Source organism: Musa acuminata, chromosome BXJ3-1 (genome assembly GCF_036884655.1).
Source record: "Musa acuminata AAA Group cultivar baxijiao chromosome BXJ3-1, Cavendish_Baxijiao_AAA, whole genome shotgun sequence".
Taxonomy (NCBI): Eukaryota; Viridiplantae; Streptophyta; class Magnoliopsida; order Zingiberales; family Musaceae; genus Musa; species Musa acuminata.
The window spans coordinates 29,554,253-29,626,341 of NC_088349.1; positions in this window are offsets into that span (position 1 = coordinate 29,554,253).

The window sequence follows — 72,089 nt, forward strand, 5'->3', positions numbered from 1 at the left end:
GAAAGTAAGAAAACTCTCATTCGAGTTTTTCAATAAGTGTAGTCCGTCCCATTGAAAAAGGGAGGACAAATGAGAGAGTGACCCTCTTGAAAGCCATAAAGAGCCATTTCTATTTGGGTGTTAAACCAAGGTAGAAAAACGTGGCTCTGATACCAATTGTTAGGATCGAAGCGGCACTAAGAGGGGGGGGTGAATTAGTGCAGCGGATTAAAACGTTGATTTCGACAAATTTTTCGTACGATAAGAACAGAACTTGAAAAGTTTAACTTGAAAGCGTATTCTTAAAGTTGCGCAGCAAGGGTAATAAGGAACTAAAGCAGTAAGAAGATTTGCAGTAATGTAAATGACAATAATGAAATGCAAACCAGAGATTACGCCGATTTAGAGTGGTTCGGTCAAATGACCTACATCCACTTGCGATGCCCCTCTTCGATGAGGCTCCCACCTTCCACTAGCAAATCTCTTGAAAGCGAAAGGTAAATACCCATCTTACAACTCTTTACAAGCGGTTCACTCTCTTACAAATTTTTTGCAAGAATGAAGGAGGTGAACACTAGCAAAATGAAAACAAGATTAGCTAGGACTTTTCTAATGCCTTTCTCTCAAACACTTGCTGCTCAAAAAGTTGTTCTCTCAGCTGAGATTTGAGGGGTATTTATAGGCCTCAAGAGGATTCAAATTTGGGCTTCAAAATTTGAATTCTCTTTGGGTTCCCGCTGTTGGAGGTGCCACCGCCTAGCCAAGCGATGCCACCGCCCAGCACTCGGGTGCTGGGCGGTGCCACCGCCCAGCCAGGAGGTGTCACCGCCCAGCTCTCGGGTGCTGGGCGGTGCCACCGCCTAGGCTAAATCAGCTCACTGGTTGGGCTCCAAACTTGGCCCAAACCAGTCCGAACTCGGGTCCAATTGGCCCCTACTTGGGTTATAGGATTAACACCTAATCCTAACCCTAATTAACATGCTAACTATGAATTTAAAGACATTTTCTAAGCTATTACAAAGTCCGTAAGTCAAGACTTCTTCCGGCGAGCTTCTGGCGAACTTCCGGCGGTCTTCCGATAAACTCTCGGAAACCATTCTGCGGACTCCCGGCAAGCTCCTAGACTTCACGATTTGATCTTGGCGAGTTCCGATGAGCTTCTTCGGCAAGCTCCGATCTTTCTCGATGAGCTCCGCGAACTTCCAACGAACCTTCCGGCGAGCTTCCGAAAAACCCTTCGGCAAGCTCCCTACTCATTCTCGGTTAGTTCTGGCAGCATTCCCGACGAACCTTCGGACTTCCGTCGAACTCTCGAACTCCCAACGAATCCTTCACGCTTGACTCCGGCACTTTGTTTTGCTTTATGTCTTTGTCGTTATCGTAGTTAATCCTGCACACACAAGCAAACACTCTACTCCGATCTAGACAATTATTATAACGCAAATTGACATTCTGTTGCCCGGCACGTCATTGGTTGGCACTTCATCTGATTCTTCGGTGCATCGTCCTCTCTTGCAGCTTGTTGCCCAATCGGCGGTTGACCTCCGCAACCCCGATATCCTTGGCGCAATTTTGCTCTCCTTGGCCCGATGCCCGACGCCCGAAGCCTTCTGCCATCCAATATCCTGACATGATCTCCTCCGACGCAACGTCAATTCCTCCTGCGTTAATTATCTAATCCTGATCGAGTAGACCTATATCACTCAAAATGTAGTCAAACATTTAAACACAATCAATTAGTTTCATCATCAAAATCCGAGATTCAACAGGTTGCACCGCCCAGCTAGAGCTCGGAGACTAAGCCCTGTGCGGTGCCACCTCTGGCCAAGAAATCTGGGTCCGAATGGGCTGATCCATTCGGCCCAATTTGGGTCTATCAAGGGCCCAATTGCCCCAAGATTTAAGTTAATGGGATCACCTCCCATTTCTAACTTAATCATCATGCTAACTATGAATTTCTTAAGACATTTACTATAGCTTGCTTCCCGTGCGTCAATCGCTTCTTCCGGCAAACTTCCGACGAACATCCGACGAACCTCCGGCGATGCTCCGACGGACTTCCGGCTGCAAACTCCTGGACTTGCGACAATCCACTTGGCGAGTTCCGACAAGCTTCTTTTGGCAAGCTCTTGGACTTCTCGGATTTGTTCCCACAGAACCTCTAACGACCATCCGGACTTCCGTCGAGCTCTCAAACTCCCAAGGTGATCATAGTCTCGACTCCGGCGCAACTTCTGCTGCATGTCTTACTTTCATCATAGTTAATCCTGCACACTTATCTCAACATATGGATTAGATAACAAATGACAATTGACATCATCATCAAAATCCGAGATTCAACAAATGGGTTTTGTCGAAATCATGATCTTGATTTCGTGGAATTACATGAAATTTCTTTTTCAAGATCTCTTCTTTGTACACCTATAATTTTTTGACATTTTATTTAAAGAAGAGATTTACTATATGAATCATGTCTTTTAGTATTTAATTGGTCTTATCCTTTATGACATGATTTCTTTGTATTTACGGCTTGTATGGCTTGAAATGTTTTGGAATAATGCATGCAACTCTAAGATTTTTCCCTTAGATAAAAATGCATGCAACACTATGATTTTTTGAAATAATGTGAAAATCGATAATTATCATTTTCTGAAATAATACTCTAGAATGATGATTTCGAATCATGCATGTAATGATTATTTTATATTTTATATACATGATGATTTGGTATTATGCATGCAATACTTTAACTTGTGATAATGATGCATGCAATGATGAAATATTCATGATAAAATAATTGTTTTGACATTCATGACTTGAATTTTCATCTATGCTATTTTTCTTTGTCATGATTTGAAAATTGATGTAAAGGGTTTTCCTTTCTTTTTGACAATGATAAAAGGGGAGCAAAACATATTAGAAAACAAATTAGCTAGCTTGTATAAGTCAAGAAAATGCAAAAACTTGCTTACCTTCTTGCACATCTAAAGAGAAGATGCAAATGTAAAACTTGCCAAATTGTTTGCTTGCTTCATGTAAAACATTGTATCTTGCTAGCTTGCATGTTGTAAAATAATATAAAATTTTACTAGCTAGCACTTTTCAAAAGAAGCAAAAATGACACTTCTCAAAAGAGAAGAAAGAGCTTGCTGCCTTAAACATCACTAGCTTGCCAATCTCAAGAAGCAAAACTCGCAACTTGCACATTGCTAAAAGAAGCAAGAATGGCTAGCTTGCACACTTCAACAAGAAAGCTATCTTGCATGATGGAAATTTTTTTTTTCTACCCTGTATGTTGTAGAACTTGTTATCTTACTACCTTGCATATTCAAAATTGATAGCTTGCACTTCTCAAAAGAGAAGAAAGAGTTGCTTTCTTGAACATATTAAAATTTGCTAGCTTGCATGATGTAGAACATGTTATCATGAACATCACTAAGACTTACTAGCCTACATGATGATAAAACTAAATATTATATTGTAATGATTTGAAATGTTATATCTCAAACATATGATAGTTGGAACTTCTCCTTTTTGTTGATGACAAACGGGGAGAAGTATGTTGATATCATGCATGATTTGATCATGACATGTTGTTTGGATTTTTTAATCCAAGAGTTATATGCCATATTGATAGAGGGAGTTTGTTTAAACTCCGGGAGTTAAGGCTAACTCTGTCGTCGATTGGTTGTCATCATAAAAAAGGGAGAGATTGTTGAATCTCATATTTTGATGATGAAACCAATCGATAAATGTTATATTTTAATCTGTGTTTTGAGTGACGCAGGATGCTTCTATCAAAATAAGACAATTAAAGTAGGAAGAATCATATTGTGCCGGAGGAACACATGTCAGAAGATTGGACGTCGAACTAGTGGATCGGTCAACGTATCAATAGAAGGCTTCGAGTTGTGGATTCAGGCATCGGGCCAAGAAGAGCGGATATTTTGCTAAGGATATGAGAGTTGTAGAGTCAACTACCCGATTGAGCAATAGGCCACAAGAGAGGACGATGCGCCGAAAAATCGGACGAAGCGTCGAGGGGCCAATGACATGCCGACAACTTATTAAATGCTTAGTATTAATTGTCTAGATCAAAGTATGTTTTACATATATAGGATTAACTATAATAGCAAGGCATGAAGCAAAATGAAGTCCTGGAGTCAAGGACGCGATTTCGTTAGGAGTTCAAGAGTTCGTCAGAAGTCCGGATGTTCGTCGAAAATTCTGGCGGAAACGGCCGAGAAGTCTCAAAGCTTGCCAGAGAAGCTCATCGGAACTCGACGAGAAGATCGTCATGAAGTCCAGGAGCTTGTTGGGAGTCCGCCGAAATATTGTCGGAAGATCGCCGGAAGCTCGCCGGAAGAATAGACTTAAGAACTTGTTTAGCTCAGATTATGTCTTAGATTTCATAGTTAGCATGTAATTAGGTTTAGATTTAGGCCAACACAATTAGGGGCTAGCTAGGCTAATGTAAGGACTATGTTAGGTCCATTAAGAGGCCCAAACATTGTCCCAAGAAGTCTCACCGTCGTGGCATAGTCTTCGAGTCTGTGTCAGGCGATGGTACCGCCAGTCTGGGCGTTTGTACCACCCCTAGTAGGGTGCCAGGCGGTGGTACCGCCCAGCACTGCCCCCTAAGCGGTGGTACCGCTAGACCTGGGCGGTGGTACCGCCCAGGTCAGTGTTAGTGTCAGACTGACATTGGGCGGTGGTACTACCCATGCCCGGGGAACCCAAGATGGGAATGTTTTAGGCTCCAAGTTTGAATCAACTTGAAGCCTATAAATACTCCTCTCATCCTTGGCTAAAGCACATGAGCATAGAGAATTTAAAGAGGGAAAAATACTATTGTAATCTCTTATGAGAACCCTCCTCTTTGAGTCTAAGTGTTAGAATAGTTTGAGAGGAGTGAGTGCTTGTAAGGGTTATCTCCTAAACCCGGTAAAAGGAGAAGAGGGGTGTAAAAGGTGATTGGCCTTCGCCTATTGAAGGAAGGCCTCTAGTGGATGCCGGTGACCTTGTCAGAGGAGGAAGTCGAAAGTGGTTTGCATTTTATTCTTGCTATTTACATACTGCAAACTACTTAGTCACTACGCCTCCATTCGCTTCCAAGTTATTAAGCTTCCGAAATTAGTTTTCAACGTAAACGATTTTATCGTACGAATGTTTTTAAATCAACGTTATTTTACCGCTGCACTAATTCACCCCCCCCCTCTTAGTGCCAACTCTTGATCCTAACACTTTCGACAAGCTTTCGATAAAACCAATCGATAAATGTTTATGTTTTAATCTACGTTTTAAGTGACACAGGATGCTTCGATCAAGATAAGACAATTAAAGCAGGAAGAATTATGTTGTGCTGGAGGAAAACATGTCAGAAGATTGGACGTTGGACCGTTGGATCGATCGACGTATCGACAAAAGGCTTCGAGCCGTGTCACTCATGATTCTTAATCTGAACCAAGATATCATAATATCACCAAAATATCTAAGTGTTTATAATTTATCATAATATCAATACGGAAATTTCAAAATATCTTTAGATAAAATATCTGCGTCTTGAATCCCAATCTTTAGAAAGAGACCGTAAAATCTTATTTACAAGTTTAAAATCCGAAAAACTTCTACCAAGTGCTTTTAAACCATTGACGACATCCGTAAAATGGGTGTACATGTCAATAACGATTTCGCTTAGTTTCATATGAAAAAGTTTAAAATCATGCATTAAAAAGTTGATTTTTGAATCTTTTAATCTACTTGTGCCTTCGTGAGTGGTTTCAAGAATATACCAAATGTCGAAAGTCGTTTCACACATAGAAACCCGATTAAACTCGTTTTTATCTAAGGCACAAAATAGAGCATTCATAGCTCTAGCATTTAGAGAAAAAGCCTTCTTCTCCAAATCATTCCAATGGTTCATTGGAAGAGAAGACCTTTGAAAATCATATTCGACTATGTGCCATAAATCAAGATTCAATGAGAGCAAGAAAACTCTCATTCGAGTTTTCCAATATGTGTAGTTCGTCCCATTGAAAATGGGAGGATGAATGAGAGAGTGACCCTCTTGAAAGCCAAAAAGAGTCATTTCTCTTGGGTGTTAAACCAAATGAGAAATACAAGGCTCTGATACCAATGGTTAGGATCAAGTGGTCGGCACTAAGAGGGGGGTGATTTAGTGCAATGGTAAAATGATGTCGGTTTAAAATCTTTCGTATGATAAAAATCATTTTCGATGAAAATCGATCTCGGAAATATCTTAACTTGAAACACGTTTGTGAATGAATTGAAAGTACTAAGCACTTAAAGAGGTTTGCAGTAAGGTAATAGCAATAATAAAATGTAAACCAGAGAACACAGTAGTTTTAGAGTGGTTCAGTCAATGTGACCTACATCCACTTTCGGCTTTCACCTCTGACGAGGTCACCGGCATCCACTAGAGGCCTTCCTTCAATAAGCAAAGGCCAATCACCTTTTACACCCCTCTTCTCCTTTTCATGGGTTTAGGAGATAACTCTTACAAGCACTCACACTCCTCTTACAAATTTTTAAACTTAGAGTGGAGGAGGGAATTTCTAAAGAGATTGCAGCAATGTTTTTCTACTTTTGAACTCTCTATGCTTGTGTGCTTTAACCAGGGATGAGAGGGGTATTTACAGGCTTCAAGTTGATTCAAACTTGGAGCCTAAAACTTTCCCATCCTGGGTTCCCCGGGCACGGGTGGTACCACCGCCTACACTGGGCGGTACCACCGCCCAGTGTCAGTCTGACACTAACACTACCCTAGGCAGTACCACCGCCCAGGTTTGGCGGTACCACCGCCTAGGGGGCAGTGCTGGGCGGTACCACCACTCAGACTGGTGTTACCATCGCTTGGCAATCTGCCAAGGGTGGTACAACCACCCAGACTGGTAGTACCACCACTTGACATAGTCTCGAAGACTATGCCACGATGGTGAGTCTTCTTGGAGCACTGTCTGGGCCTTTTATTGGGCCCAATATAGTCCTTACATGGGCCTAGCTAGCCCCTAATTGGGTTGGCCTAAATCCAAACCCAATTACGTGCTAACTACGAAACCTATGACATAATCTGAGCTAAACAAGTTCATAAGTTTATTCTTCAAGCGAGCTTCCGGCGATCTTCCGAAAAACTTTCGACGATCTCTCGACAATGTTTTGGCGGACTCCTGGCAAACTCTTGGACTTCTTTACGATCTTCGTGGCGAGTTCTGATGAGCTTCTCTAGCAAGCTCTAAGACTTCTCGGCTGGTTTTGTCAGAACTTCCGATGAACATCCGAACTTCCAACGAACTCTCGAACTCCCAATGAAGTCACATCCTTGACTCCAGGATTTCATTTTGCTCCATGCCTTGCTATCGTAGTTAATTCTGCACATGTAAAACACACTTCGATCTAGATAATTAATACTAAGTATTAATCATGTTGTCTGACATGTCATTGGTCCCTCGACGCTTCGTCCGATTCTTCGATGCATCGTGCTCTCTTACGGCCTGTTGCCCAATCGGCCAGTTGACTCCGCAACTCCAATATCCTTAGTGCAATATCTACTCTTCTTAGCTCGATGCCCGAATCTATAGCCCGAAGCCTTCTGTCGATACGTTGACCGATCCACCAGCTCGACGTCCAATCCTTTGACATGTTTTCCCCTGGCACAACATGATTCTTCCTGCTTTAATTGTCTCATCCTGATCGAAGCATCCTGCATCACTCAAAATGAAGATTAAAATATAAATACTTATCGATTGGTTTCATCATCAAAATCCAAGATTCAATAATCTCTCCCGTTTTGATGATGACAACCAATCGACGACGGAGTTAACCTTAACTCCCGGAGTTTAAACAAACTCCCCCTATTAATATGTCATATTGATAGAAACTCTTGGATTCAACATTCCAAGCAACATGTCATGATCAAATCATGCATAACATCAATATACTTATACCATACTTCTCCCCCTTTATCATCAACAAAAAGGAGAAGTTCCAACTATCAAGGGTTTGAGATATCTAAGTTCAATACATTGCATGAAAATATTATAAAATCCTGCGTCTTGGTTCGATCAGGATGAGACAACTTCAAAATATCTAAGTGTTTATATTTCTGATCAATCTCTGATTGTACAGATATTTTATCTCTAGGATCGTAATAGGCCACAAGAGAGGACGATGCGCCGAAGAATTGAACGAAATCGTCATAATATCACTAAGATATAAACTGTATAGATATTATAATATTTTATCAAAACACGTTTAGATATTTTATCTCTAGGATTGTAAATTCAAAATTTTCGAGATCGTTACCAAGATATCTAAGTTCCAAATCTCATAAATACTATCAATTGGTTTCATCATCAAAATATGAGATTCAACGATCTCCCCCTTTTTTATGATGACAACCAATTGATTACGGAGTTAACCTTAACTCCTAGAGTTTAAACAAACTCCACCTATCAATATGCCATATTGATAGAACCCTTGGATTCAAAAATCCAAGCAAACATGTCATGATAAAATCATTTATAACATCCATACTTCTCCCCCTTTGTCATCAACAAAAAGGAGAAGTTCCAACTATTCATGTGTTTGGAAATATAAATTCAAATCATTGCATGAAAAACATAATATCAAGTTTTATCATCATGCAATTTGAAGCTAGAAAATTTTAACAAGTATTATATCATGCTTAGAATATTCAAGCTTTCAAGTTGTAGATATGCAAGGTAGTAAGATAACATGTTCTACATCATACAAGCCAGCAAAATTTCGAAAGCAAATGCAAGATAGCTTCTTGTTAAAGTGTGCAAGCTAGTGATCCTTGCTTTCTATTACAATGTGCAAGTTGCAAGTTTTGCTTTTTGAGATAGGTAAGATAGTGATGTTCAAGATATCAAGCTCTTTCTTCTCTTTTGAGAAGTGCTATTTTTTGCTTCCTTTGCAAAGTGCAAGCTAGCAAAATGCAAGATAACAAGCTAGCAAGAGACAATGTTTTACATGAAGCAAGCTACATGAAGTATGTTTGCATCTTCTCTTGACTCGTAAAAGCTAGCTATCTCCCCCTTTGTCATTGTTAAAAAGAAGGGAAGACTATAATTTTTCATATCTTTTTCCCTCTACAAAAATTTCCAAATCATGACAAGGTAAACAACAAAAATGAATGTCAAAAGATCATATATCATTTTTGACCAGTTTCTTCTTTTTGTAAATAGAAAGCATGATAGGAAACAATCTTGATTAAAAAAGAAGACTCAAGTTATAATTTAAGAAATCACAACAAAATCATGATTTATTTGACAAAAAGATTATTGATTCATACATTTAAACCAACATCACTTCAACTTTTCATGCATAATTTCAAAATGTAAAATCATCAAACATGATATAAACATTTGTATTCAAAACCTTCATCATTACTTCATGATTCCAAATCATCATTCTAGAGTATCATTTCAGAAAATAATAATTATTGATTTTCATATGATTATAAAAAAATCATAGTGTTGCATGCATTTTTATCTAAGGGAAAAATCATAGTGTTGCATGCATCATTCTAAATCATTTCAAGGCATACAAGCCATAAATACAAAGAAATCATGTCATGAAGGATAAGACCAATTAAATACCAAAAGATATGATTCATATAGTAAATCTCTTCTTTAAATAAAATACCAAGAAAAAATCGTAGGAGTACAAAGAAGAGATCTTAAAAAAAATCTCAAGTAATTCCAATAAATCAAGATCATGATTTTGATAAAACTCATTCAAATTTAAATCATCAAAATCATCAACAAATCTTTCAAGTAAACTTGATGAAGACAAACATAAATAGATTCTCATGAGATCTTGATTCATTCATAATGTCTCAATTTTTCATGAATGTCATAAGACATAATTTATTTCAATAAATCTCTTTTTATAAGTGGATAAAAGAAACATAGAAGATCTTGATTCATGCATAAGAAATCTCAAGTTATAAATTTTAAAAAATCAAGATAAAGCTCATTTATATTTAAATCATTAAATCAAGATCATTGAGATTCACAAAAGTGATACAAATAGATTCATTAATCACTTTTTTGGAAAACTCAATAAAGAAATCTTTCAAGGAGAAACCTATCCTCTTTTTAGTCAGTTCAATTCATGTGATTTATTTCATTTAAGCATGCTCAAGTTTTTCATATGAAAACCATACATCATAGTTTAAAATCGAAAGAGCAAATATCAGTATGGAAATCATCAAGATCAAATAATCATAAAAATCATCATGTATAACTTTAAAATCTTATGCATAAAATCATGGAATCAAATCATTTAATATTTTCATTACATCTTTATGCATCATTAAGCATACAATCGTCAAGCATGACACTTACACTATTTCATATAAGCATGCCTATTTCATTTATGCCAAATCAAAATATGCATCATTTTTTAAACCGAAAAAGCCACTTTTATTACCGTAAAAATCGATAATCCAAAAATCATAAAAATCATCATGCATCATTTCGAAAGAAAAACTCATTAAGCATGATCATTATGCTTTACTTCAAATCAAACATGATTTCATTTATTTTCAAAATATTCATCATGATAGGACATACAAGCCAAAGAAATCATTAAACATAAAGCATATTCATCAATCATGGTTTCATTGAGCATAAGGTATTTTCAACCAAAATCATTTTATTATTTGTTGTAGTCATACATTTTTCTTTTTAGGTGAATCTATCTTTTCATACTTAGTTTTTCATACAAAAGCCATGCATCATCATTAAGCATGTTATTAAACTTCTTAATATTTTTATTAAGACATCAAGCATGGTTTCAATCAAAATCGGAAATCATCAAGATACACCTTATTTCTTCTTGAAAAACATTCATAGAATCATTAGATTTAAATCTAACATTTTATTCCATTAACATAAAACATGTAATTTTCGTTAACATTTTTAAAATTACTAGCATGATCATAATTTTTATATTTTTATTTTTAAACATATAATTTTCAAGAAAAATATTTTTTGTAAACTAAATAAATAAAAAAATACATCATGAAAAGCATCATGTAATTTCAAAATAAATTAAGGGAGTTTCGATTACCTCATCGTTGAAAGCCATTAAGGTGTAGTTTGCCACCTCGCCTTTGTTGATTTTCTCCTCGTCTTCGGAGGAGCTCGATTCATCCCAATTTGTATTCTTCTTCTTGCATTCAAAGCAAGTAGTTGCATTCTTTTTATTTTTGTTATTTAATTTTAGTTTTATTAATTTTTTAAATTTTATGAGTAGTTTAAGTTCACCATCACTTGAGCTTATGCTCGAGTGGTCATCAATTGTTCTATATCCCAAATCCTTCTTATTCTTTGGAAGGTGGTTTTGTTCATCATGTTTATCATGTGCATTGTGCACCATTTCATATGTCATCAATGAACCAATTAGTTCTTCAAGTGGTAGGTTGTTTAGGTTTTTAGCCTCTTGTTTCGTAGTTATTTTTGAATCTCAATCTTTAGAAAGAGAACGCAAAATCTTGTTTACAAGTTCAAAATCTGAAAAACTTCGACCAAGTGCTTTTAAACCATTGACGACGTCCGTAAAACGGGTGTACATATCAACAACAGTTTCACTTAGTTTCATATGAAAAAGTTCAAAATCATGCATTAAAAAGTTAATTTTTGAATCTTTTAATCCACTTGTGCCTTCGTGAGTGGTTTCAAGAATATGCCAAATGTCGAAAGTTGTTTCGCACATAGAAACCTGATTAAACTCGTTTTTTTCTAAGGCACATAATATATGTACGGTTCGTAAACATGTACAGATATTTTGAAACATGTTCATATATTATGATATCTTGATGACAATCTCCGCTCTAAAGATATTTATGATCAAGAGGTTGGCACTAAGAGGGGGGGTGAATTAGTGCAGTGGTAAAATGACGTCGGTTTAAAAACTTTCATATGATAAAAATCATTTCCGACGAAAACCGATCTCGGAAATATCTTAACTTGAAACACGTTCGTAAATGAATTGAAGGTAGTAAGCACTTAAAGAGATTTGTAGTAAGGTAATAGCAAGAATAAAATGCAAACCAGAGAACACAGCAGTTTTAGAGTGGTTCGGTCAACGTGACCTACATCCACTTTTGGCTTCCTCCTCTAACGAGGTCACCGGCGTCCACTAGATGCCTTCCTTCAATAAGCGAAGGCCAATCACCTTTTACACCCCTCTTCTCCTTTTCATGGGTTTAGGAGATAACCCTTACAAGCACTCACACTCCTCTTACAGATTTCTAAACTTAGAGTGGAGGAGGGAATTTCTAAAAAGATTGCAACAATATTTTTCTACTTTTGAACTCTCTGTGCTTGTTTGCTTTAACTAGGAATGAGTGGGGTATTTATAGGCTTCAAGTTGATTCAAACTTGGAGCCTAAAACTTTCCCATCCTGGGTTCCCCAAGCATGGGCGGTACCACCGCTTGCGTTGGGCGGTACCACCGCCTAGTGTTAGTCTGACACTAACACTGCCCTGGGAGGTACCACCGCCTGGGGGGTAATGCTGGGTGGTACCACCGCCCTGACTGGCGGTACCACTGCTTGGCACCCGGCCAGGGGCGGTACAACTGCCTAGACTAGCGATACCACCTCCTGACATAGTCTCGAAGATTATGCCACGATGGTGAGACTTCTTGGGGCACTGTTTGGGCCTCTTATTGGGCCCAACACAGTCCTTACATGGGCCTAGCTGGCCCCTAATTGGGTTGGCCCAAATCCAAACCCAATTATGTGCTAACTACGAAATCTAAGACATAATCTGAGCTAAACAAGTCCGCAAGTCTATTCTTCCGGTGAGTTTCCAGCGATCTTCAGGCAATGTTCCGATGGACTCTAGGCAAGCTCCTGGACCTTACGACGATCTTCTTGGTGAGTTCTGACGAGCTTCTCTAGCAAGCTCTGAGACTTCTCGACTGGTTCTACCAGAACTTCCGACAAACGTCCGGACTTCCGACGAACTCTAGAACTCCCAATGAAATCGCGTCCTTGACTCCGGGACTTCATTTTGCTTCATGCCTTGCTATCATGATCATGCACATTTAAAACATACTTCGATCTAGACAATTAATACTAACCATTAATCATGTTGTCCGGCATGTCATTGGTCCCTTGACGCTTCGTCCGATTCTTCGGTGCATCGTCCTCTCTTGCGGCTTATTTCCCAATCGGCCAGTTAACTTCGCAACTCCGATATCCTTGGCGCAATATCCACTCGTCTTGGCCCGATGCTCGAATCCACGGCTCGAAGCCTTCTGTCGATAAGTCGATCGATCCACCGGTTTGACATCCAATCTTCTGACATGTTTCCCTCCGGCACAATATGATTCTTCCTGCTTTAATTGTCTCATTTTGATCGAAGCATCCAATGTCACTCAAAATATAGATTAAAATATAACATTTATCGATTGGTTTCATCATCAAAATCCGAGATTCAACAATCTCGCCCTTTTTGATGATGACAACCAATCGACGACGGAGTTAACCTTAACTCCCAGAGTTTAAACAAACTCCCCCTATCAATATGGCATATAACTCTTGTATTCAAAAATCCAAGCAACATGTCATGATCAAATCATGCATGATATCAACATACTTCTCCCCCTTTGTCATCAACAAAAAGGAGAAGTTCTAACTATCATGTGTTTGAGATATAACATTTCAAATCATTGCAATATAATCTTCAGTTTTATCATTATGCAGGCTAGTAAGTCTTGGTGATGTTCAAGATAGCAAGTTCTACATCATGCAAGCTAGCAAATTTTAAGATGTTCAAGAAAGTAACTATTTCTTCTCTTTTGAGAAGTGCAAGCTATCAATTTTGAATATGGAAGGTAGTAAGATAGCAAGTTCTATAACATACAGGCTAGCAAAAAAAAAAATTTCCATCATGCAAGATAGCTTTCTTGTTGAAGTGTGCAAGCTAGCTATTCTTGCTTCCTTTAGCAATGTGCAAGTTGCGAGTTTTGCTTCTTGAGATAGGTAAGCTAGTGATGTTCAAGATAGAAAACTCTTTCTTCTCTTTTGAGAATTGTCATTTTTGCTTCTTTTGCAAAGTGCAAGCTAGCAAAATTTTACATTATTTTACAACATGTAAGCTAGCAAGATACAATGTTTTACATAAAGCAAGCAAACAATTTGGCAAGTGTTATATTTGCATCTTCTCTTTATATGTGCAAGAAGGTAAGTAAGTTTTTACATTTTCTCGACTTGTGCAAGCTAGCTAATTTTCTTTCTAGCATGTTTTGCTCCCCCTTTGTCATTGTCAAAAAGAAGGGAAGACCCTTTACATCAATTTTCAAATCATGACAATGGAAAATAGCATAGATGAAAATTCAAGTCATGAATGTCAAAACAATTATTTTATCATGAATATTTTATCATTGCATGCATCATTATCATAAGTTAAAGTATTGCATGTATAATACCAAATCATCATGTCTTTAAAATATAAAATCATCATTACATGCATGATTCCAAATCATCATTCTAGAGTATTATGTCAGAAAATGATAATTATCGATTTTCACATTATTTCAAAAAATCATAGTGTTGCATGCATTTTTATCTAAAGGAAAAATTTTAGTGTTGCATGCATCATTCTAAAACATTTCAAGTCAGACAAGCCATAAATACAAAGAAATCATATCATGAAGGATAAGACCAATTAAATACTAAAATACATGATTCATATAGTAAATCTCTTCTTTAAATAAAATGTTAAAAAATTGTAGGTGTACAAAAAAGAGATCTTGAAAAAGAAATTTCATATAATTCCAAGAAATCAAGATCATGATTTCGATAAAACCCATTAAATTCAAATCATTTTCATAATACATGATATTCATAAAAGTTGGAAAAATAATTTTTTTAAAAAAATCGATAAAGTAGGAAAAATAAATTTTTTTAAGGAGAAACCTTTCATCTTTTTAGTTGTTTCAATTCATGTGATTTATTTCATTCAAGCATATCCTTTTTCATTTATATCACATAACAACATACATCAATTGTTTAAAAACCGAAAAATAACTTTCATTGCAACAAAGATCAATAAGCCAAAAATCATCATGCATAATTTTGAAATAGAAACTCATTAAGCATGATTTCAAATCAATATACTCAAGTTTTTATATGAAAACCATCCATCTTGTTTAAAATCAAAAAAGCAACATTTCATCATGAATAACTTCAAAGTCTCATGCATAGTATAAAATCATCAAGCATGATTTCATTAAACATAAATCATCTTCAATCAAAATCATGAAATCATCAACATACACATTAATGCTTCTTAAACTCATCTTGTTAGGTGTACAAGCATTTGATTTATATCTAACATTTTATTACATTATTACATCATTACAACATCAAGCATGATTTCATAAAGCATTCAAAATCATTTTGTTTGTTTATCATAAAACATGTAATTTTCATGATTATTTTCAAAATTACTAGCATGATAAACGTAATTCCTAATTTTTTACATTTTCATAATATTATTGAACATAAAATTTGTAAGAAAAATAATTTTTTTAATAAAAAAGAAATACATCATGAAAAACATCATGAAATTTTGAAATAAATTAAGGGAGTTTCGATTATCTCATCGTTGAAAACCGTTACGGCGTAGATTATCACCTTGCCTTTGTTGATTTTCTCCTCGTCTTCGGAGGAGCTCAATTCATCAAAAGTCACCTTCTTTTTCTTGCTTTCATAGCAAGTAGTTGTGTTATTTTTGTTTCATGATTTTTTTTTAATTTATTAGTGAGGAGTTCAAGTTTACCATCACTTGAGCTTATGCTCAAGTGGTCTTCAATTGTTTTTAGTCCGAAATCCTTCTTGTCATTTGAAAAAGGGAGGATGAATGAGAAAAAGTTCCTCTTGAAAGCTGAAATGAGCCTTTTCTCTTGAGTGTTAAACCAACTAAGAAATCACGAGGCTCTGATACCAATTATTAGGATTGAGAGTCGGGGTCGGAAGTTTGGACATTCATCGGAAGTTCTGGCAAAACCAGCCGAGAAGTCTCGGAGCTTGCCAAAGAAGCTCGTCGGAACTCACCAAGAATATCATCGTGAAGTCCAAGAGCTTGTCGGGAGTCCGCTGGAACATTGTCAGAAGATTGCCGGAAGCTCGCCGAAAGAATAGACTTGTAGACTTGTTTAGCTCAGATTATGTCTTAGATTTTATAGTTAGCACGTAATTGGGTTTGGATTTAGGTCAACCCATTTAGGGGCCAGCTAGGCCCATGTAAGGATTGTGTTGGGCCCAATGAGAAGCCCAAACAGTGCCCCAAGAAGTCTCACCATCGTGGCACAATCTTCGAGACTATGTCAGGCGTGGTACCGCCAGTCTGGACGGTTGTACAACCCCTAGTAGGGTGCCAAGCGATGATACCGCCTAGCACCGCTCCCCAAGCGGTGGTACCGCCAAACCTGGTTGGTGGTACCGCCCAAAGCTATAATATCCCTCACGTTTGAAATATATTAATAATGATTTATTTGTAAATCGGAGGACCTATATGTAAATATAAAAATTTCAAGGAATAAACTATTAAGTTGCAAGAAAAAAAAAAGAAAACCGAAATTTTTGGTTTTATCCCACCGCCTCCCACACTCTGTTTCCCCTGCTGTAGGGCGTGGGGAGAAGAAGAAGAGAAGTACAGGGAGAAGAGAAGAAAAGAAGAAGAAGAGGGAAAAGAAGAGAGGAGGAAGAAGAGGGCGAAGAGAAGAAAAGAAGAATAAAAAAAGAAGGAAGAGGGAGAGGAGAAAGAGGTAGCTGCAGTAGCTAAGGCTGCAGCACCTTTGTTTCCTGTAGAAGGAAATAGAGGAGTGCATGTGTGGGGCGTCGGGGAGGAGAAGGGAAGAAGAGGAGAAGAAGAGAAGAGGAAGAAGAAGAAGAAAAGAGGAGGGTGGCTGCAACGAGGAGCTGTTGTTGAGATTTGATTCATAATTATCTATCTAGATAGTTATCATGATTTAGTAGTTATAGGATGATTTCAATAACCACCTCAATCATGATCTAGTAGTTGTAGGGTGGTTTCAATAACTACCTCAATCTAGTAGTTATAGGGTAGTTGTCACTAGGTCGTATAAATAGGACCGTAGTTCATGAAGCAAGGCATAGAGAAAATAAGATAGAGTGAGTCTGTGTGCATTTGGTATCTTGTAAGTGTTCTTTGTTGAATCTCGTATTTTGATGATGAAACCACTTGATATGTGTTTATAATTTAAACTGCATTTTGAGTGATGCAGGTCTACTCGATCAGGATTAGACAATTTGTTGAATCTCGGATTTTGATGAAGAAGTCAATTGTCATTTGTTATCTAATCTATATGTTGAGATAAGTGTGTAGGATTAACTACGATGAAAGTGAGACATGCAGTAGGAGTCGCGCCGGAGTCAAGACAATGATCACGTTGGGAGTTCGAGAGTTCGACGGAAGTTCGGATAGTCGTCGGAAGTTCTATGGGAATAAATCCGAGAAGTCCATAAGCTTGCCAAAGAAGCTCATCGGAACTCGCCAAGTGAATCGTCGCAAGTCCAGGAGTTTGCCGGAAGTCCGCAGGAGGATCACCGAGGGTTCATCGGATGATCGACGGAAGTTCGCCGGAAGCTCGTCGGAAGAAGCGATTGACGCACCGGAGCAAGTTGCAGTAAATGTCTTAGGAAAAATCATAGTTAGCACATTGATTAAGTTGGAAATGGGAGGTGATCCCATTAACTTAATCTTGGGGCAATTGGGCCCCTGAAAAACCCAAATTGGGCCGAATGGATCAACCCATTCGGACCCTGATTTCTGCCAAGCGGTTGAACCGCCCAAGGCAGGAGGTTGCACCGCCTGGGCTTAGTCTCCGAGTGAGACTGTGAGGTGCAACCGCTCCAGCCAGGCGGTGGCATCGCCTGGGGCTCAGTCTCCGAGCGAGATTGGGCGGTGCAACCTCCCCTGACAGGAGGTGGCACCGCTTGAGCTCAGTCTTCGAGCTCTGCCAGGTGGCGCAACTGCCTCAGTCAGGAGGTGCAACCGCCTAAGCTCGGTCTTCGAGCTCTATCAGGAGGTGCAACCGCCCCTGACAAGAGGTAGCACCGCCTAGAGGCTCAGTCTTCAAGCTCTGCCAGGCGGTGCAACCGCTCCAGTCAGGAGGTGCAACCGCCTGATCCCGGAATTCCGGAAATTGACAGTTTTGAGCTCCAAATTTGAATGGGTTGGGGCCTATAAATACCCACCCATTCAGCACTGAAAGGTAATCAACTTACACCGAAATCTTGATCTTTTTCTGTGATTCTTAGAGCTCAAAATTGTTGTAAAGGCCAAAAGTTCTTCTCCCTCTGTTCTTCCAAGTTCTGAGTTGTAAAGAGATGAGAGAAAATTCTGTAAGGGTTGTCTCCTAAGCCCATCAAAAGGAGTGAAACTGTAAAAGGGTGGTTGGCCTTCGCCTATTGAAGGAAGGCCTCTAGTTGACGTCAGTGACCTCGTCGGTGGAAGAAGCCAAAAGTGGAGTAGGTCAAGATTGACCGAACCACTCTAAATCTCAGTTTGCATTTACTTTGAGCATATTATCTTTACTGCAAACCTCCTCTAAAGCTTACTGCTTTCTGCACATATACGATCAGATTTCAAGCTTTGCACTTTCCGAATCAACGTTTAGACGTAAATCGATTTTTCGTACGATCATCATATTTCAGTTTGCATTTACGTTTTGATTTCTATCTTAACTGCAAACTGCCTTTATATCCTTGCCTAAGCTGCATCTCGCCTAATCAAAGTTATTTACAAATCAGCATTTAGACGTAAATCAGTTTCTTCGTACGAACGTCGTATTTCAGTTTACGCTTATATTCTGGTTTTCATCATAACTGCAAACTGCCTTCATAGATTGACTTTGACGTCATCTCGCTTGATCTTAAGTTAAAGTAATCTTAGAATCGGCTTTCACACCGAAATCGTTTTCATCGTTCGAACGTTTTTTATCGTCGAAAGATTTCCGCTGCACTAATTCACCCCCCCCCCCTCTTAGTGCCTTAGTGCTCTTGATCCTAACAATTGGTATCAGAGTGGGGTTAACTCTCTAACGGATTAAAACCCAAGAGAGATGGCATACGCCGAAAACCAAGAGGGTCATTCTATTACACGTCCACCCATGTTTAGTGGGACGGACTACACCTATTGGAAGACCCAAATGAGGATCTTTCTTATTTCTATGGATTTTAAACTTTGGAATCTTGTCGAAAACGGATTTTCGAAGCCTTCTCTTCCAGTGATCGATTGGAATGAATTGGAGAAGAAGGCTTTCGCTCTTAATGCAAAGGCTATGAATGCCTTATTTTGTGCACTTGATAAAAACGAGTTTAACCGTGTTTCGACTTGTGAAACCGCATTTAATATTTGGCACACACTCGAAGTGACTCACGAAGGCACAAGTAGAGTGAAAGAGTCAAAAATCAATCTTCTGTTACACTCTTTCAAACTTTTCCAGATGAAACCGAGTGAAACCATTGGTGACATGTTTACCCGTTTCACGGATGTCGTCAACGGTCTAAAAGGACTCGGAAAAAATTTTTCGGATTTTGAGCTCATAAATAAGATTCTAAGATCCCTTCCAAAGAGTTGGGATCCTAAAGTCACTGCTATTCAAGAGGCGAAAGATCTAAGCAACTTCCCTCTTGAAGAACTAATCGGGTCATTAATGACCTACGAGATAACTTGCAAAGCTCATGAAGAGCAAGAAGACATCCTTCTAAAGAACAGGAAGGATATGGCACTTAAAACTTCAGAAGGCCACTTGAGAGAAAACTCAAGTGATGAGGACTGTGACGATGACTTGGCACTTCTAACAAGAAAATTTAAAAAATTCATTAAAAGAAACAAGTTTAAGAATGAAACAAAAAATAAATTTGAAACCAAGAAGGACCAAGTTATTTGCTATGAGTGCAAGAAGCCGGGACACTACAAGAGTGATTATCCCCAAGTCAAGAAGAGAATATCAAAGAAGAAGGCGCTCAAAGCAACATGGGATGACTCGAGCGCATCCAAAGAAGAGGAGTCCAACACCGAGCAAGTTGCTCATTACGCCTTAATGGCCATCGGAGAGGAGGTAACAAATTTAATAGATGCAGATTTATCATTTGATGAATTATTAAATGCCTTCCATGACTTATTTGATGAATGCAAGACTATTAGTAGAAAATATAAATTACTAAAAAAAGAGCATGATAGTCTTACTTGTAATTTTGATAAGTTAAAAACTGAATATCATAATAGTTTAAGTTCATGCACAAAATGCCATGATCTAGAAACTCTCCAAAAGGAAAACTTGCTACTTAAGGACACCTTGAAGAAATTCGAGGTTGGTAGCAAGTCACTGAACATGATCCTTGCAAACAAGGGTCACGTTCCCAAAAGAAGTGGAATCGGGTTTATGAGAAGTCCTCACCAAAATCCAACCACCTTCATAAAAGGCCCCATCTTACATGTTCGACACCAAAGCAAATGCAACTTTTGTTGCAAACTTGGACACAAAACGCATTATTGTCAATTCAAGAAAATTAGTCCGAATAAATTAATTTGGGTTCCTAAAGGAACCATGATAAATTCTATGCAACATGATAAACAATGTATATCTATTTATGAGGCACCCAAAAGCAAATGGGTTCCTAAAAATCATCCTTTCTTGTAGAAACCTATACCATCGCAAGCTAGGAGCAAGAGATGGTACCTTGATAGTGGATGCTCAAGGCATATGACCGGAGATCCATCTCAATTCTCTAAGCTCACTAGCATAGACGAAGGCTATGTCACCTTCGGAGACAACAACAAGGGTAAAATCATTGGCAAAGGAACCATATATAACAAATCCAACTTCTTTATTGAAGATGTTTTGTTAGTTAATGGTTTAAAACATAACCTCTTGAGCATTAGTCAACTATGTGATAAAGGATACATTGTCAGATTCGAATCTAATGCTTGCATCATTGAAAAATCACACAAAAACATGTCTATGATTGCATTAAAACAAAATAACGTATACACTATTGACATCAATGATTTGTATAATGAAATGTGTTTTTCGGTTTTGAATGAGGATGGTTGGCTATGGCATATAAGATTAGGTCATGCTAGCATGAAACTAATCACTCAAATATCATCTAAAGAACTTGTAAGAGGAATTCCTCATATCAAGTTCATCAAAGATAATGTATGTGATGCTTGCCAATTAGGTAAACAAATTAAGGGTAGTTTCAAATCTAAGAATCAAACAAGCACCTCTAGGCCCTTACAATTGATCCATATGGACTTGTTCGGACCAATCTCTACATCAAGTCTAGGAGGTAGCAAATACGCCTTCGTCATTGTGGATGACTATAGCAGATATACATGGACTTACTTCTTAAAACAGAAAAATGAATGCTTTAGATATTTTACCAAGTTTTGTAAACTTGTTCAAAATGAGAAGGGGTCTATGATTTCGTCAATTAGAAGTGATCACGGTGGAGAATTTCAAAACCATGATTTCCAAGAATTTTGTGAACTCAATGGATACAACCATAATTTCTCTACTCCAAGAAATCCTCAACAAAATGGAGTAGTAGAAAGAAAAAATCAAAATTTACAAGAAATGGCAAGAACCATGTTGAATGAACATAGCCTACCCAAATATTTTTGGGCCGAAGCTGTAAACACTGCATGCTATATTTTGAATAGAGTTCTGGTAAGACACTTACTCATCAAAACTCCTTATGAGTTATGGAACAACAAAAAACCCAATGTTTCATATTTTAAAGTCTTTGGGTGTAAGTGTTTTATCTTGAATGAAAAGGATAACTTAGGAAAATTTGATGCTAAATCCGATGAAAGAATCTTTCTTGGTTATTTTTTGGTTTCTAAAGCTTTTCGTATCTTCAATAAAAGAACCTTAATTATTGAAGAATCCACTCATGTTGTTTTCAATGAAATTTTTGAAATCAGGAAAAACGATTTTGATGATGATGTTAATTTTGATTCCTTAAATTTAAATGAAACCCCATCACCAACTAGCAACTTGGATGCATCCACTTCCGAAACATCCTTACCCAAGGATTGGAAGTATGTAGATGCTCATCCCAAGGAGCTAATCTTAGGAGACACATCAAAAGGGGTTCAAACACGATCTTCTCTTAAAAATTTTTGTGCGAACGCCGCTTTTCTCTCCCAAATTGAACCCAAATGTGTTGACGAAGCCATGAAAGATGATTCATGGATTATCGCAATGCAAGATGAATTGAATCAATTTGAGAGAAATGAGGTGTGAAAGCTTGTTCCTAAGCCAAATGACCATTTAGTTATTGGTACTAAATGGGTCTTTAGAAACAAGCAAGATGAAAATGGTATCGTGGTTAGAAATAAGGCTAGATTAGTGGCCAAAGGTTTCAACCAAGAAGAAGGTATCGATTACGAAGAAACCTTCGCTCTTGTGGCTCGATTGGAAGCCATAAGGATGCTCCTTGCCTACGCTAGTAGTAATAATTTTAAGTTGTTTCAAATGGATGTTAAAAGCGCTTTTCTTAATGGCTTTATTTCCGAAGAAGTCTATGTTGAACAACCTCCTGGATTTGAAAATAATAGCCTCCCTAATCATGTGTTTAGATTAACTAAAGCTCTCTATGGTTTAAAACAAGCCCCAAGGGCTTGGTATGAGAGACTTAGTTCTTTTCTTATTGAAAATAATTTCACAAAAGGCAAGGTTGATACTACATTATTCATCAAGAATTTTGAAAATAATTTTCTCATTATTCAGATTTATGTTGATGATATTATCTTTGGTTCCACGAATGAATCTCTTTGTGAATCGTTTGCTAAAACTATGAGTCTTGAATTCGAAATGAGTTTAATGGAAGAATTAACATTCTTCCTAGGCTTACAAATCAAACAACTAAGCAATGGCATCTTTATTAGTCAAACTAAATATGCTATGAATTTATTAAAAAAAGTTTAATATGAATAACTCAAAGGCTATTAACACTCCTATGAGCACCTCCACTAAGTTAGAAATTGATGAAAGTGGAGAAAGCTTTGATCAAAAAACTTATAGGGGTATGATAGGAAGTTTACTTTACCTCACTGCAACCAGACCAGACATCATGTTCAGTGTAGGACTTTGTGCTAGATTTCAATCAAATCCTAAGATATCTCATCTCAAAGCAGTTAAAAGAATACTTAGATATCTTAATAATACCACAAATCTAGGATTATGGTACCCAAAATCAGAGAATCTTGAGTTAATTGCTTATGCTGATGCGGACTTTGTTGGCTGTAGACTAGATAAAAAAAGCACATCAGGATCATGTTAATTTTTAGGACATATCCTTGTTTCCTGGTCATCTAAGAAACAAAACTCAGTTGCACTATCAACAACCGAAGCTGAATATATTGCAGCAAGTGCATGCTGTGCATAAGTTGTATGGATGAAAAACACCTTAGAAGATTACAAAGTTCATCTTAAAAATATTCCCATTAAATGTGATAACACAAGTGCAATATGCTTAACCAAGAATCCTATACAACACTCAAGAACAAAACATATTGATATTAGACATCACTTTATACGAGATCATATTACTAATCATGACGTAACCATAGAGTTCATTAATACTAAACATCAACTAGCTGATATTTTTACAAAACCTCTGAGTGAAGAGCAATTTGATTTCATAAGAAGAGAATTAGGAATGTTGATGTGTCCGAATACATAAACTAGTTAAAATTATTTTTCGGACTTTATTGAATGATCAAATCACTTGATTGCCATTACATGCCTAAATAACATGTTGGAAATTATGTGTTGAATACAAAAATGTTTTGTCTTCATGATTGTATTTGAAAATCTATAGCATAGTCTTGTCCGAATGCATGAAAGAGTTCATTTCATTTTCGGATTCGATTAACAATTGGAATGCTAAAAATCAGATTTTCTCATACATTCTTATGAAAAATATTTCTTCTGAAATGAATTTGATGAAATAATTCATGCTTATGAATTCCATCTTGAAATATGAATTTTTACTTGCAAAAAGCTGTTTCACACACATATCTTGACTCAAAGTAAACTCACAAATAGCTGGTATCACAAATGGCTTTTCTCCTTCATGCAAAAAATTATAACAAAAAAGAGGAAGAAGTATTCAACGCAATCTACGTATCATGCCTTCCTTTATATGCTTGATAATTTGCTGGTATCACAACTACCATGCTTTTTGTTGATGACAAAGGGGGAGAAATATATGAATTGATGCTATAAACATTGATGCTATGATTATGCCATGCTTGCATCACCAAGAGATATATGAACAGATGCCATACATTAATTTGCATTATGCCTTGAGTTAATATCTTACCATGTGAAGAAATGCAATACTTGCTAAAATATTTGAAATGTGTACATCATGTAATGATATCAAAATCTTACTTCACAGCTTTACATGTTGATATCTTACTATATGATAAATTGCTACTATTACCATCATTCAAACTTGTTATATTTGAAAATGAATGTCAAGCCTTGACATCATCTTCAGAGAAATACATCATGATGGGAATCATGATGGGAGTATTGATAAGTTCAAATGATTTTAACTTATCAATATGTCTCTTGAATTCTTAGGTGTTGAATTCAAGAATGACTTATCTCAAGTATGGCATATAGACAGGGGGAGTTAAGGTTAACTCCATTATCAATTGATTGTCATCATCAAAAAGGGAGAGATTGTTGAATCTCAGATTTTGATGATGAAGTCAATTGTCATTTGTTATCTAATCTATATGTTGAGATAAGTGTGCAGGATTAACTACGATGAAAGTGAGACATGCAGCAGGAGTTGCGCCGGAGTCAATACAATGATCACGTTGGGAGTTCGAGAGTTCGACGGAAGTTCGGACAGTCGTCGGAAGTTCTACGGGAACAAATCCGAGAAGTCCATAAACTTGCCAAAGAAGCTCATCGGAACTCGCCAAGTGAATCGTTGCAAGTCTAGGAGTTTGCCGGAAGTCCGCAGGAGGATCACCGAGGGTTCATCGGATGATCGACGGAAGTTCGTCGGAAGCTCGACGGAAGAAGCGATTGACACACTGGAGCAAGTTGCAGTAAATGTCTTAGGAAAAATTGTAGTTAGCACATTGATTAAGTTGGAAATGGGAGGTGATCCCATTAACTTAATCTTGGGGCAATTGAGCCCCTGAAAAACCCAAATTGGGCCGAATGGATCAACCCATTCGGACCCTGATTTCTGCCAGGCGGTTGAACCGCCCAAGGCAAGAGGTTGCACCGCCTGGGCTCAGTCTCCGAGCGAGACTAGGAGGTGCAACCGCTCTAGCCAGGTGGTGGCACCACTTGGGGCTCAGTCTCCGAGCGAGACTGGGCGGTGCAACCTCCCCTGACAGGAGGTGGCACCGCTTGAGCTCAATCTTCAAGCTCTGCCAGGCGGTGCAACCGCCTCAGTTAGGAGATGCAACCGCCTGAGCTCGGTCTTCGAGCTCTGTCAGGAGGTGCAACCGCCCCTGACAGGAGGTAGCACCGCCCAGAGGCTCAGTCTTCGAGCTCTGCTAGGCGGTGCAACCGCTCCAATCAGGAGGTGCAACCGCCTGATCCCGGAATTCCAAAAATTTACAGCTTTGAGCTCCAAATTTGAACTAGGTTGGGGCCTATAAATACCCCACCCATTCAGCACTGAAAGGTAATCAACTTACACCGAAATCTTGATCTTTTTCTGTGATTCTTAGAGCTCAAAATTGTTGTAAAGGCCAAAAGTTCTTCTCCCTCTGTTCTTCCAAGTTTTGAGTTGTAAAGAGAGGAGAGAAAATTCTATAAGGGTTGTCTCCTAAGCCTGTGAAAAGGAGTGAAACTGTAAAAGGGTGGTTGGCCTTCGCCTATTGAAGGAAGGCCTCTAGTTGACGTCGGTGACCTCGTCGGTGGAGGAAGCCAAAAGTGGAGTAGGTCAAGATTGACCGAACCACTCTAAATCTCGGTTTGTATTTACTTTGAGCATATTACTTTACTACAAACCTCCTCTAAAGCTTACTGCTTTCTGCGCATATACGATCGGATTTCGAGCTTTGCACTTTCCGAATAAGCGTTTAGACGTAAATCTGTTTTTCGTACGATCATCATATTTCAGTTTGCGTTTACATTTTGATTTCTATCTTAACTGCAAACTGCCTTTATATCCTTGCCTAAGCTGCATCTCGCCTAATCAAAGTGATTTACGAATCAGCATTTAGACGTAAATCAGTTTCTTCGTACGAACGTCATATTTCGATTTGCGCTTATATTCTGGTTTTCATCATAACTGCAAACTGCCTTCATAGATTGACTTTGACGTCGTCTCGCTTGATCTTAAGTTAAAGTAATCTTAGAATCGGCTTTCACATCGAAATCGTTTTCAACGTTCGAACGTTTTTTATCGTCGAAAGATTTCCGCTGCACTAATTCACCCCCCCCCCCCCCCTCTTAGTGCTCTTGATCCTGACACAGTTAACACAGGAGGAATTGACGTTGCGCCGGAGGAGATCACATCAAGATATTAGACGGCAGAAGGCTTCGGACGTCGGGCATCGGGCCAAGGAGAGCGAAATTGCGCCAAGGATATCGGGGTTGCGGAGTTCAACCGCCGATTGGGCAACAAGCCGCAAGAGAGGACGATGCACCAAAGAATCGGACGAAGCGCCAACCAATGACGTGTCGGGCAACAGAATGTCAATTCACGTTGTAATAATTGTCTAGATCAGAGTAGAGTTTTAGCTTGTGTGTGCAGGATTAACTATGATAACGACAAAGACATAAAGCAAAACAAAGTGTCGGAGTCAAGCACGAAGGATTCATTGCGAGTTTGAGAATTCGATGGAAGTCCGAAGGTTCGTCGGGAATGCTGCCGGAACTAGCCGAGAATGAGTAGGGAGCTTGCCGAAGGGTTTTTCGGAAGCTCGCCGGAAGGTTCGTTGGAAGTTCGCAGAGCTCGCCGAGAAAGATCGGAGCTTGCCGAAGAAGCTCGTTGGAACTCATCAAGATCAAATCGTGAAGTCTAGGAGCTTGCCGGGAGTCCGTAGAATGGTTTCTGAGAGTTTATCGGAAAACTGTCGGAAGTTCGCTGGAAGCTCGCCGGAAGAAGTCTTGACTTACGGACTTTGAAATAGCTTAGAAAATGCCTTTAAATTCGTAGTTAGCATGTTAATTAGGGTTAGGATTAGGTGTTAATCCTATAAACCAAGTAGGGGCCAATTGGGCTCTAGTTCGGACTGGTTTGGGCCAATTTTGGAGCCCAACCAGTGAGCTGAAATAGTATAGGCGGTGGCACCACCAGATTTGACGGTGGCACCGCCTAGCACCCGAGAGCCAGGCAGTGGCACCGCTTGGGCTGGGCGGTGGCACCGCTTGGCTGGGCGGTGGCACCGCCAGCATCGGGAACAAAAGAGAATTCAAATTTTGGAGCCCAAATTTGAATCCTCTTGAGGCCTATAAATACCCCTCAAATCTCAGCTGAGATTACAACCTTTTGAAAAGCAATAGTTTGAGTTAAGAGCCTTAGAATAGTCTTTGCAAGCCTTGTTTTTCATATTGCTTAAGTGTTCACCTCCTCCCATCTTGTTGAAAAGAATTGTAAGAGTGTGAACCACTTGTAAAGGTTGTAAGAGGGGTATTAGTCCTTCCCCTACAAGAAATTTGCTAGTGGAAGTTGGAAGCCTCTTCGAAGAAGGCTTCGCAAGTGGATGTAGGTCATTGTGACCGAACCACTTTAAAAACTGCTGCGTTATCTGGTTTGCATCCTACTCTTGCCATTTACATACTACAAACTTCTCTACTTAGTTACTATGCTTCCATACGTTTCTAAGTTATCAAGCTTCTAAAATCGATTTCCATTGATATTGCTTTTCATCGTACGAAAGATTTATCAAAACCGAAGTTTTAATCCACTGCAGTAATTCACCCCCCCCCCCCCCCTCTTAGTGTCGCTCTGATCCTAACAATTGGTATCAGAGCCCGGTATTTCTCATTTCGGATTTACACCCGAGAGAAATGGCTCTTCATTGCTTTCAAGAGGGCTTATCTGTTGTTCGTCCACCGTTGTTTAACGGATTGGACTACACTTATTGAAAAACTCGAATGAGAGTTTTCTTGATTTCTATTAATTTAGATTTATGGAATATCGTTGAAAATAGTTTTCAACTTCCCTCTAAACCGATGAACGAATGGTCGGATTTGGAAAAGAAGTATTTTTCTTTAAACGCAAAGGCCTTGAATGCCTTATTTTGCGCTTTGGACAAAAATGAGTTCAATCGGATTTCAACGTGCGAAACGGCTTTTGATATTTGGCGAACACTTGAAATCACGCACGAGGAAACTAGTAGAGTCAAAGACTCGAAAGTTAACATTTTATTGTATGATTTTGAGCTTTTTCGAATGCAACCAAGTAAGACTATGGCGACATGTACACCCGTTTCACGGATGTCATCAATAATCTAAGAGCTCTTGGCAAATGTTTTTCGGATTTTGAACTCGTAAACAAGATTTTGCGTTCTCTTTCTAAGAAGTGGGATTCAAAAATAACTACAATACAAGAAGCTAAAAACCTAAACAACTTACCACTTGAAGAACTAATTGGTTCGTTGATGACATATGAAATGGTGCACAATGCACATGATGAACATGATGAACAAAATCACCTTCCAAAGAACAGGAAGGATTTGAAACTTTGGACAAATGAATACCACTTGAGCGATGACTCAAGTGATGAGGACAATGTTGAACTTGAACTTCGAACACTAAATCTTAATAAGTTTATTAAACAAAAATCTAAAATAAACAATGAACTTGAACGGAGGAAGAGACCAAAAAAGAGGAAGGCAACCAAGGATGAATCAAAAACTTCCAAAGGCGAAACGACGAATTGGGCTTTGACGGGCTTCGACTACAAGGTAAGTAACTCAACTCTCTTGAATTATTTTGAAATTACTTAAAGCCCTTCATGAGTGCTTAATTTAGATAGTAGGAATAGGAAATAAAAAAATTATTTTTTAAAAATCATATCATGTTTTTCTTTGTAGCATCTTTGAAAAATTAAAAAATTTGATCATGAAAAGTATATTGCAAAGGTTTCATACATGTTATGTTTTGAAATATTGAATGATGCAATATTAGGGATGATAATATGATATGTGATAATGCTTATGATTAATCCATACATATGTATACATCATGCATGAGTTTTTGAAGTAAATGTTGATTTGAATCTCTCATTTTAGATTAATATGCTTTTGGTCTAATATTTTTTATGATGAATTAAGATGACAGTCTCATGACATATTAAGATGACATAGTGCATGTACATCTATGTATGAATTTCTTGATAGTCTTTTGATGATAGACGTGATATCATGATGTGTTTGGTCTTAATGGCTTCATGACGAAACTTATGTTTCAATTTTAAATGATGATACTTGTTTTCACAAAAAGACTTGAATACCCTCACATAAAATCAATTGTATGAAATGGAAATAATTTTCTATCCTATTGAGATTAATGAATTTATTTTACCAATCTTGTGAATCTCATGAAAATAAACATGATGAATATTTTATAAATGAATTGTCTTATAAGATTTTGCCTTTACGTCTTGAACTTTCATGCTTATATTGATTTGGCATATAAAGACTAAGGCATGCTTAGATGAAAAAGAATCACTTAAAAAATGCTTTTCCCATCTGATCGAGATTAATGATTTCATGATATTTTGTAAATCTCGAAATTGATTTTGATGACTTGATTATGAGTTTCAAGTTACCGATTTGATTTGAATAAGTTTTATTTAAATCATAATCTTGATCTTGCAAAATTGGAATCACAAATAATATCTTTTGGTATTCATGAATTGATACTCACAATATAAAAGTATTGGTATTCATGACTTTAATCTGATTGAAACATTGCATGCTTAAATTAATCATTCTCCTATGTTTCAAAAATTCTTTAAAAGCCTTATGAGATGACTGAAAATTAATTTGCTTTATGATGAATCACGAATCATGACTTGATCTATGATATTGATATATTGGTTGTATAATTCTTTTGCTCTATTAAAAGGATTTATTGAATAAATCATGTCCTTCTTGAATTTTCTTGATATCATGACATGATTTTGTAAGTTGGCTTGTATAATGATTAAAATCTTTTGGCCATTGATTTCTCCCTTTTTTTCGATAATGACAAAGGGGGAGAAATATATGAATTGATACTATGAGTGCCATATTTGAATGATAAATATATGAATTAATGCTATAAGTGCCATATTTGAATTTGAATTATGTTAAGATATCAAAAGAAGCTTGCATCGAAATATATGGTAAATTGATAATCGAAATACTATGATTGTCATATGCCATGTCTGCATCATATTAAGATATCAAGAACTTGCATTGTAATTTTATTTGCTAATATCTTGTCATGTGATGAAATGCTACGATTTGTTGCTAAAATGATGCATGCAATACTTATGCTTTTTATGTGATGTATTACATATGATGTGAATCATGATTAATATTACCTTAATTTGAATTCAAGGTTTATCTCAATTATGAAATTTTAAAATAAGAATGATTACTCACCTTTGTCATGATTTAGAAATTGACATAAAGGGTCTTCCCTTCCTTTTGACAATGACTAAGGGGGAGATAGTTAGCTTGCACAATTCAAGAAGAAAGCAAAAATTGAACTTCTCAAAAGAGAAGAAATTGCTATCTTGAACATCACCGAGAATTGCTAGCTTGAAACATCAAGAAAATGCAAAAATATGCTATCGTGCCTATCTCAAGAAAAGCAAATATGCCAACTTGCATATATTTGAATTTGCTAGCTTATAAAACTTGCATATTTCAAGAAGCAAGAGTTGCTTTCTTGAACATCTCTAAATTGCTAGCTTGCAAGTTCTAAAATGTTGTAAAATTACTAGATTGAATGATGATAAAAATTTAATATAATGTTTTTTATGCAATGAGTTGAACCCATATAACAAACACTTGATTGTGGTACTTCTCCTTTTTGTTGATGACAAAGGGGGAGAAGTATGTTGATGACATGACATGTGATGCATAAGTTTATGCATATGTTCATGATGATGTGTTGCAAGTATTCATGATGAATATTGCAATGACTTGAATTCAGTTTGAATTCATGGTTCTATCAATATGGCATATTGATAGGGGGAGTTTGTTTAAACTGCGGGAGTTAAGGTTAACTCCATCATCAAGTGGTTGTCATCATCAAAAAGGGGGAGATTGTTCAATCTCATATTTCGATGATGAAACCACTTGATATGTGTTTATAATTTAAACTATATTTTGAGTGATGCAGGTCTACTCGATCAGGATTAGACAGTTAACGCAGGAGGAATTGACGTTGCGCCGGAGGAGATCACATCAAGATATTGGACGGCAGAAGGCTTTCGACGTCGAGCATCGGGCCAAGGAAAGCGAAATTGCGCCAAGGATATCGGGGTTGCGGAGGTCAACCGTCGATTGGGCAATAAGCCGCAAGAGAGGATGATGCACCGAAGAATCGGACGAAGCGCCAACCAATGACGTGCCGGGCAACAGAATGTCAATTCGCGTTGTAATAAATGTCTAGATCAGAGTAGAGTTTTAGCTTTTGTGTGTAGGATTAACTATGATAACGATAAAGACATAAAGCAAAACAAAGTGTCAGAGTCAAGCACGAAGGATTCATTGCGAGTTTGAGAGTTCGATGGAAGTCCGAAGGTTCGTCGGGAATGCTGCCGGAACTAGCCGAGAATGAGTAGGGAGCTTGCCGAAGGGTTTTTCGGAAGCTCGCCGGAAGGTTCGTTGGAAGTTCGCGGAGCTCGCCGAGAAAGATTGGAGCTTGCCGAAGAAGCTCGTTGGAACTCATCAAGATCAAATCGTGAAGTCTAGGAGCTTGCCGGGAGTCCGCAGAATGGTTTCCGAGAGTTTATCGGAAAACTGTTGGAAGTTCGCCGGAAGAAGTCTTGACTTACGGACTTTAAAATAGCTTAGAAAATGTCTTTAAATTCGTAGTTAGCATGGTAATTAGGGTTAGGATTAGGTGTTAATCCTATAAACCAAGTAGGAGCCAATTGGGCTCTAGTTCGGACTGGTTTGGGCCAATTTTGGAGCCCAACTAGTGAGCTGAAATAGTGTAGGCGGTGGCACCGCCAGATTTGATGGTGGCACCGCCTAGCACCCGAGAGCCTAGCGGTGGCACTGCTTGGGCTAGGCGACGGCACCGCTTAGCTGGGCGGTGGCACTGCCAGCATCGGGAACCAAAGAGAATTCAAATTTTGGAGCCCAAATTTGAATCCTCTTGAGGCCTATAAATACCCCTCAAATCTCAGCTGAGATTACAACATTTTGAAAAGCAATAGTTTGAGTTAAGAGCCTTAGAATAGTCTTTGCAAGCCTTGTTTTTCATATTGCTTAAGTGTTCACCTCCTCCCATCTTATTGAAAAGAATTGTAAGAGTGTGAACTACTTGTAAAGGTTGTAAGAGGGGTATTAGTCCTTCCCCTACAAGAAATTTGCTAGTGGAAGTTGGAAGCCTCTTCGAAGAAGGCTTCGCAAGTGGATGTAGGTCATTGTGACCGAACCACTTTAAAAACTGCTGCGTTATCTGGTTTGCATCCTACTCTTGCCATTTACATACTGCAAACTTCTCTACTTAGTTACTACGCTTCCATATGTTTCTAAGTTATCAAGCTTCTAAAACCGGTTTCCATTGATATTACTTTTCATCGTACGAAAGATTTATCAAAACCGAAGTTTTAATCCACTCCACTAATTCATCCCCCCCCCCTCTTAGTGTCGCTCCGATCCTAACATTCTTATCAATTCTCCTGTTTTTAATATTACATCAGTTTTCTTGAGTCAAAAGGATTCTTTTTACTCGTATCGTAGTATTCTATTTTTTCCTTGCTCCTCCATCCCCAACATTTGTGGTATCAGAGCCTAGTTTCAATCTGAACTAGGCATTATGGCTTTTAACGGCAATTCCATGTCTCAACCCCTTATTCCCATCTTATCGGGCAAAAGCTATGAATTTTGGAATATCAAGATGAAGACTCTATTCAAGTCTCAAGATCTTTGGGACTTAATAGAGAATGGATATGCAGATCCAGATGACGAAATCAAGCTGAGGGAGAATAGAAAGAAGGACTCAAAGGCATTGTTCTTCATTCAACAAGCTGTACATGAGACGATCTTCTCATGAATTGCAGCAGCGACAACCTCAAAGCAAGCTTGGTTGATACTTCAAAATGAATTTCAAGGCTCATCAAGGGTGATTACGGTAAAACTTCAAACCCTCCGTCGTGAGTTTGAAATTTTGTTCATGAAAAGCAATGAATCGGTGCAAGATTTTCTTTCTCGAGTGATTGAAATTGTTAGTCAAATGAAATCTTATGGTAAACATCTTCCTGATCATATAATTGTTGCAAAAGTTTTGAGAAGTTTAACTCCGAAATTTTATCATGTTGTTGCCACAATTGAGGAATCAAAAGATTTATCTACTTATTCATTTGATGAACTAATGGGTTCCTTACAAGCACATGAAGTAAGGTTGAATAGATCACTTGAAAAAAGTGAAGAAAAAGCATTTCAGGTTAAGGGAGAGTCTTCTACTTCGAAAGAAGACAAAAAATTAGCAGGAAGAGGACATGGCAGAGGAGGATTTCGTGGTAGAGGAAATGGAAGAGGAAGAGGACACTTTGATGAACAAGGGTAATCAAATTATGATCAAAAAAATTACAAAAGTGGAATTCAATGTCACTATTGTAAAAAGTTTGGTCACATGAAGGCAAATTATTGGAAAAGAGAAAAGCAAGCTAGCTATATGGAGAAAAATGAAGAAAATAGTAAGTTGTTTATGACTCATTCACATGTTCATAATATCTCAAATGATATTTGGTTTCTGGATAGTGGATGTTCTAATCATATGTCAGGCATAAAATCAATATTTAGATATATTGATGAGACTCACAAGTTGAATGTTAGACTTGGAGATAACATGCAAATCCAAGTGGAAGGGAAAGGAACAATTGAGGTGAAGACAAATCAAGGGAAGGTAAAATACCTTGATAATGTTTTCTTTGTTCCTACTTTATCACATAACTTGTTGAGTGTTGGACAATTAATAAATGATAGATATTCAGTAATATTTGATGATGGTTCATGCACTATTAGAGATAAAAAATCTGGTTTGATTATAGTAAATGTTTGCATGACACAAAACAAGATGTTTCCACTTGATGTGTCAAATATTTAAAGGCATGCGCTTATCACAACTCAAAAGAATGAGTCTAGTTTATGACATTTAAGATATGGACACCTTAACATTAAAGGTTTAAGGTTATTAAGTCAAAAAGGAATGGTTTTCGGATTGCCCAAGATTAATACACTTGATGTATGTGAAGGATGTATTTATGGGAAACAAAGTAAAAAATCATTTCCTATTGGAAAAGCATGGAGAGCATCTAATTGTCTTGAATTAATTCATGCTGACTTATGTGGACCTATGAATACAAAATCATTTGGTGGAAGTCAATATTTTTTATTGTTTACGGATGATTATAGTCGCATGAGTTGGGTATATTTTTTGAAATTGAAATCTGAAACATTTGATAATTTTCGAAAGTTTAAGGCACTTGTAGAAAGACAAAGTGGTAGATATATAAAGACACTTCGGACAGATAGAGGTGGTGATTTTTTATCGAATGAGTTTAGTTCTTTTTGTGAAGAAAATGGTATTCACAAAGAATTGACAGCACCATATACACCGGAGCAAAATGGTGTAGCTGAACGTAAGAATCGGACTGTCGTTGAAATGGCAAGAAGTTTGCTTAAAGGAAAACATCTTCCAAATCAGTTTTGGGCAGAAGCAGTTGCAACAGTAGTTTATTTGTTGAATATTTCACCAACAAAGGCTATTATGAATCAAACTCCTTTTGAGGCTTGGTATGGTATAAAACCAAGTGTTAGACATCTAAGAATTTTTTGTCGTATTGCTTATGCTTTGGTGAATTCACAAAATCATCACAAACTTGATGAAAAATTTAAAAAATATATTTTAATTGGTTATTCTTTACAATCAAAAGTACATCGATTATATAACCCTGTTTGTGGTAAAGTTATTATTAACAGAAATGTTATGTTTGATGAAAGGGCAAGTTGGAATTGGGAGACCAATAAAGGTGAAACACAAATGCAGATTCCAACAAAACTAGACACTCAGCAGAATCAAGTGACAGATCCTGCTCCAATAAGTTCATTGTCAACGTCACCCAATAGTAGTTCAAATTCGGATTCCTCAGATGAAACCCCTCCAAGAAATTTCAGATCACTGACAAAAATTTATAACTCAACATTTGCTTTGTTTATTTCAGATCCGACAACTTTTGAGGAAGTAGTTAAAAAAGAGGAATGGAGAAAAGCAATGAAGGAGGAAATCAAGTCAATTGAGAAGAATAAAACTTGGGAGCTAATAGATCTACCGAAAAAAAAGAAAGTGATTGGGTTAAAATGGGTGTTCAAAACAAAATTTAATGCAGATGGAAGTATCCAAAAGCATAAGGCTCGGCTTGTAGCAAAAGGATATTCACAACAACAAGGTATTGATTTTGATGAAATTTTTTCTCTAGTTGCTAGATTCGAAACTGTGAGAACTTTCTTGGCTTTAGCTGCTCACTTAAGTTGGCCTATTTATCAATTTGATGTGAAATCTATGTTTTTAAATGGAGATTTACATGAAGAGGTTTTTGTTGCTCAACCTGAAGGTTTTTTGGTTAAAGGACATGAAGAAAAGGTGTATAAGCTAAGGAAAGCTCTTTATAGGCTTAAATAAGCTCCAAGGGCATGGTACAGTAAAATTCATCATTATTTTCTTCAAAATGGATTTAAGAAGAGCAATAATGAACCTACTCTTTATCTAAAGAAAGAAGGTGAACATAATATTCTAATGGTTTGCCTCTATGTTGATGATATTATATATATGGGTTCATCTAACTCTTTGGTGACAGAATTTAAAAACTGCATGATGAATAAGTTTGAAATGTCAGATTTAGGTCTACTGCACTATTTTCTTGGGTTGGAAGTAAAGTACGGATCAGATGGAATTTTTATTTCATAAAGAAAGTATGCAATGGATCTACTCAAAAAATCTAACATGATTAATTGCAAAGCTGTAGCAACACCCATGAATGTAAATGAAAAATTGAAATTTGAAGATGATACAAGTCTGACAAATGCAAGATACTACAGAAGTTTGGTTGGAGGTTTGATTTATCTAACTCATACTCGACCAGATATTACATTTTCTGTTGGTGTAGTATACAGGTTTATGCATAGCCCAAGCAAACATCATCTCGGAGCTGTTAAAAGAATTTTGCGTTATATTGCTGGAACTACAGATTATGGTGTTTGGTATTCTCATAATTTTAATTGTAAATTATCTTGTTTCACTGATAGTGATTGGGTAGGAGATTTAGATGATCGAAAGAGTACTTTAGGCAATGTTTTTAGCCTCGGATCGGGAGCTATATCTTGGAGTTCTAAAAAGCAAACAACAACTGCATTGTCGACATCAGAAGCAAAATATGTAGCCGCAACATCAGCAGCTTCTCAAGCAATATGGCTTAGAAGACTTCTTGAAGATCTTTATTAAGAACAAAAAGAAGCAACGGAAATATTTTGTGACAATAAAGCCACAATTGCAATGATGAAGAATCCAACGTTTCATGGAAGAATGAAGCATATAGAGATACGCTATCATTTCATCCGAGATCTTGTAGCAAGTGGAGCCATAACAATGAAGTATTGTGGAACGGATGAACAAGTTACAAATATCCTCACCAAATCACTTCCAGTTCGAAAGCATATTTATTTTATGTCACAAATTGATGTATGCAACTATAAATCAAGGGGGAGTGTTGAGATTTGATTCATAGTTATCTATTTAGATAGTTATCATGATTTAGTGGTTACAGGATGATTTCAATAACCACCTCAATCATGATCTAGTAGTTATAGGGTGGTTTCAATAACTACCTCAATCTAGTAGTTATAGGGTAGTTTTCACTAGGTCCTATAAATAGGACCGTAGTTCATGTAGCAAGGCATAGAGAAAAAAGATAGAGTGAGTCTCTATGCATTTGGTATCTTGTAAGTGTTCTTATCAATTCTCCTGTTTTTAATACTACATCAGTTTTCTTGAGTCAAAAGGATTCTTTTTACTCGTATCATAGTATTCTATTTTTTCCTTGCTCCATCTCCAACAGTTGTGGGGCGTTAGGGAGGAGAAAGGAAGAAGAGGAGAAGAAGAGAAGAAGAAGAAGAGGACAAGAAGAGAAGAAGAAGAAGAGAGAGGAGGGTGGCTGCAGCAAGGGCTGCAGCAAGGAGGTGTGGGGCATTGGGGAGGAGAAGGGAAGAAGAGGACAAGAAGAGAAGGAGAAGAAGAAGAAGAGGAAGAGAAGAAGGAGAAGCGGGAGAAGAGATTGTGACACCTCTGTTTCCTGCAGGAGGAAACAGAGGAGAGGGTGTGTGTGGCGCCGGGGAGGAGAAGGGAAGGAGAGGAGAAGAAGAGAAGAAGAAGAGCAGGGGAGGAAGAAGAGGCTGCGGCTACGGCGGTGGCAGTTGCAGCTAGAAGAGAAGAACGAGAGGGAAGAAGAGGAAGAGGGGAAGGTGGCTGTGGCTGTGGCTGCAACTGTGGCTGTGGCTGCAACTGTGGCGGCGGCGGTGGCTGCGGCAGCGGTGGTGGCTACAGCAGCTGCTTTTGGGAAAGAGAAAGAAAGGAAAGGGTAAAAAAAGGGGCTGTGGCCATGATTGCGGTGGCGGCTGCGTTTGCAGCAGTTATGTTTGTGAAAGAAGAGGATGAAGAAGGCAGTGCGGTGGAAGGGGCTGCGACTATGGCAACGGCAGCGGCGATGGCTGCGGCAGCTGCGTTTAGGAAAGAAAAAAAAGAAGGAACGAGAGTAAGGGAGAGCAGGTGAATGTGCCCATATGTTTTGCACGAGCTGCAGTTGTGGAGGAAGAAAGAAGATTGGTGCAGAAAACAAAAACAGGAAGAGGAGACAGAGAAAAATAGAAGAAGGATTCGGGCGTATACCTTCTTCGGATCTTCGGATCAAAATCTTCGAAAGGCAAGTGTTTCGATCCTTCCTATTGCAAGCTTTCTAATCTTTTCTATTGCAAGTGTTCTGATCCATCCTATTGCAAGCTTTCTAAATCTTTCTTATTGCAAGTGTCCCGATCTTTTCTCCTGCAAGTGTTCCGATCCTTCCTATTGCAAGTTTTCTAATATTTTATATTGCAAGTATCATGATCTTTCCTTACTGTAATTTTATCTCTACATTTGCTTTGAATATGAGGAACTTTGAATTGTTCTAGCCTTGCATTTGATATATCTCCTATTTAGACGTAACGATTTGAATCTGTGAAACTTTCGAGATTCTGACCTTTCTACCTTATTATGGTTATAACTTCATGTATTTACCTCTGATTTGGACAAAACTTGTTTGATCAGAATATAGACTCCAAAACCTTTCTTTTGATAGCTTATTTTAAGAATTCGGAGTAAGTTTGCCTATTCAAACTTCTGTTTCAAATGAGCCTACGAATTCTACAAAATAGGGATCGTAATTTCTGACCTTTTGTTACTGAACTACCTATAAGTCCCTGTTGGAAACTTTGATTTGTTCCAAACTTATTCCATTTTAAACTAGACTCGTAGATCTTTCATTTTATACCTAGATTGAAATATTTAGAGTCCAAATGCTTGCCCAATTTTATGTTGAATCCGACCTTGTGAATCCTGTAAAATTGAGATTTGTTCTTTGATCTTAAGTTACTAAATCTATTGTAACTCTTTGTTGGAAACTTCGATTCATACGAAACTTATTTTATTTGAAAGTAGATTAAAATATCTTTCACAATAGCTTTCTTGAGTATATTGAAGCATGATTGATAGTTTGAATCATTTGTTCAATGTGCCTCTTGAATTCTGCCAAAAATTGAACTTTAGTCGATTTCGTATATTCTGGTTTCATTCCTTTGGAAATTGATTTCATTTAGCTTTCTTATTCAATTGAGCTTTATATTACTGCTTTGAATTCTTGTATGCTCTTGTCCTTAAAATTATTTACATTCTTGAAAACTATTGTGTAACGTTTATGCTATATCGTATTGACTCATATAGGCACATGTATATCCCATTGTTCCGTATTTGCTTTCGATGTGTGCCTATTCCAGTTTCATTCATTTAGACATTGAATTCATCTAAAATTTTTATTTGAATTGAGCTATATATGATTGCTTGGAATCCTTGTATGCTCTTGCTTTCATTTCCTTTCAAATCTGAATACATTTGTGAAATATTATACTTATATCGTATTGTCTCATAAAGGCACATGTACGTTTTGTTGTTCCGCATGTGCTTCTAATATGTGCAAATTTTATTGTTCATATTATCCTTTTGTACTCTAGTGTTTGTGGGATAATATGAACCTTTGCTAGAAATGGTAAAGGGAGTTATGTATAGAGCCTACGATGCTCTGCCGGCCCCCTCTGACTTCACCCAGACGTGGTTGGATGGAGCTCCCAAACGTGGGAGACTTCTGTCTGGTGATCATTCAAAAATGGATGAATCACATTCTGCTTGTGATCCCACTACACCTTTTGTATGTTTGATATGATGTCCAGAGTTTTGGTTATGTATTTATGTATGTGCTTTGGATAAGAAAGATATGAATGCAACGTCAAATATGACGTTTCAGCTTCTATTTCGTATTCATTCTTTGATATGCTCTGAAATGGTTCATATGCCATTGATATGCTTTGAAAAATTTCCTACGCTATTGATATATTCTGAAATGCTCCCTATGCCTTTGAAATGTTCCTACGCCATTGATATGCTTTGAAATATTCCATATGCAATTGATTGTTCCGAAATGTTTCATTTGTCATTGATATGCTACGAAACATTTCATACGTCGTTGATAAGCTCCGAAATGTTTCATTCATTATTGATATGCTCTGAAATGTTTCATCTGTTATTAGGATGCTCCGAAATATTCCATATGTCGTTGTTATGCTCCGGAACATTTCCTACACTATTGATATGCTCCAATTACTCTATGCTCCATTTGTTTTGGAACCAAATATGTTTCGATTGAAATGACACTTATGATTTTATATCTAATGAGATGGTTGTTGAATCTTGGATTTTGATGATGACGTCAATTGTCATTTGTTATCTAATACATATGTTGAGATAAGTGTGTAGGATTAACTACAATGAAAGTAAGACATGCAGCAGGAGTTGCGCCGGAGTCAAGACTATAATCACATTGGGGGTTCTAGAATTTGACGGAAGTTCGGACGGTCGTCGGAGGTTCTGTGGGAACAAATCCGAGAAGTCTAGGAGCTTGCCAAAGAAGCTTGTCGGAACTTGCCAAGTGGAACGTCGCAAGTCTAGGAGTTTGCTGGAAGTCCGCAGGAGCATCACCAAGGGTTCATCGGATGATCGACGGAAGCTCGCCGGAAGAAGCGATTGATGCACCGGAGCAAGTTACAGTAAATGTCTTAAGAAATTCATAGTTAGCACGATGATTAAGTTAGAAATGGGAGGTGGTCCCATTAACTTAATCTTGGGCAATTGGGCCCTTGATAGACCCAAATTGGGCCGAATGGATCAACCCATTCAGACCCAGATTACTTGGCCAGAGGTGGCACCGCCTAGGTCGGTGGTGGCACCGCCCAGGGCTCAGTCTCCGAGCTCTGGCTGGGCGGTGCAACCGCCCTAGTTAGGCGGTGGCACCACCTGAGCTTGGTCTCCGAGCTCTGGCAGGAGGTGCAACCGCCCTTGACAAGAGGTGGCACCACCCAGAGGCTCAGTCTTCGAGCTCTGTTAGGCGGTGCAACCGCCAAACCCCGAAATTTCAAGAATTGATAGTTTTGAGCTCGGAATTCAAACTGGATTGGGGCCTATAAATACTCCACCCTTTCAGCAATGAAAGAGTAACCAAAAACCACCGAAATCCTGATCTTACTCTGTGATTTTTAGAGCTCAAAAGTGTTGTACGAGTTAAAAGTTCTCCTTCCTCTTTTCTTCCAAGTTTTGATCTGTCAAGAGAGGAAAGAAAATTATGTAAGGGTTGTCTCCTAAGCCCGTCAAAAGGAGTGAAACTATAAAAAGGTGGTTGGCCTTTGCCTATTGAAGGAAGGCCTCTAGTGGATGATGGTGATCTTGTCGGTGGAGGAAGCCAAAAGTGGATGTAGGTCAAGATTGACCAAACCACTCTAAATCTTGATTTGCATTTACTTTGAGCATATTATCTTTACTACAAACCTCCTCAATAGCTTACTGCCTTCTGCGCATTTACGATCGTGTTTCAAAGTTCAATATTTTCCGAATCGACGTTTAGACGTAAATCAGTTTTATCGTACGAATATCATATTTCAGTTTATGCTTACATTCTAATTTTCATCATAACTGCAAACTGCCTTCATAGACTTGCTTTAACTGCATCTTGCTTGATCACAAGTTAAAGTGATTTATGAATCGGCTTTTCTACCGAAATCACTCTTATCGTACGAACGTAGTTTTAATCGTCGAAAGTTTTCTGCTGCACTAATTCACCCCGCCCCCCCCCCTCTTAGTGCTCTTGATCCTAACAATTGGTATCAGAGTGGGGTTAACTCTCAAACGGATTAAAACCCAAGAGAGATGGCAAACGCTGGAAACCAAGAGGGCCATTCTATTAAACGTCCACCCATGTTCAATGGGACGGACTACACCTATTGGAAGACCCGAATGAGGATCTTCCTTATTTCAATGGATTTTAAACTTTGGAATATTGTCGAAAATGGATTTTTTAAGTCTTCTCTTCCAATGATTGATTGGAATGAATTGGAGAAGAAGACTTTCGCTCTTAATGCAAAGGCTATGAATGCCTTATTTTGTGCGCTTGATAAAAATGAGTTTAATCGTGTTTCGGTTTGTGAAACCGCGTTTGATATTTGGCATACACTCGAAGTGACTCACGAAGGCACAAGTAGAGTGAAAGAGTCAAAAATCAATCTTTTGATACACTCTTTTGAACTTTTCCGAATGAAACCGAGCGAGACTATTGGCGACATGTATACCCATTTCACGGATGTCGTCAATGGTCTAAAAGGACTCGGCAAAAATTTTTCGGATTTTGAGCTCGTAAATAAGATTCTAAGATCCCTTCCTAAGAGTTGGGACCCTAAAGTCACTGCTATTCAAGAGGCTAAAGATTTAAATAACTTCCCTCTTGAAGAACTAATCGGGTCATTAATGACCTATGAAATGACATGCAAGGCTCATGAAGAGCAAGAAGACATCCTTCCAAAGAACAAGAAGGATATGACACTTAGAACTTTAGATGACCACTTGAGAGAAAACTCAAGTGATGAGGACTGTGACGATGACTTGGCACTTCTAACAAGGAAATTTAAAAAATTCATTAAGAGAAACAAGTTTAAAAATGACACAAAAAATAAACTTGAACCCAAAAAGGATCAAGTTATTTGCTATGAGTGCAAAAAGCCGAGACACTACAAAAGTGATTGTCTCTAAGCCAAGAAGAGAACATCAAAGAAGAAGGCACTCAAAGCAACGTGGGATGACTCAAGCGCGTCCGAAGAAGAGGAGTCTAACACCGAGCAAGTTGCTCATTACGCCTTAATGGCCATCGGAGAGGAGGTAACAAATTTAATTGATACATATTTATCATTTGATGAGTTATTAAATGCCTTCCATGTCTTATTTAATGAATGCAAGATTATTAAATGGGTACCTAAAAATTATCCTTTCTTGTAGAAACGTAAACCATCCCAAGTTGGGAGCAGGAAATAATATCCTGCTCTTTAGATTCTCAATATTCATAACTCGAGATCCAAAAAGAACACGCGATGCTCCCTAGCCTAAATAACAAAAAGAGGATTAGAAAATTAAAATTACAAGAGCAATACAGATACAATCCTATTTGATCCCTCAGAATTGGAAACCCATGATTCTACCTTCACATATCCTCTGGATTTCCGAACCCATCAAATTGACTTGTTCGTTACTTTCAAACCCAACTATATCATGAACTTACGTCTTGTAAGCAAAGTTTATCATGGACTTGCAAAGCTTACCAACTTGGATAATCTAAACATGCATATAACATTTGAAGTAAAGTATCCACGTCACTAGATATATCTTGATCGTGCAAAATTTCTCATCTTAAAATGAAAATTCTTACGTAATTACGTAAGTAAAGTTGACTGCTTCACAAATAAAAATTCTTCTCAAGTCAAAAACATTCAAATCAGACCACACAGTAGTCAAAATGAGTGCTCACCGCCTGCAGGCGGTGGCACCGCCCTAGTTGGAGGTAGCGCCTCCAGCTATCACGTATTGCAAGCGGTTGCACTGCCCAGCCAACGGTGCAACCACCCGCAATCCTACCCCCTTTTAAACCAAGCTAGGGCCGACAGTGGAACCGACCCCAACTCACTCCCTTCCCCTCTTTACTCTTCCAAAGCTTCTCCACCTCCATTTCTCCCCTCTTAGCATCCCAAATACTCCTCATTTCGAAGCAAAAGATCAACAATCTCTCCTTCTCTTGAAGATCTCACTTGAGGTATTCTCTAAGAAGCCTCTAAATTCTGTTTTTGATTCATTTACTCTTGCTCGTTACTATCCTCTTAAATAACAGTAGTTATGGGCTCTAGAAGATCCTCAAGAGACAAAGGGAAGAGGAGATTAGTAGAAGACTTTGATCTTACCCTTTTCGATTCAAAATATCATGCTGAAAAATTTTCCTCTTTCGAATTTAGAAGTGTCAATAAGTGAAAACATGTAGATTTAGATGAACTAAGAGACTTAGAGACAATCCAATGGTTTGCAAACCTAGAACTACTCCCTATTTTACAAATTAGTGAACCCATCTATCCAAGACTTGTTAGACTGTTTTACAACAATCTACAAGTAGATGAAGAAGAAAGAATGTCTACCTATCTCTTAGGACAACACATCTTCATTACGGATAAATTCATTTGCGATATGATAGGCATTCCCATAAAAAATAGAGGACTTTATTTTAGAGGATCGTGGGACAATGAAACAGTTGGGACAACATATGTTGAAGCCTTAGGAACAATTTCCGGTAATCCCAACTTAGTGATAGTTCCTAAAAGCTGTGAACATCTACTATCACTAAACACTAAAGTACTTCATCATATCCTAACTAGCATCATTATCCCTAAACAATACCATCATGATGAAGTAAGTCAAATGGAATTAGGAACCATATATTGGATCATGAAAGGACATAACATCTATTTTGGACACCTTATCGAACAAAACATGATAGAACTATCTAAGAGAGACATGATGCTTCCATATGGTGGTATAATCACTAGAATACTTAAAGCCTACGATATTCCAATCCCACCCGACGAAGAAGTAATGAAAGTAGATAGGTTTAGCATAATAAACAAAAATCTACTTCACCGATTGAGATGTGTTTATAGAAACGGTAATTGGGTTAGAATGCCTAGAAGAACCGATCCCCCTCAACCTGAATCTGAACCCGAAACACCAGTCTTTAGGGGCACTCAATCTCCTCCGATCCGTCCTTTTATGGAAACACATCCATTTGAGCAAGCTCCTGCATCATCTATCGAAGACATTGGGATTCAGATCGACCGATTTGAACAAAGACAAGATCGACTTGAACACCGGTAAGATCAAATCCTATTTGAGCTGCAACAAATTCATTGACAATTTGACTCCTTGTTTAGGCATTTTAATTTTTCACCTCCTGAATAAGCTTGTATATGTACATGTGGATGCTATCATCTCTTGTTGTAATAATTACGTTGTTGTAAACTCTTTATGATCACAATGCCTTGATAGCTACTAATCTCTGATATGGTTACTTAATTAGTGAGAATATGTAGGGTTACTTTGAGATGTTTAAATCTGATTATCGGATTTCATGGTGAAATTAAATATTTCTATAATGCCTACTTTAAAAACCTCGTGTCTTGGTAAATATGATATGAGAAAGTAACATAGCCATGAAAATGATGAGACATTACCATGATGTTAAATATTACCATGATATTGATGTATTGCCATGATGTTGATGTGTCCGAATGCATAAACTTGTTAAAATTATTATTCGGACTTTATTGATTGAATGATCAAATTACTTAATTGTCATTACATGCCTAAAATAACATGTTAGAAATTAATACAAAAATTTTCATAACAATGAGCATGTCTTTATGATTGTATAGTCTCATCCGATTGCATGAAAGTGTTAAATTAAATTTCCAGTTCCAATCGGATTTCATGAATACATTATTCTCTTTCAGACTTAATAAACATATGTCACATATAGTTTGATTCACATCATTGATTTTTGACAAATAGAATCATCTAGCAAATGCATATCTTTTAGACTTATCATGTGAAAAATATTCTCTTTGAGAAATAGATTTGATGATTCCTTCTTATATAAGGAAGATATTTTTATGTGCAAGGATTTGATTCATATAAATATCCTTATCCTTGTAAAGCATACCTTAATATCCTATCGATTTGAACTACACAAATGGCTTTCCTCCTTCATGCAAAAAAGATAATAACAAATAAAAAGGAAGAAGTTTTCACTCTATGTAAATAATCTCCATGTCATGATTTTCTTGAGATGTTTGTATCCTATAAATGACATGAACCTACTTATGGCATCGCACGTATATTTAAAAGTTGTTTATAACGTTCTTCTTTTTTGCATTGAATTCAAGAATGACTTATCTCAATTATGGCACATAGATAGGGGGAGTTAAGGTTAACTCCGTTATCAATTAATTGTCATCATCAAAAAGGGGGAGATTGTTAAATCTCGAATTTTGATGATGACGTCAATTGTCATTTGTTATCTAATCCATATGTTGAGATAAGTATGCAGGATTAACTACGATGAAAGTAAGACATGCAACAGAAGTTACACTGGAGTCAAGACTATGATCACGTTGGGGGTTCGAGAATTCGACGGAAGTTCAGACGGTCATCGGAGGTTCTGCGGGAACAAATCCGAGAAGTCCAGGAGCTTGCCAAAGAAGCTCGTCAGAACTTGCCAAGTGGATCGTTGCAAGTCCAGGAGTTTGCCAGAAGTCTGCAGGAGCATCACCAAGGGTTCATCGGATGATCGACGGAAGCTCACTGGAAGCTCGTCGGAAGAAGCGATTGACGCACCGGAGCAAGTTGTAGTAAATGTCTTAAGAAATTCATAGTTAGCACGATGATTAAGTTAGAAATGGGAGATGATCCCATTAACTTAATCTTGGGGCAATTGGGCCCTTGACAGACCCAAATTGGGTCGAATGGATCAGCCCATTCGGACCTAGATTACTTGGCCTGAGGTGGCACCGCTTGGGTCGGCGGTGGCACCGCCTAGGGCTCAGTCTATGAGCTCTGGCTGGGCAGTGCAACCGCCTCTAACAGAGGTGCAACTGCCTGAGCTCGGTCTCCGAGCTCTGGCTGGGTGGTGGCACCGCCTGAGCTTGGTCTCTGAGCTCTGGTAGGAGGTGCAACCGCCCTGACAAGAGGTGGCACTGCCCAGAGGCTCAGTCCTCAAGCTCTGCCAAGCAGTGCAACCGCCCCAATCAAGCGGTGCAACCGCCAGACCCCAGAATTCCGGGAATTGACAGTTTTGAGCTCGGAATTCAAACTAGGTTGGGGTCTATAAATACCTCACCCTTTCAGCAATGAAAGAGTAACCAAAAACCACCGAAATCCTGATCTTATTTTGTGATTTTTAGAGCTCAAAAGTGTTGTACTAGTTAAATGTTCTCCTTCCTCTTTTCTTCCAAGTTTTGATCTGTCAAGAGAGGAAAGAAAATTCTGTAAGGGTTGTCTCCTAAGCCCGTCAAAAAGAGTGAAACTGTAAAAAGGTGGTTGGCCTTCGCCTAATGAAGGAATGCCTCTAGTGGATGTCGATGACCTCGTCGGTGGAGGAAGCCAAAAGTGGATGTAGGTCAAGATTGACCGAACCACTCTAAATCTCGGTTTGCATTTACTTTGAGCATATTATCTTTACTACAAACCTCCTCAATAGCTTATTGCCTTCTGCGCATTTACGATCGTGTTTCAAAGTTCAGTATTTTCCGAATTGGCGTTTAGACGTAAATCAGTTTTATCGTACGAACATCATATTTCAGTTTATGCTTATATTCTAATTTCCATCATAACTGCAAACTACCTTCATAGACTTGCTTTAACTGCATCTTGCTTGATCATAAGTTAAAGTAATTTACGAATTGGCTTTTCTACCGAAATCGCTCTTATTGTTCGAACGCAGTTTTAATCGTCGAAAGTTTTCCGAACGCATTATGATATCTTACTTGTTTGAAATCATTTCTTTTGTTCTGAACGTACTTTATCATTTGCTGAGCTATTTTTAGCTCACTCCATTATATAAAATCTTTCAGGTCAGTTTGTCACTCTTTGAGATGTTTGAATTGGGCTGAGGCAGTGGAGAGCTATTCAGAATTATGGGCAAGTCTTGTTGGTTATTATGTTATTGTTGTATAAGCATATTTTGTATGTAATGAAATGTTATCGATGAATCGAAATGGATATACCTTGTAAAAGTGTTAGAAGATCTCTCTTATTTGAAATTTCAGTATGTTAAGTCTAGTTTACGATGATATGAACTTGTGGTAAATGGTTGGAGTTATGATTGTATAAATTACTTAGCTTGTGGATTTATAAATGTTATTTATGTTTGTTAAGTTGGCTTGAGTTGCCATAAATGTGAATTATCGAGTGATGTGATATATGATTATAAACTACATAGGTTTTATAGATGTGAATTTGATATAATGTTTTTCAGTATCCTCAAATATTAGTTTGGATCTTGGATTGGTTTGTGATGAAAATTTTAATATTATCGATATTTTTGAGGGGTGTGACAAGGGCAGTGTTAGTGTCAGACTGATACTAGGCGGTGGTACCGCCCAACGCAAGCGATGGTATCGCCCGTGCCTAGGTTCCCCGGGCACAGGAACGCAAAATCTTGTTTACAAGTTCAAAATCTTTAGATATCTAAGTGGTACAATTTTATCTAAGTGGTACAATTTTGAATTTTCTCTAAGTAGTACAATTTTGAATTGCGTAACTCAAAACGCATTTACTTTTTTTGTAAAATCCTACGTCTTGTTGATGATCTCAGAAATATCTTAATTTGAAACATGTTCATAAATGAATTGAAGGCAGTAAGTACTTGAAGAGTGTTAGGACTCTAGCTTGGAGAGTCCTAATTGAGAGGGACATTCATGTAAAACTGTTAGGACTCTAGCTAGGAGAGTCCTAATTGAGAGGGACATTCTGTTAGGACTCTAGCTAGAAGAGTCCTAATTAAGAGGGGCATTCATATAGGAGGTGTTTTCTTAGAGAAGAATTAGGAGTTGTAAGGGAATAGGAGTCTTGACTAGGAGTCCTATTTGGAGTTGGTTAGAAGTAAGAGTCTTAAGTAGGAGTCCTATTAGGAGTTAGGGTTTAGAAGCCCTATAAAATAGTCATGTATTCCTTCTCTTTTCTTAAGCAATAGATGAATCTTTTCTGCAACCTTTGAGCAGCAACTTGGAGGGAGGAACCCCTATAGAGTTCCAAGGAGGCCGATCCCCTAAAGAGATCAATCCCAAGTTTAGAATCTACAAGGGTTCTAACACCTGGTATCAGAGCAGCGTTCTTGGCATCTCACTGCCCTTCCACTGCCATCCATCACCCTCCACAACCTCCCAAAGTAATTCCCACAATTGCTTAAAAGATCGTCGCCGAATTTCGCCATCATCTCCACCACCGCGGATCATCCTTTGATCTCCCCGTGAATTGCAATAGGTTCTGGTTTCCTACCTTACTGCTGCTGTAATTTAGTTATCCTTATTCGAAATTCCAAAAAAAAAAAAACTGTTCCTATATTGCTGCATAAACCTTTCGTCACAAAGTTTTCATCTCTACGACGAAAGATACATTGCAGAATTTCAGCCGCATAGTACCATCTGTTTGATCTTGCTACTATGCTTTTTCTATCCAAATTTCTATGAAATTTTTATGACATCTTTGACACTTCATAACAGCATATTTCCCTTTGGTTTTTTCAAAAAATTCTCAATATAAACCATTGATCTTTTACGTCAAATCTGCTATACTTGAAAATCTGCACTGTAAAATTTCAGCCGCATAGCACTGTTTATTTGATCTTGATACTACATTGTTTCTATCCAAATCTCTACGAAATTTTTATGATAGCTTTGACACTTCCTAACAGTGGATTTCTCTTTGGTTTCATTAAAAAATTCTCAATATAAACCACTGATCTTTTACGTCCAATATGCTATACCTAAAAATTTGTGCTGCAGAAAATTTCAGCCGCATATTGTTGCCTTAACTCATCTATTTGCAATCTTTTTTGAATGAAATTTCTTATACACTTCATAAATCATCTTGGCTTCCATCTAAGATTGATCTATTAAGAAATTCATATCTAAAAATGATTTTATGTTGCTACAAATTTTCGTCGTAACCCGCTGAAACATTTTGACGAAAATTCTGCAATCGCAACTTGCACCAATTTCCTTGCTGTTATACTGCTGAAATTTTCTTAATTAAATTAGATATCTTTGCTGTCATATAAACTGTGATTTTGCTATCAATTCCCTCTTCAATTCTCTCAAGTTTTTGGTGGAAATTACGTCGAGAAACCGTTGTTTCTTCGACGATAATTCTACTCTTACAAGACAGCACATACTTACTGCAACTTCCATTGATTTCTATCAAACCTTTGCTACCATCTACCACAGATCCAAAACATTCATCCATAGCCCTAAAACTCCACTAAACCAAACCCTCAAACTGCACCCAAAACAGCCGCAAAACAAGCCTAAATTGTAGCCTACATCCATCGATCCAACAATCCTTCGACCATCACTTCTCTCAACTATACATGTCTTTAACCTGACAACAAAAGAGAGATCTTAACATCATAGATTTGGAGGCATATACTATGGCATCTAAGAAGGTAATCAATGCTAAATTCGAAGCCTTGGAGGGGCGAATGGAGGATAAGATTTGGACGCTCTTTACCGAACTCAGATTGGGCCGACCACTAAGCTCAAAAAAATCATATCACAGAGAGAGTTTTGCCCAATCGCACTAGGCTCGAAGAGATGAGTTCCTAGGGAGGGGAGGCTCTATGATTGAACCCAACTATCCATGCATGAGAGTGGACTTCCCTAGATGGGAAGAAGGAGACCCGATTGGTTGGATCTCGCGTGCGGAGCGATATTTTCAGTACCACAAAACCGCGGATGCATCTACAGTGAAAATTGCAACTATACATCTTGAAGGGGATGCTATACAATGGTTTGACTAGTTTGAACATACTTATGGAGTCCTTTCATGGCAACAATTCAAAGAAGGACTGCTGATCCGCTTCAGACCAACCGATTACGAGAATATTGATGGACAACTAGCAAAGATCCGACAAACTTCCATCATTCAGGAGTACCAAACCAGGTTTGAAAGGTTATCTAATCAAACTCATGATTGGTCTCAAAAATAGCTATTGAGGACCTTCATTGAGGGCTTAAAGCCGGAGATCCGAGGAGAAGTTAAAGCGCGACAACCGTATACGCTTATGGCAGCCATCTCTTTCGCACGACATCAAGAGGAGCAATTGAACCATGAAGCTCGGAGGACTAGGGTCGCTCCTCAACCAGTAATATTGAAGCCCTCAGCCCCCCCTACTATTGACCAAGTCCCTACACCAAAGAGGTTAATAAGAGAAGAGCTTCGGGAGCGATATGCGAAGGGGTTATGTTGGCATTGTGACGAGCGGTGGAGCCGTGAGCATCGCTGTAGTAAAGGAGGACTTCTTATGATTGAACTGATAGAAGAAGAGGTCATTGAACATTTAGACGAGAGCCTTGAACATGAAGAAAAAGATGTAGAAGAAGAGCCACAATCGACCGAAGTTACGGTACATACACTAGCTAGCTACTTAAACCCGCAAACGATGAAGGTTGGAGGCCTTCTCAAACAACAATCGATCACTGTTCTCATCGACATGGGCAGCACTAATAACTTCCTAAACAGTAAGGTTGCTGTCCATATGAACTTACCTATTTAGAATTGTAGTAGGTTTGTCGTTAAGGTCGCCAACGTACGGATTTTGAAGTGTGATCATAGGTGCCCACAGGTGAAACTGTTGCTGCAGGACCAAGAGATAATTGCATATTTCTTCCTCCTCCCTCTTGATGATCATGAGGCCATACTCAGAATTAAATGGTTGATGACATTAGGTAATATTTCTTGAAATTTTATGCAACTATTTATAAAATTTTACAGTAAGGAGAAACAGGTGATGCCACATGGGAAACGTGAGGGCGACGTAATGATGATTTGCACACAACAAATAGAGAAGGTTTTGCATAAAGCATGCAGGGGCTTTTTGGTACAACTTGAGCAGCAAATTAAAGGAGAGCCAATAGAATTTGAAGTTCCAAACCTATTTCCTTTGCTTGCTGAATTTTCAAATATATTTGACAAGCCGCATAACCTACCTCTTATTCGTCGGCATGATCATTGTATAATGATTTTTCTAGTCAAATCTCTAGCAAATACTCAGCCATATCGGTATCCACATCTCCAGAATGATGAAATAGAAAGGATTTTAAAAGAGATGCTTGAAACAGGAGTTATTCGGCCAAGTTGCAACCTCTACTTTTCACCGGTGCTACTTGTACATAAGAAGGATGGAACATGGCGAATATGCATTGATTACCGAGCTCTCAATGGCATAACCATCAAGAACAAATACCTTATTCTAATAGCAGATGAATTGCTAGATGAAAGGGAGCACAAATCTTCACAAAGCTGGACCTTCGATCCGGGTATTATCAAATACGAGTGTATGAAGAAGTCATACCGAAAACCGCCTTTCGAACACACAACGGTCACTACGAATTTTTACTTTCTTCAACAAAAGGTGAAATATCTTGGGCATATCATATCAGAGTAAGGTGTGATGGTGGACCCCTTCAAAATTGAAGCAATGCAAAACTAGCCTACCCCGAGGAACATAAAATTGCTACATGGCTTTTTGGGTTTAATAGGCTACTACTTAAGTTCGTGAAAAACTATGGAAAGATCAGTGCACCACTTACTTCCTTACTAGAAAAAGATGTCTTCCAATGGTCGAATAGAGCCTGCACTGCCTTTGACAAACTTAAGGCAGCCATAACGACGACGTCGGTGCTAGCGCTACCATATTTCTACCGACCCTTCATCATTAAGGCCGATGCATATGGAGACAGAATGGGAGACGTTCTCATGCAAGATGGTCAACCACTCACATACATTAGCAAGACATTGTCTCCCCCCTATCAAAATATGTTAACATATGATAAGGAGATGCTCGCCATTATGCACGCAGCAACGAGGTGGAGATCGTACTTGATCAGGCGATACTTTCAAATCAAGACCGACCATAAAAGCCTAAAATATCTCTTGGAGCAGAAGATTTCTTCCCCCGAGCAGCAAAAATGGGTAACAAAACTTCTTGGATTTGATTATGAAATAACTTACAAAAGGTGGAAAGAGAATGTTGTTGCAGATGCGCTTTCGCAGCTACTTGAGCAAGCTGAATTTTCGGTCATTTTACTTCCAACCAGCGACTTCCTTGAGGATATTAAGATGGAATGGTAGGAAGATTCGGAAACCAGTAAGATACAAAAAAAATTAGAGGAAGCACCAAGCTCCGTGGCTCATTACAATCGGGACTCAAAAGAATTATGCTATAAGGGACGCATTGTGCTTGTGACAAATTCTACTTGCATCTTCAAGAGCAGATTTTGGACAAAGTTATTCCATATACAGGGTACTAAATTGAAAAGGAGTACGACATATCACCCACAAACCAACAGTCAGACGGAAGTTTTAAATAGATGCTTGGAGACAGCCCAAAGCCACCCACCAAATATGACTACCCAAAGAGAACTCCAGACCCAGCCAAGTGCCATTATTGATCGAAGGATCATGACTCGACGACGATGACCCACTAATGAAGTGCTAATACAGTGGGCGAACCTACCAATCGAAGATGCCACTTGGGAGAACTATAATGACTTGAAGATCAAATTCCCAAAATTCATGAATCATCAGCCTCGAGGACAAGGCTGATTTGAAGAGAGCGGGTCTGTTAGGACTCTAGCTTGGAGAGTCCTAATTGATAGGGACATTCATGTAAAACTGTTAGGACTCTAGCTAGGAGAGTCCTAATTGAGAGGGACATTCTGTTAGGACTCACGCTAGGAGAGTCCTAATTGAGAGGGACATTCTGTTAGGACTCTAGCTAGGAGAGTCCTAATTGAGAGGGGCATTCATGTAGGAGGTTTTTTCTTAGAGAAGAATTAGGAGTTGTAAGGGAATAGGAGTCTTGAGTAGGAGTTCTATTAGGAGTTGGTTAGAAGTAAGAGTCTAAAGTAGGAGTCCTATTAAGAGTTAGGGTTTAGAAGCCCTATAAATAGCCATGTATTCCTTCTCTTTTCTTAAGCAATAGATGAATCTTTTCTGCAGCCTTTGAGCAGCAACTTGGAGGGAGGAACCCCTATAGAGTTCCAAGGAGGACGATCCCCTAAAGAGATCAACCCCAAGTTTAGAATCTGCAAGGGTTCTAACAGGTATATCATCAAATCAGATTCATCTTGTAACGAAGGTGTTGACTTAACCGAGCATCATGGTTAGTCGAGTCCCTCGAGACCATGGTGATTCGGAGGCCGATAGGACGGGAATCACAAGGAGTTGTGATCGGCAAGTGTTGCCTACCTTTTGGGCTTAGTGTGATTAGTCGAGTCCCTCGACGTTACACTAAGACGCTGATTGGATCCTGATCCCCACCAGAAGTCTGCTAGAGACTTTCGTTTCATGTGCTGAGGGTGTCGCGTGACTCGCTAGTAAAATAGTGGGAGCATATTAAGATAGAAGTTTGATAGTTTATTTCTTGCAAAATCTGTATGTTATTCATTTCTACTACATCTTTATTTTCAGAAAATGTCGCTTTTAAATCCCCTATATGGCATACTTGATGTCAACCGCCTCACTAGTCCAAATTATACAGATTGGCTCCGCAACTTGAGAATTGTTCTCACGAAGGAGAAAATCACGTACGTCCTTGATACAGTGATGCTTATGCCCGAGGAAGGGGCAAGCGAGGATGAGATCGCTCGCTACGTGAAGTACATTGATGACTCCACTCTTGCTCAGTGCTATATGTTGGGCTCTATGACTCCAGAGTTACAGAGACAACATGAAAAGATGGATGCCAGATCCATTCTCATACATGTCCACAAATTGTTTGAGGAATAGGGAATGACTCAGCGATATGAGATATCCAAGAGCCTCTTCCGCGCTAGGATGACTGTGGGAACACTGATTCAGAATCATGTCTTAAAGATGATTGAGTGGATGGAGAAACTCACAGGTCTAGGAATGGTCCTAGAGGATAACTTGTGTGTGGACATTGTGCTTCATTCCCTACCAGATTCCTTTTCACAGTTCATAATTAATTTTAATATGAACAAGCTTGAGGTGTCTCTCTCAGAGCTCCTCAATATGTTGAGGGAGGCAGAGAGTACTATTAAAAAAGAGAAGCCAGTTCTCTACACTGGTGAGACTAGAAAAAAAAGGAAAGCAGAAAAGTCCCTTAAGAAGGGAAAGGGCAAGGGCAGACCAGATAAAGTAAAAGTTGCTAAGAAAGATCTAGCAAAGGACAAAGGCCAGTGCTTCCACTGTGGCAAAGATGGGTACTAGAAGAAGAACTGCAAAGAGTACCTTGTAGAGAGGGTGAAGCTTGGAGAAGCTTCAGGTACATTCATGATCAATCTCCAATTGTTAGATTTTTATGATAGTGCATTGGTATTGGATACCAGTATTGCTTATCACATCTGCAAGGGTTCTAACAGGTATATCATCAAATCAGACTCATCTTGTAATGAAGGTGTTGACTTAACCGAGCATCATGGTTGGTCGAGTCCCTCGAGACCATGGTGATTCGGAGGCCGATAGGACGGGAATCACAAGGAGTTGTGATCGGCAAGTGTTACCTACCTTTTGGGCTTAGTGTGATTAGTCGAGTCCCTCAAGGTTACACTAAGACGCTAATTGGATCCTGATCCCCACCAAAAGTCTGCCAGAGACTTTCGTTTCACGTGCTGAGGGTATCGCGTGACTCGCTAGTAAAATAGTGGGAGCATATTAAGATAAAAATTCATATCTTGATAGTTTATTTCTTGCAAAATCTGTATGTTATTCATTTCTACTGCATCTTTATTTTCAGAAAATTTCGCTTTTAAATCCCCTATGTGGCATACTTGATGTCAACCGCCTCACTAGTCCAAATTATACAGATTGGCTCCGCAACTTGAGAATTATTCTCACGAAGGAGAAAATCACGTACGTCCTTGATACAATGATGCTTACGCCCGAGGAAGGGGCAAGCGAGGATGAGATCGCTCGTTACGTGAAGTACATTGATGACTCCACTCTTGCTCAGTGCTATATGTTGGGCTCTATGATTCCTGAGTTACAGAGACAACATGAAAAGATGGATGCCAGATCCATTCTCATACATGTCCACAAATTGTTTGAGGAACAGGGAAGGACTCAGCGATATGAGATATCCAAGAGCCTCTTCCGCGCTAGGATGACTAAGGGGACACCGGTTCAGAATCATGTCTTAAAGATGATTGAGTGGATGGAGAAACTCACAGGTCTAGGAATGGTCCTAGAGGATAACTTGTGTGTGGACATTGTGCTTCATTCCCTACCAGATTCCTTTTCACAGTTCATAATTAATTTTAATATGAACAAGCTTGAGGTGTCTCTCTCAGAGCTCCTCAATATGTTGAGGGAGGCAGAGAGTACTATTAAAAAAGAGAAGCCAGTTCTCTACACTGGTGAGACTAGAAAAAAAAGGAAAGCAGAAAAGTCCCTTAAGAAGGGAAAGGGCAAGGGCAGACCAGATAAAGTAAAAGTTGCTAAGAAAGATCTAGCAAAGGACAAAGGCCAGTGCTTCCACTGTAGCAAAGATGGGCACTAGAAGAAGAACTGCAAAGAGTACCTTGTAGAGAGGGTGAAGCTTGGAGGAGCTTCAGGTACATTCATGATCAATCTCCAATTGTTAGATTTTTGTGATAGTGCATTGGTATTAGATACCAGTATTGCTTATCATATCTGTAATTTATTGTAGATTCTGGCAAAGTCGAGGGGAGATGAGTATTGCATAAAGGTTTGTTTATGCTAGATACTACTCCACATATCATGAATGTAAGTGTGTCTAAGAGGAAATGAGATGAGGTGAACAATGCATACCTATGGCATTGTAGGCTAGATCACATCCATGAAGAAAGGATTCAAATGTTGCTAAAGGATGGATATCTAGATCCATTCGACTATGAGTCATATGCAACTTGCGAGTCTTGCTTTCGTGGAAAATTGATCAACTCTCCATTTAGTGAAACTGGAGAGAGAGCCACTGAGCTGTTAGAACTCATACATAGTGATGTATGTGGACTCATGTCAACTCATGCCATTGGTGGTTACTCCTACTTCATTACCTTTACTGATGATTTCTCAAGGTATGGATATGTGTACTTAATGAAGTATAAGTCTGAGGCCTTTGAGAAATTCAGAGAGTATAAGAATGAAGTAGAGAACCAGACTAGAAAGAGTATCAAGACTCTTCGATCAGATCGAGGAGGTTTATATGATACAACCTGAGGGATTTGTGTCCAAGAACTTCCCAGATAAGGTGTGCAAGTTGCTTAGATCTATTTATGGACTAAAGTAAGCTTCCCGAAGTTAGAACATAAGATTTGATGAGGCAATCAGATCTTATGACTTCGTTAAGAACGAAGATGAGCCTTGTGTGTACAGGAAGGTAAGTGGGAGCGCTATCACCTTTTTGGTGTTATATGTGGATGACATCCCGATCATTGGGAATGACGTAGGAATGCTATTCACAATAAAGGCTTGGTTATCTAGACACTTCTCCATGAAGGACTTAGGGGAAGCATCCTATACCTTGGGGATTCGAATCTATAGAGACAGATCTAAGATGATGCTTGGCTTGTCCCAGTCCAGGTACATAGAAACCATTATCAAAAGGTTTGGCATAGAAAATTCCAAGTGAGGTCTCATACCGATGAGACATGGGATATTGCTTTCTAGGAGTATGTCCCCAAAGACTCCAGAAGAAAGGGCGAACATGAATATGATACCTTATGCTAAGTTGATAGGGTCTATCATGTCTGCCATGCTATGTACTAGGCCTGATATAGCACATGCTCTAAGTGTCATGAGCAGGTATTAGACGGATCCAGGCTTGGAGCACTGGAAAGCAGTAAAGTGTATCCTTAAGTACTTGAGAAGGACTAAGGATCTTTTACTAGTATATGGAGGTAGTAGCTTCAAGGTTGAAGGCTACACAGACTCGAGTTTTCAATCTGATGTCGATGATAGCAAGTCGAATTTAGGGTATGTGTACACATTGAATAGAGGAGTAGTGTGCTAGAAGAGTTCCAAGTAAGATACTACTACTGACTCGACCATAGAGGTAGAGTACATTGCTGCATCAGTGCTGGATAGTGAGGAGCCAATTTTCTTATATTACGACAACAACGGGACGATTGCTCAAGTGAAAGAATCTAAGTCTCATCAGAAATCTAAGCATGTTCTGAGGAGGTTCCACCTTATCAGAGAGATCGTAACCCAAGGAGATATAGCAGTGGAAAGAGTTCCATCCGAAGATAACATTACAGATCCACTGACAAAACCGTTGTCTTAGATTGTCTTTGAGCGTCATAGGGGTATGATGGGGATCAGATACATAAGTGATTGGCTTTAGGTCAAGTGGGAGATTACTAATCAAAGGTGCCTAGCAAGCCAATCATGTGAGTGATGGCACATGTGACTTGACACGGAATCTTTTTGCTTATTATATTTTAACATTTGTCACTTTATATTGATTATTGCATATATGCATGTATATATTATGATGTCCTTGGATCCGTGCAATGGGAATCAGATCGTGATGAAATCACGATAATGAGACCGATTCACCTTTAAACACAGATCCTAAATAATCTCGGTCATAGGTTACTCGAGAGGGACATCGTGATAACCGAATAGACTGGTGTGCTGTATGCCCGTCCATATGATGGATGCAGCTGGTCTCACAGCTGCACGTGTGGGAACACTAGGGATACAGTACATGTACTCATTGGAGAATGAGTTCATTGATTGATCCGCTTTTGGAATGCTGGATGGTTGATAATGCCTTATTGTCAAACAGCGATTCCATAGTCCTAGTGGTGTATTTGGTCCTTAGACTTGAGACATCAAGGATGTCCTGTATGAATGCTCCACTCTTTGATACCATACTTATAGGTTTGGATGTCCTAGATCTAGTACAGCTAGTCCTTGGGAGTGGCAGTCGACCTTACGAGGGCTATTGAGTGTCGATAGAGGATCATCCGCTTTCGACATCATGAGAGGAATATCCCATGTATTCTTGCTCAGACAAATCCCTAGCCAGGGTCATTCTGGTTGAGAGAGAAAGAGTTCTTCAGGAGAATCCGATTAGAGCGAGACTCGAGTCAAAACTGTATGGGTCTGACAGCACCATGCTCGATATACGGTCTTTGGGATATTAGATGGCTGAGAGACTATAGATACACGGTAATTGAGGACAGACAGGTCTAATGGATTGGATTCTCCTATATCGTCTGGAGACTACGGCATAGTGGCCTAGTACATCCGTAGTTGATGAGTTAAGTGAATTATTACAGAGATAATAATTCACTAAGTTAGAAGGAGTTCTGACAAGTATGACTCATGGCCAACTCGATATTGGGCCAGAGGGTCACACACATATGGTAGGCATTGCGATGAGTAGAGGTTCGGATATGAGATATCCGTCGGAGCCCCTATCTTATTGGATATCCAATAAGCCCCTGAATTATTAGATCCCATGGACGAGATCCAATAAGAGCCCATGAGAGATTATTGGATAGAGATCCACTAATCTAAAAGGCTTAGGTAATTGAATATAGATCTAATACCCACTAGGGGAGGATCCATTAGGTTTTTGACAAGGGGCCTCTATAAATAGAGGGATTTAGAGCCTCATAGGCTAGAGTTTTGAGGAGTGTCGTCACAGCCCTGCTATGTGGATCACCGCTAGAGAGGAGGACGCTTGACCTCCTTCACCCTCTCTTAAAGATCTGTAAGGAAATAGAGATATACGATCTCCCTAGGTAACACAATCTACTATATATGCAGTTTTAAGTTTCGCGGATTTTGCGCACCAATCATTGCACGACAACGAACATCTCTTTGGGAATAGGGGATTTTGTTTTCTTGTTCTTCCGCTGCACATGTGATGTCGCCCTCAAGATTTCCCAATAGTTTTCCTCCGGCACAGCATGTTTCTTCCTACTTTAATTGTCTCATCTTGATCGAAGCATTTTGTGTCACTCAAAACGCAGATTAAAACATAAACATTTATCAATTGGTTTCATCATCAAAATCCTAGATTCAACAATCTCCCCCTTTTTGATGATGACAACCAATCGGCGACGGAGTTAACCTTAACTCCCATAGTTTAAACAAACTCCACTTATCAATATAGCATATAACTCTTGGATTCAAAAATCCAAGCAACATGTCATGATCAAATCATGCATGACATCAACATACTTCTCCCCCTTTGTCATCAACAAAAAGGAGAAGTTCCAACTATCATGTGCTTGAGATATAACATTTCAAATCATTGCAATATAATCTTCAGTTTTATCATTATGCAAGCTAGTAAGTCTTGGTGATGTTCAAGATAGCAAGTTCTACATCATGCAAACTAGCAAATTTTAAGATGTTCAAGAAAGCAACTCTTTCTTCTCTTTTTAGAAGTGCAAGCTATCAATTTTGGATATGCAATGTAGTAAGATAGTAAGTTCTACAACATTCAGGCTAACAAAAAAAAAATTTCAATCATGCAAGATAGCTTTCTTGTTGAAGTGTGCAAGCTAGCCATTCTTGCTTCCTTTAGCAATGTGCAAGTTGCGAGTTTTGCTTCTTGAGATAGGCAAGCTAGTGATGTTCAAGACAACAAGCTCTTTCTTCTCTTTTGAGAAGTTTCATTTTTGCTTCTTTTGCAAAGTGCAAGCTAGCAAAATTTTACATTAGTTTACAACATGCAAGCTAGCAAGATATAATGTTTTACATGAAGCAAGCAAACAATTTGACAAGCTAGCAAGATATAATGTTTTACATGAAGCAAGCAAACAATTTGGCAAGTGTTACGTTTGCAACTTCTCTTTAGATGTGCAAGAAGGTAAGCAAGTTTTTACATTTTTTTGACTTGTGCAAGCTAGCTAATTTGCTTTCTAGCAAGGTTTGCTCCCACTTTGTCATTGTCAAAAAGAAGGCAAGACCCTTTACATCAATTTTTAAATTATGAAAAAGGAAAATAGCATAGATGAAAATTCAAGTCATGAATGTCAAAATAATTATTTTATCATGAATATTTCATCATTGCATGCATCATTATCATAAGTTAAAGTATTACATACATAATACCAAATCAATATATATATAAAATATAAAATCATCATTACATGCATGATTACAAATCATCATTCTAGAGTATTATTTCAAAAAATGATAATTATCGATTTTCATATTATTTCAAAAAATCATAGTGTTACATGCATTTTTATCTATGGGAAAAATCTTAGTGTTGCATGCATCACTCTAAAATATTTCAAGTCATACAAGTCATAATTACAAAGAAATCATGTCATGAAGGATAAGACTAATTAAATACTAAAAGACATGATTCATATAGTAAATCACTTCTTTAAATAAAATGTCAAAAAATTGTAGGTGTACAAAGAAGAGATCTTGAAAAAAAAATTTCATATAATTCTAAGAAATTAAGATCATGATTTTGATAAAACCCATTAAATTCAAATCATTTTCATAATCCATGAGATTCATAAAAGTAGGAAAAATAATTTTTTTAAAAGCAATCGATAAAGTAGGAAAAATAATTTTTTTAAGGAGAAACCTTTCATCTTTTTAGTTGTTTCAATTCATGTGATTTATTTCATTCAAGCATGTCCTTTTTCATTTATGTCACATAACAACATGCATCAATTGTTTAAAAACCGAAAAAGAACTTTCATTGCAACAAAGATCAATAAGCCAAAACTCATCATGCATAATTTCGAAATAGAAACCCATTAAGCATGATTTCAAATCAATATGCTCAAGTTTTTGTATGAAAGCCATCCATCTTGTTTAAAATCGAAAAAGCAACATTTCATCATGAATAACTTCATAGTCTCATGCATAGTATAAAAACATCAAGCATGATTTCATTAAACATAAATCATCTTCAATCAAAATCATGAAATCATCAAGATATACATTAATGCTTCCTAAACTCATCTTATTAGGTGTACAAGCATTAGATTTATATCTAACATTTTATTACATTATTACATCATTACACCATCAAGCATGATTTCATAAGGCATTCAAAATCATTTTGTTTGTTTATCAAAAACATGTAATTTTCATGATTATTTTCAAAATTACTAGCATGATAAACATGATTCCTAATTTTTTACATTTTTATAATATTATTGAACATGTAATTTTCAAGACAAATAATTTTTTAATAAAAAAGAAAATACATCATGAAAAACATCATGTAATTTCAAAATAAATTAAGGGAGTTTCGATTACCTCATCGTTGAAAACTGTTAAGGCATAGTTTGTCACCTCGCCTTTGTTGATTTTCTCCTCGTCTTCGGAGGAGCTCGATTCATCCAAAGTCACCTTCTTTTTCTTGCGTTCATAACAAGTAGTTGTGTTCTTTTTGTTCTTTAATTTTTGTTTCATGAACTTTTTAAATTTATTAGTGAGGAGTTCAAGTTCACCATCACTTGAGCTTATACTCAAGTGGTCTTCGATTGTTCTTAGTCTGAAATCCTTCCTATCCTTTGGAAGGTTATTCTTGAGTTCTTTACGTGCATTGCACGTCATTTCATAGGTCATCAAAGACCCTATTAGTTCTTCAATCGGAAAGGTATTCAAATTTTTTGATTCTTGAATTGCCATTACTTTTGAATCCCAACTCTTATTAAGAGAACACAAAATCTTGTTTACAAGTTCAAAATCCAAAAATCATTTGCCAAGAGCGTTTAAACCATTGACGACATCCATAAAACGGGTGTACATGTCAACAATGGTTTCGCTTGGTTTCATATGAAAATGTTTAAAATCGTGCATTAAAAGATTGATCTTCAAATCTTTTACTCTACTTGTGCCTTCGTATGTGACTTATAATATGTGTCAAATCTCGAAAGTCGTTTTGTACGTAGAAATTCGATTAAACTCAATTTTATCTAAAGCACAAAATAGAGCATTCATAGCTCTATCATTTAAAGAAAACGTCTTCTTCTCCAAATCATTCCAATGGTTCATTAGAAGATAAGACATTCGAAAATCATTTTCAACAATGTTCCATAAATTTAAATCCAATGAAAGCAAGAAAACTCTTATTCGAGTTTTCCAATAAGGGTAGTCCATCCCATTGAAAAAGGGAGGACGAATGAGAAAAAATCCCTTTTGAAAGCCAAAATGAGTCATTTCTCTTAGGTGGTAAACCAATTGAGAAATCATGAGTCTCTAATACCAATTGTTAGGATCGAGAGTCGGGGTTGGAAGTCCAGATGTTCATCGGAAGTTCTGACGGAACCAACCGAGAAGTCTTGGAGCTTGCTAGAGAAGCTCGTCGAAACTCACCAAGAAGATCGTCCTGAAGTCCAGGAGCTTGCCGGGAGTCCGACGAAACATTGCCGGAAGATCGCCGGAAGCTCACCGGAAGAATAGACTTACGGACTTGTTTAGCTCAGATTATGTCTTAGATTTTATAGTTAGCATGTAATTTGGTTTGGATTTGGGCCAACCCAATTAGGGGCCAGCTAGGCCCATATAAGGACTATGTTGGGCCTAATGAGAGGCCCAAACAATGCCCCAAGAAGTCTCACCATCATGGCACAATCTTTGAGACTATGTCAGGTGATAGTACTGCTAGTCTAGGTGATTGTACCGCCCCTGGCAGGTTGCCAAGCGATGGTACCGCCCAGCACTGCCCCCCAGGTGGTGGTACCTACAGACCTGGGCGATGGTACCACCTAGGGCAGTGTCAGTGTCAGACTGACACTGGGCGATGGTACCGCCCGTGCCCGGGGAACCCGGGATAGGAATGCAAAATCTTGTTTACAAGTTCAAAATCTTTAGATATCTAAGTGACACAATTTTATCTAAGTGGTACAATTTTGAATTTTTTCTAAGTGGTACAATTTTGAATTGCGTAACTTAAAACGTAGTTACTTTTATCGTAAAATCCTACGTCTTGGTGACGATCTTGTAAATATCTTAACTTGAAACATGTTCGTAAATGAATTGAAGGCAGTAAGCACTTAAAGAGGTTTGTAGTAAGGTAATAGCAAGAATAAAATGCAAACCAGAGAACACGGCAGTTATATAGTGGTTCGATCAACGTGACCTACATCCACTTTCGGCTTCCTCCTCCGACGAGGTCGTCGGTGTCCACTAGAGGCCTTCCTTCAATAGGCAAAAGCCAATCACCTTTTACACCCCTCTTCTCCTTTTCACGGATTTAGGAGATAACCCTTACAAGCACTCACACTCCTCTTACAAATTTCTAAACTTAGAGTGGAGGAGGGAATTTCTAAAGAGATTGTAGCAGCATTTTTCTACTTTTGAACTCTCTGTGCTTGTGTGATTTAACCAGGGATGAGAGGGGTATTTATAGGCTTCAAGTTGATTCAAACTTAGAGCCTAAAACTTTCCCATCCCGGGTTCCCCGGGCATGGGAGGTACCACCACCTAGTGTTAGTCTGACACTAACACTGCCCTAGGCGGTACCATCGCCAAGTGTCAGTCTGACACTAACACTACCCTAGGTGGTACCACCGCCTAGGGGGTAGTGTTGGGTGGTACCACCGCCCAAACTAGCGGTACCACCGCCCAGACTGATGGTACCACCGCATGGCACCCTGCCAAGGGCGGTACAACCGCCTAGACTAGTGGTATCATCGCTTGACACAGTCTCAAAGACTATGCCACGACGGTGAGACTTCTTGGGGCATTGTTTGGGCTACTCATTGGGCCCAACACACTCCTTACATGGGCCTAGCTAGCCCTTAATTAGGTTGGCCCAAATCCAAACCTAATTACATGCTAACTATGAAATCTAAGACATAATATGAGGTAAACAAGTTCGTAAGTCTATTCTTCCAGCGAGCTTCCGACGATCTTCCGACAATGTTCCGGCGGACTCCTAGGAAGCTCTTGGACTTCATGGTGATCTTCTTAGTGAGTTTCGATGAGCTTCTCTAGCAAGCTCCGAGACTGCTCGGCTAGTTCCGCCAGAACTTTCGATGAACTCTCGAACTCCCAACAAAATCGCGTCCTTGACTCCAGGACTTCATTTTGCTTTATGCCTTGCTATCGTAGTTAATCTTGCACATGTAAAATACACTTCGATCTAGACAATTAATACTAAGCATTAATCAAGTTGTCCGGCATGTCATTGGTCCCTCGATGCTTCGTCCGATTTTTTGACGCATCGTCCTCTCTTGCGGCCTATTGCCCAATCAGATTTTGAAACACGTTCGTAAATGAATTAAAGGCAGTAAGAGGTTGGCACATCGAGGATCGTGGTAATATCTAAGTGTTTATAATTTATCACAATGTTGATGTCAGACATGATTTGATCATGACATGTTGCTTGGATTTTTTAATCCAAGAGTTATATGCAATATTGATAGGGTGAGTTTGTTTAAACTCCGGGAGTTAAGGTTAACTCCGTCGTCGATTGGTTGTCATCATCAAAAAGGGGGAGATTGTTGAATCTCAGATTTTGATGATGAAACCAATCGATAAATGTTTATGTTTTAATCAGCATTTTGAGTGACGCAGGATGCTTCGATCAAGATGAGACAATTAAAGCATGAAGAATCATGTTGTGCCGAAGGAAAACATGTCAGAAGATTGGACGTCGGACCGGTGGATCGGTCGATGTATCGACAAAAGGCTTCGAGCCATGGATTCGAGTATCGGGCCAAGAAGAGTGGATATTACGCCAAGGATATCGGAGTTGCGGAGTCAACTGGCCGATTGGGCAATAGGTCATAAGAAAGGACGATGCGTCAAAGAATCGGACGAAGCGTCGAGGGAACAATAACATGCCAGACAACTTGATTAATGCTTAGTATTAATTTTCTAGATCGAAGTATGTTTTATATGTGTAGGATTAACTACGATAGCAAGGCATGAAGCAAAATGAAGTCCCGGAGTCAAGGACGTAATTTCGTTTGGAGTTCGAGAGTTCATCGGAAGTCTGGACGTTCATCGAAAGTTTTGGTAGAACCAACTGAGAAGTCTCGGTTCTTGCCAAAGAAGCTCATCGGAACTCACCAAGAAGATCATCGTGAAGTCCAAGAGCTTGCCGGGAGTTTGCTGGAACATTATCGGAAGATCGCCGGAAGAATAGACTTACAGACTTGTTTAGCTCATATTATCTCTTAGATTTCATAGTTAGCACGTAATTAGGTTTGGATTTGGGCCAACTAGGCCCATGTAATGATATGTTGGGCCCAATGAGAGGCCCAAACAGTGCCCCAAGAAGTCTCACCATCGTGGCACAGTCTTCGAGACTATGTCAGACGGTGGTACCGCCAATCTGGGCGGTTGTACCACCCCTAGCAGGGTGCCAGGCGGTGGTACCGCCCAACACTGCCCCCCAGGCGGTGGTACCACCGAGGGCAGTGTTAGTGTCAAACTGACACTGGGCGATGGTACCGCCCAGCGTAGGTGATGGTACCGCCCGTGCCTAGGGAACCCGGGATGGGAAAGTTTTAGGCTCCAAGTTTGAATCAACTTGAAGCCTATAAATACCCCTCTCATCTCTGGTTAAAACACACAAGCATAGAGAGTCTAAAAGTGAAGAAACGCTACTGCAATCTCTTTAGAAATTTCCTCCTCCAAGTCTAAGTGTTAGAATTTTGTTTAAGAGAGGAGAATGAGTGCTTGTAAGGGTTATCTCCTAAACCCAGTAAAAGGAGAAGAGGGGTGTAAAAGGTGATTGGTCTTCACCTATTGAAGGAAGACCACTAGTGAATGCCGGTGGCCTCGACGGAAGAGGAATCGGAGGAGTAGATGTAGGTCATGATGACCGAACCACTATAAACTACTGTGTTCTCTGGTTTACATTTCATTCTTGTTATTACCTTACTGTAAACTTCCTTAAGTGTTTACTGCCTTCAATTCATTTATGAACGTGTTTCAAGTTAAGTTTCCGAAAAATCAGTTTTCAATGCACGAAGGTTTTTGAAGATGTAATTTTTACCGCTGTACTAATTCACCCCCCCACCCCCCCCCTCTTAGTGCTGATCCTGACCTCTTGATCCCAACAATCATTTGGTATCAGAACCTTATCATTTGGTATCAGAGTCTTAACATTTGATATCAAAGCCTTATCATTTGGTACCAGAGTCTTAACATTTGGTATTAGAGCCTTATCATTTGATATCAGAGTCTTAACATTTGGTATCAAAGCTACAATCCTCAGCGTTCTCGTTATAGTTCGTCATCTCAAAAAAAAGAAGAAAATAGAAAGAAAGAGAGAAAAAAAGACAGAAAGAAAGAGAGAGAGAGAAGAGGTCGGCAGCCGTCAACCGCACCCCTGCTGCTTCCCTTCTCCACCATCGTCGCCGCTGCAAGGCAACCCATTCTCCATCATTGCCGCTACTCCTCAAAGTAGCGATCCTCGACGTTCTCATTGTTCTTGCTACATTCTAAAAAATAAATAATAATAATAATAATAATAATAATAATAATAGTAATAATAATAATAATAATAATAATAATAAGGAAGAAGAAGCCGTAACCATGCACCCCTGCTTCCTGCCAGCCCACCGTCGTCCGCCACTGCAAGGTGACTCCACCACTACCGCTATGCCCCGGCCGCTCATTGCCGCTCGTTCACTGTCGGTCGCCTCCCACCCGAACCACCACCACTACCTCCTTCTCCACCATCGCCCGACTACCTTAGGGTCGCAACCGCTCGATCTCCCCTCCTCAGCAATCATTAATGATGCTGCTCCCAACCGTGCCACCACCATTGCCTCCTTCTCCACCATCACCCGCCTCCCCTTAGGTCACAACCGTAGCCGCTCGACCTCCCCTCCTCGCGGTGACCAAAACAGGGCAACCGAGAAAGGGCCGTCGGTGCTATTTCTGGCTAGCGGACCACCCCCTAGCAGTGCCTAGCCTCGGTGCTCTTTTTCTGCTCCTCGCCCTCAACGATCTTGCTTGCAATCGTAGTTGTCGGTTGTCGCAGCCCCTCCTTATAGAAACAGAGCTTCCTCTCTTGCCGCAAACCCTCAGAAGTTGATCCCCTCGAAGCGATCAAGGAGGTCGATCCCCTCGAAGTGATCAAGGAGGTCGATCCCCTCGAAGGAATCATCCCCTTTTCTTCCATTTCTTTCATTTCTTTTATGATAAAACCTTAGGGTTCCATCATTTGGTATCAGAGCCTTATCATTTGGTATCAGAGCCTTATCATTTGGTATCAGAGTCTTAACATACCACCACCTAGACTAGTGGTATCACCGTCTGACACTAGGCAGTTGTATCGGCGGTACCACCGCCTAGTTTAGCGGTACTACCGTCTGACTCAGTCTTGGAGATTGTGTCTAAGAGATTGAGCCACTAGTGGTGCCACCACCTAGACCGGTGGTGCCACTGCCAGGACCGACAGTGCCACTACCTAACTCAACTTTTGGATCATTGAATGGGCTTTTTTTTTTTACCCAAAACAGTCCTAATTTGGGCCCAATTGGCCCCTAATTGAGTTGGCCTAATTATGTTCTAAACCAACCCAATTACAACTAAAACCACTTCGATCTAGATAAATTATTACAGCAAGAAGACTAAGTTATCTAGCATATTATTGGTTCATCCGGTGCTTTCTTTCAACCCTTTGGCGCATCGTCCTCTCTTTTGGCGTATTGTCCAATCGACATGTTTCCTTCTCGCAACATTCGATCTCACACCTCTCTTAGAATGATCATAAAATTTAAGAAGGAGGATAAGGACACTTAGCATTTTTTCACAACTTTTCAACTTAGAATCACAGCCCCTTTCTACGCTATTTCTACTTACCCAAGCAGAAAAGAGTAGGGTCTTTATAGACTCCAAATAGCTTCAAAATTGAGCCAGAAAAGGTCTTATCCTCGGTTTCTCGGGTCCTGGTCATACCACTGCCATTACTAGGTAGTACCACCATTTACCAGACTGACAATTAGTGGTACCATCGCCTAGTCTAGGCAGTACCACCACGTGACAAACTAACATAAAGTGGTACCACCGCCTAACACTGACGGTACCACCTCCCTAGGTTTCCTGGAGATGTACACTATCTTACAAGTGGTTCCACTGCCCAACTTAACAGTACCACTGCCTCGGCCAACTATGGGTTACTGAATATGCCTTCCACTTAGCCCAAATTAGCCCCAACTCAAGCCCAATGGGTCCCTAATTGAGTTAATCTGGTTACACCCGAAACTAACTCAGTTAGACCTAAACTACTTTGATCTAAACATAACTAATTACAAATATGAATCTTATGTTGTCCGACATGTCATTGGTTCATCCGACGCTTCGTTTGAACGTTTGGCACTTCGTCCTCTCCTTCAACGTATTACCGATCCTTCGATATGTTGACTTCTACAACATCCGATCTTTGCGCAATGTCAAATTCTTCCAGCCCAATGCCCGAACTCACAACATAAAGTCCTTCTACTAGCATGTCGATCGATCCTCTATCCCAACATCCAATCTTTTGACATATTCCACTCCGGCCCAACGTCTGATTCTTCTGCTTTAACCGATTTATCTTTCCATGATCGAATATAGTCCTATGTCACTCAAACATTGATTAGATCATAAATTCATTAATTGATTTCATCATCAAAATCTGATATTTAATATTGTGTTCTTTGAGAGGCCTATTCAGTGACCCAGAGTTAGGTCAAGCGATGGCACCACCAAACTAGGCGATGGAACCGCTTATGAGCTGGAACGTATAAAGTGTATGATTTTGAATGACCCAATAGTGGTACTGCTAGTGTCAGGCATTGGTACCATCTAAAAGTCTCTCAAACTGTCAGACGGTGGTACCTCTAGTTGTCAATCTAGTAGGCGGTGGTACCGTCCAATAATGACGGTGGTACCGTTAGGACTTGGGAAACCCGAGATGAGATATTTTTTTGCTCCATTTTATAAGTCATTTGGGGTATATAGATACCCCACTCTTTTTTGCTTGGGAAAGTAAGAAATAAAGTAGAAAAGGACTATGATTCTGAATTGAAAATATTTGAAAAGAGCTAAGTGTCCCCCTCCTCCTCTATAAGTTTTGGGCTTATTTTAAGAGAGATATAAGACTTGTAAAGGCTATATCCTAAACCTGTGAAAAGGAGAAAGAGTTGTAAAAAGGTAGTTGGTCTTCGTCAATTGAAAGAAGATCATTAATGAATGCCAGTGGCCTCAACAGAAGAGGAATCAGGAGTAGGCATAGATCGTGATGACCGAACCACTATAAACTCGGTTTGCATTTCTATTCTGCTCTTTATTGCTATTACTTTATGAGTTAATTGCTTAGTTCACTTACTCTAAGTCAAGCACACTTATGTTATTAGTTTTTATCGAACGAGATTTTTCAAACCGATATTTTTACGAAAGCACTAAATCACCCCCCACCCCCCTTTTAGTGCTGAAACGGTCCTAACAAATCTAAGAAGCTTTGGTAATTGGATTGATATCTAATACCCAATATGGTATGATCCATTAGGGTTAAGTTGACAATGGGCCTATATAATGGGAGAGAACCAAAGGGCCATAGGATATGCTTCTTGGTTGTCATATCCTATTTTCCTCTCTCCTTCTCTGATATGAATGAGCAAGTTGATTATAATTCTGCCAAAGACCCTTTAACTATTCATCGAGGACCAATGACAAGAGCGAAATCTAAAAGGATGAAAGAAGCCTTAACTTGTTTATTAGAAGGCATTTGGAAGGAGCAAGCCAGTCAAAACTTGGTCAAGGTTCTATGGATACAAGAAGAGCCTAAAATAATCAACCTGATTCAAATAAGTCAAAATCATGAAGAGAAATTCCAACCTTGAGAGAAGGATGAATTTTTAGCCATCTTTGAAGAATAAAGGTCATTCAGCCATATTGGACCATATTAGGAATTATGTGTTTATTCATGAATAATTATTCAAAACAATTCAATGTAGATTCATGAGTAATCTACATTCATGCATTAGGAATATAAATGTCATTTAATATATTCATTCCCTTTATACTTGGCCTTTGTACTATATAAACAAGGCTGACTCTCTTTATAAGAGCACATATTGGAGAAGTATATTCGACTTACAACACCGGTGAGTGTTTTGTTTTTAAGTTCTTGCATGAACTTTGGACTTATCAAGCATTTCTGTTTGTGGCGTTCAAAACCCAAGAAAAATCTTTGTTTTTCCTTTCAACTTATCAAGCTTTTTAGTTTGTGGCGTTTTAAGGGAATCAAAGTACTATTCTAATTACTTCATCAAATTTTCATTGATTATGTGATTAGAATAGTTTTCCTAACTTCAATCTTGAACGATCCATCTTGTTTCAAATCGTTGGAAGGGGTCAATTTGCATTCCATATGTATCATAGCTCTTTAGCTATCGGGGTATATGGTTGCTAAGTTGAAGATTTCCATCATTTGGTATCAGAGCTCGGCTCAAGTTTGAGGTTTGCGTATCTATTTATTTGCTATCTTTTAGATTTTCTTTTCTTTTCTCTTCTTCTTCTTTTTGGCCAATATCTATAATTATTGTTCTTCTTTCATCTTCATTATTGTGCTTCTTGTGTTATTACTATTTTTATTTGTAATTCCACACGGTATAAAAAAAAAAAAGAGATCAAAAAAGTCAAAAAAAAAAAGAAGAGAGAAAATCAAAGGCTAAAAAAAACAAAAAACAAAAAAACAAAAAAAAGAGAGAGGGAAATCAAAGGTCAAAAAAAAAAAAAAAAAGAGATCAGAATTAAAAAAAAAAAAAAATTGCGGATTCAAAGAATACTTGCAAATTACAGAATTTGATCTTTGTTCATTTGAATTTCTATTTCGATTTGGAAATCTTTCTTCATTTCTAAAAAAAAAAAAAAAAATTCTAGTCTTTGCTTATGATTAAAGTGCATTACACACATCTTTAAATTGACCTATCTTTTGTTTGCTTTTAAAGCAGTCCAATTTCACTATTTTTTTTTTGAATTGCCATAATCTGAATTGTTTGTTTAGGTACCTTAGTTAATCTAAGAACTCAAATAACAAAACAAGAGAGGTAAAAGACAAGAGCGGTAAGATCAGTATAGAGAAAAGCCAAAAAAATTATGTGAAACATGAGTGGAGTGAATCAAATCTAGAGTGAAAAAAAAAAAAAAAAAAAAAAACGTGAGGGTGTGTTGGTGAGGTTGTTCTAACTTTGTTTTCCAGGTTGTACACATGTCTAAAGATAAAGAAGCGAGTTCTTCATCCAATGATCTTTTAGTTCAAGCAATGCAGCAACAATTTGAACGTATGTTCAAAGTGATGGGAGATGTAAGAGATCATCTAGAAAGGCATGATGATGCAATTAATAGATTGCAAGGTGAACCACGACGTGGGAGACAACCAACCTTTGTCAATGATGAATATGATGGTGGCGATGACGTGGATGATGACC